Below are 70,811 nucleotides of genomic sequence, written 5' to 3'. Positions count from 1 at the left end.
GCTGTTGCTAACAAAGCCTCCCCAGGGACTCGTTAGGGCAGATAATTGGACTCCATGATTGCAGACAGGCAAAGCACTGCACTGAGAAAAATCTTAGTTGGTTTTGGTGAAACAGAAGAGCCAAGGCCTGACCGGAGCCACTGGAAGGGGAAATCCTGCACCCGTATGTCTGGGTCAAGGCTCTTCCTGGGGTTCTGTGGGATGGGGTGGGCAGTGTGATGCCATGAGAAGAACAGTGGTGTGACACTTCTGAGCTGCTGCACAAGGTTGAAAGGAATCCATGAGGCCCCGTCACAATGAATATAACATCTCCTCATAAGCTCTAGCCAAGGGGACAAAAAATTCAGGGCTGTTGGGGCCTGCCATTCTTGCCAGCACCCTCTGCCTTCTCCTTGGCAGGCTTTCCTATGCTCTCCCACACATCACCCTATTTTCTTAAAGTCTGCAGACACCCATCTCAGTTCACCATCTTGCTTTCATGCCTTGCTTTCACCGATATCTGGTCAGCCTTGAACAGCTGTTCCTTGAAACACAAAGCCAGGGTCTTATCAGAAGGTGATGTATAGAACCGTTGCATGACATCTTGAGGGACATTTCTTCCTCCTTGTGACCAGTGCCAGCCTTCCATGGAACATTTTGTGGCAGTTTTTTTTTTTTTTTTTAAATCTCCTGCTCTTTCCTACTACCAAAGGAAGCTCCATCAGAGTGGAAACTACTCCTGAAGTAGGCATCCCAACACAGCAGGCTCCTTGGGGCCTCTCAGCCAACCACACACAAGTCACCTCAGCAGCAGCTTCCAAGCCAGGGGCCTGCTGCTGGCCTTGCAGCTTCTTGGCTAGACACAGCCAAGCCTTGTGCCTGCTGCTGCTGTGCAGTCATGGACTCAAGCAGAAGGGACAGGACAACCCATCTGGGGGCCTTCTTTCTGCCTGGGTCCTCCTGGCTCTGGAGGCAGAGGGGATCCCCTAGTCAGCATGCCAAGCAGGTGCCTTCTGCTGGCCTAGCAGGGCCACTGCCAGATGTCAGCCCAAAAGTGCAGCTCCCAGGGAGAAGTCAAGGCTGACCTGCCACCTCCAGACACAAGTGACCTCACAGTCCCTTTCTGTGACACATTCCTGCTGCTGCCCTATCAAGTGCAGAGACAAAAGTGGCCTCACAGTCACTGCCAAATTTATGTTCCTGCTGCTGGGGCAGGAGATCCTGAGGCAGAGCTGAGCTCTTCAGAGCATTCCCATCCACCTCCTCTTTGTGGCCCACAGGCTGATCAGATCCATGGCCCCTCACGTTCAGCTTTGTATGCCATGTAACTGCAGAGCAACCTCATGGTTCCTACCCTGCCCCATGGGCCAAGCACCTTAAGTGCTTGCGATAAGGGCCAAGCACCTTAATGCTTAAGATGAGGGTTAGGAAAAGGGTTGGATGTGAATAAGTGAATGCAAAGGAATCAGAGCTTTTGTTTTTAGGCATCCATGTATGAGGTTAAGGACTAGGGCTCAGCTTTCTGTGATAGAGATTAATCAAATGAGTAGTGGAAGGGTTTGGTGTTTGGCTTGTGGTGTCAGGTCTGTGGTTAGGGTATGTACAAGTTCTTTGGTTTTATTTAGGTCTGCAAGAAGTCTAGGGCTAAATAGAGCATGTTAATGGTAGTGTTAAGGGCAGGGATCAGGGTGAAGAAGAGAGTAAGGGTGATGTAATGATGCTATGGAGTAGTTTTGGCTTCAAAGGATCTTGTGGTCTAATATTAAAGCAGCGGATTCCTGTCAGTGTGTGAAGTAGCTTTGATGTTTACGGATTAATGTTACAGGTTAAAATAGGGCAATGGCCTCACATAACTGCTTTAAGTCTGCTTTATGGTAGGACCAACATTACCTGAACATTCTTACCTCTGCAAAATCATCACCTTCTGCTGTCCACGCTCCTTAGCCCTCCCACAAATCTCACATCTCTGTTGGCCAGGCTTCTCCTGACTTCCCCATATCAGTCATCTTCTTAGGGGAAGTTTGGAGAACCAGCATGGAGAAGGAGAGAAACGTCTGTAGGAGCACCGTGCACAATGTGCCCAGCAGTTCTACAACACCACAGAAACAGGCCTGAAGGATGAGTTTAGGCAAAAGCTGATACCTCTGACATGACAACACCTATTCAAGACCTCTTCCTCTATGGGGCCTACCAGCTACTTAGAAAGAAGGAATCTGACAAACTGTGTGAAGAGCAGGTGCATCTGCTGCCTGTCATGAAGACCAGCAGATGTGAGCCTAAAGGCACAGATCCCAGCCAGGAGTCAAGGGTTGAGCTGTCGGCTACTTCAGAAAGAAGTCAACTCCCAGCCACTTAACAGCCATTAGCTTCCTACTGGGCTGACAGCTCCCGAGGCACCACTGCACTCGTAATACCACACCTACCAAACACCCTCTTTTTGGCCCAGAATCTGCCCAGCTAGAAGTGAGCTGGTGGTGATCCTCCAAGCTCATGGTACACCTGCTGGGCTCCCAGCCTCTCTGACACTCAGGAGCCAGTTCCGTGCCAGTCCTGTGAGGTGCTAGGGCAGGAGGGACCTTGCAGGTAATGTTCCAGCCCCATGTCTGTTTGCAGTCTCTCAGCTCCTTGTGCACAGTGAAGATCACACTCAAGTCCAGAAGCCTGAAGCAGACCTAGAAGACACTCAGGGGAAGCACCAGCCCCAGCTCCAGCCCCAGCTGGCAGTGCTGCTCTGCAGAGGGCTGTGGTGTCTGGGGCACGGGGGCACTCTGCACGGCCATGCTGGGCAGGCTGGGAGGCAGACCCAGCTCATGGGGTCACTGCCATTGCTCCAGGGCTGCAAGGAATCACTCGCCAGGCTCCTTTGCTGGGGCTGCTGTGTGCCCTGGGGCTGCAGAGCTCTCCTCTGCCTGCTCACACCAGACTGAGCACTTGAGCTCTGGTCAGGCAACCTTGGAGGAGATCCCCCCTTAGGAGGGAAGTGCTGCAGTGGAAGCCAGCTGTGCCACTGCTGTGCCCACTGCCTGTCCCTGCCTGCAGTCCCAGCACAGCCCCACAGCAGCACTGGCACCAAGCTCCAGGAGCAGCTGGGCCTGACCCCACCAGCAGGGCTCAGCAGGACAGGGTGACAGTGGCAAGAGAGCAGCTCTGCATGCCCCAAGCGCTGGTGCTCCCTGGCTGTGCTGCTGGGGTGGGACTCTTTTCCTCTGCAGCCCTGCACACGGGCACTGCCCCTGCAGAGCCAGGTCAGGTCTCAGAGGAAGGATGTCAGACAAAAAAAGGCAGTTAAATCTTAACTTCCTTAAGGTTAAAGTCACAGAAAGCATGGCTTCACAAGCACAGAGTCTATGAGCTACATGTATATTCAACAGGTACATCCATATCATTTTAATGGGTGCTTATTAGCTGAATTAATGTAATAAGAATATGCACAAACACAACCACCAAAAAAATAAAATAAAATAAAATAAAAACAGGTATACTGGCTCTTCCTCCAATTATTGACATTGCAAGTCATGTGCAGAAGCAGATCAGACGTTTCTTGCATCCAAGACACATCTAGTCATCAATTTCCAAAGGGCATGCTTGAGCTCCTGGCTCCTCAAGCTACAGATGAGGACGTGCTCTGCTGGAGGCAACACTCAGTACAGAACTGCCTCCACCAGGTCCAGGGATGGGGAGGAGATGGGGGGGAGGCTTCAGATGGGCCACCATGACAGGCCTGAGGGAGACAGACACCATGGCCTGGTGAGGGAGGCACGTGGAAAAGGCTTTGTGCTGGCCCTGCTATAGAGACGACAGGACTGTCACCTAGATCCACAAGGTCTAATCCAAATACACTGCTCCAACCTTTGGCAGCTGGGCTCTTGGCCCTGAGCCCCTCCTGGATGCTGGGACTGCTCCCCGAGCTCCAGAGGAGATGGGTAGAGAAGGAAACAGAGACCAATGTATTTCTGCTCAGTTCTTTAGTGTCTTACCTAAAAAGGAAACCTGGTGCCGTATGCACATTAGATAATGTATTTAAAGGTAACACAAAATGTAACTTTCAGAATGCTAAGAACCATGTTATTTAAAACAAAATAAAATATTGTTAAGATACTAAGAGAGAACAATAATTTTAAAAATTGTGCTATTAATTTCCCAAATACCCTTTTATTTCAGTTAGGACTACTGTTATTGATTATGTTATGATAACACTACTTCCGATAAAAATAATGTGATATAGTATGAATCACAATATGGAACATAATATTAGTAATTATACATCCTCTGAACATACATCATGGATGCTTAAGAAGCATGTATTGAAGAAGTTTCCTCACTGCATCCTTGAGCTCCTGGTTTCTCATGCTGTAGATGAGGGGGTTCAGTGCTGGAGGCACCACCGAGTACAGAACTGATATTACAATGTCCAAGGATGGGAAGGAGATGGAGGGGGACTTCAGGTAGGAACACATGCCAGTACTGATCATCAGGGAGACCACGGCCAGGTGAGGGAGGCACGTGGAAAAGGCTTTGTGCCGGCCCTGAGAAGAGGGCATCCTCAGCACTGCCCTGAAGATCTGAATATAGGACAGCACAATGAAAACAAAACATCCAATGGTTAAGAAGGCACTAAAGATGAGAAGCCGACCTTCCCTGAGATAAGAATCTGAGCAGGAGAGCTTGAGGATGTGGGGGATCTCACAGAAGAACTGGTCCACAGCATTGCCTTGGCAGAGAGGCAGGGAAAATGTAGTGGCTGTGTGCAGGATACTATACAGAAAGCCACTGCCCCAGGCAGCTGCTGCCATCTGGGCACAAGCTCTGCTGCCCAGGAGGCTCCAGTAGTGCAGGGGCTTGCAGATGGCAACGTAGCGGTCATAGGCCATGACAGTCAGAAGGGAATACTCTGAACCAAACAAGAAGAATAAAAAGAACACCTGAGCAGCACATCCTTGATAGGAGATGGCCCTGGTGTCCCAGAGGGCATTGGCCATGGCTTTGGGGACGGTGTTGGAGATAGATCCCACATCAAGGAGGGCGAGGTTGAGGAGGAAGAAGTACATGGGGGTGTGGAGGTGGTGGTTGCAGGCTACGGCGCTGAGGATGAGGCCGTTGCCCAGGAGGGCAGCCAGGTAGATGCCCAGGAAGAGCACGAAGTGCAGGAGCTGCAGCTCGCGCGTGTCTGTGAATGCCAACAGGAGGAACTCGCTCACAGAACTGATGTTGGACATTTGCTTTGGACATGGAGACTGCAAAATGAGAAACAAATATACATATAGAGAGTCTTATGAGTAAAGTCTCTGACTAAAATTCAATTAATTCCCAGTGAAAGCCTTACATTCCACATTTCCAAGAGGACCTTTTTCTGTCTCTCTGTCTGGAGCCCTGCTTTGTGCTTGCTGAGTATCCTGTACACAGCAGCCACCTCTGCTCATCAGACCCCAGTGTGCCACTTATGTTCCACTGCACTGACAAATGTTATTGCCATGGGGACTAAGCTCAGTCAGAGTTCATATTGAGGAGGGCGGCTCTGTCCATTCCCTGGTGCCCAGCTGCTGGCTGCTTGCACCACTCACCTTGGGGATCGATGCACACAGAGGCTGTGTTGAAAAATCACATCCCGTTGTCTGCAGGTCCTAAAGAACAGCTCAGAAAAGCCCTGGTGCAGTCTGTAAGCAGAGAGAAGAGAAGGGATATTCTCACTTTCATCACTAACCTGTTTGTGCCTCAGTTCAGTGCAATAGGAAGCTCAGTCACCAGTGCAAATCCAACTACTGCATTAACATCGAGCCTTCCCCACACTCAGAGCAGGAAGAGGCAGGCAGAGAGTGCAGAAAGTGCCTTCTCTTTGCAGGCAGCCCCTGCACTGCCCTTCTTCTGCCCAAGCCCCTGCGTTCCCGGGGCAGGCTGACTGCAGGGACCCTGCTCTGCACCACAGCCCTGGACACCCCTGCCTGCACCCCCAGCTTCTCCTTCCTCTAGGAACTGCAGATACATTGCCCTCCAGCCAGAGACTTACTGGGTGCAGGGCTGGGAAGTGTTCTCCCCCAGTGAGCTCTGTGCATCCTGCCACTTCTGCCTGCCTTTAAGCACTCTGTCTCTGCAGGCAGAGCCCCCAGCCCTGCTGCGCTGTGCAGAGGAGCTGCTCCTGGGCACAGCTGTCTCTCTGCACCACGGCCCTCTTGCCAGCAGCTCTCTCTGTCCCACAGCACCAGCCCAAGGCACTGCAATCACCCCTCTGGGGGCTTTGCTGATGAGCCCACGAACCTCAGGCACTCAGAGACAATTGAAGACATCTCTCCAGAAGTCCAAGTCAGAGGCAAGTTTCCTGCAGTGTCCCCCTGAGGGCCAGCACTGACACAGCCTCCCTTGGAGCTCGTTAGAGCAGAACCCTGGAGGCAGTGAGGACAAGGAGACAAAGGCAATGTGAAGGTGACACTGATGTGTAGGAAAAGTGGATGTGTGTCACCAAGCACAAGGGTCAGGCCTTGACCTCCAGCCCCTGGGAAGGGAGATCTTTCCCTTCACAGGTTGCTCAGGGCTCTTTATGGGGCAGTAGGAGATGGGGATGTGCATGGCCAAGTGCAGGAGAATGGTACGACCCCTGCCTGGTTCATGGTTGGGAGCGAGGGGGCAATGAGGCCCTGGTGCTTTCACAGTCAGCTGTCTCCTCATAGGCCTCAGTGGCAGACACAACAGCCATAGCTGTGAACACAAAGACCTGGTCCTGTTGGGACTTTCAGCCTTTCCACAGCCCTCTACCCTGTCTATACATGGCTTTCCTAGGGACTGTGAGACCTCCACATCTTTCCTTTTTGGCTACAGACCCTTATCTCTGGGATGTCACAGCAGATCTGAAATGAGTCTGATAACTCAGATCTTCTTGGTGGTCATGCTGCTCATAAGGAGCTCTGTAGGAAGTTGGCCTGGTTCCTCGTGAGGAGGCACCACTGCTTGTATGGCATCCCTCGTTGTACCCAGGGCCTCCTCCTCATGGCCACTATTCACTCAGCAGGGTCCCAGTCTGCCCTGATGTTTGGGGTTTCTCTCCCTCTGGTACAGGACTGGGCTCTTCTCCATGTGAAGTCAAGAGTTTTCTGAAGTCAAAATCCTGCAGTTTCTCAAGGTGCACCCACAGTGATGCTCCATTCTATCAGCTGTTAGTGTCAGCAGTCAGATGGTTCAACCTTCATGTGACTGTGCTATCTCTGACCAGATATCAGCACAGCAAGAGTTGCAGGGAAACTTGCATAATTCAGGAGTAACAAGTTGAATGGAATTGCAGCACAATCACAGAAGGGTAGGGGATGGAAGGCTGTCAGGTTCCACATTTACTGCGCTTTCTTCTCATGCATGCTGTCAGTTTCTCTGGAATCGTGTCCTGAATGTTATGGGGCTGTGCAGCTCAAAATTAGACGGGCCAAAGCCCAGCTGGACCTCAATCCATCTATTACTGTCAAAGACAATAAAAATAAATAAATAAATAAATAAATAAATAAATAAAAATACTTTAAATGAAGGAAGATTAGGGAGAATCATAATGCTTTATTGGAATTTGGGGGAAAAATCCTGGTGACAAGGGATGAGACACTTAATGTCTTCTTTGCCTCTGTCACTAGCAGCAAGACCAGTTGTTCCCCTGGATATTTCTTCCTCCTCATGGCCAGTGCCAACCTTCCAATGCAAGCTTTGTGGCAGTTTTTTCTCTCCTGCTCTTTCCTACGACCAAAGAAAGCTCCATCAGGGTGGAAACCACTCCTGAAGTAGGCATCCCAACCCTGCAGGCTCCTTGCAGCCTCTCAGCCAACCAGACACAAGTCACCTCAGAAGCAGCTTCCAAGCCAGGGGCCTGCTGCTGGCCTTGCAGCTTCTTGTGGAGACACAGCCAAGCCTTGTGCCTGCTGCTGCTGTGCAGTCATGGACTCAAGCAGAAGGGAAAGGACAACCCATCTGGGGGCCTTCTTTGTGTCTGGGTCCTCCTGGCTCTGGAGGCAGAGGGGATCCCCCAGTCAGCATGCCAAGCAGGTGCCTTCTGCTGGCCTAGCAGGGCCACTGCCAGATGTCAGCCCAAAAGTGCAGATCCCAGGTCTATGTCAAGACACAGAACTGTAACCTGACACCTCCAGACAGAAGTGACCTCCCAGTCCCTTTGCGTGACACGTTCCTGCTGCTGCCCTATCAAGTGCAGAGACAGAAGTGACCTCACAGTCACTGCCACAGTCACATTCCTGCTGCTGGGGCAGGAGATGCTGAGGCAGAGCTGAGCTCTTTAGAGAATTCCCATCTATCTCCTCTTTGTGGCCCACAGGCTGATCAGATCCATGGCCCCTCACTATCAGGTTTGTATGCCATGTGACTGCAGAGCAACCTCATGGTTCCTACCCTGCATCATGGGCCAAGCACCTTAAGTGCTTAAGATAAGGGTTAGGAAAAGGGTTGGATGTGAAGAAGTGAATGCAAAGGAATCAGGGCTTTGATTGTTAGCCATCCATGTATGAGGTTAGGGACTAGGGTCAGCCAAGCAGACACAAGTCACCTCAGCAGCAGCTTCCAAGCCAGGGGCCTGCTGCTGGCCCTGCAGGTTCTTGGCTCGACACAGTCAAGCCTTGTGCCTCCTCCTGTGCTCTCATGGACTCAAGCAGAAGGGACAGGACAACCCATGTTGAGGCCTTCTTTCTGCCTGGGTCCACCTGGCTCTGGAGGCAGAGGGGATCCCCCAGTCAGCATGCCAAGCAGGTGCCTTCTGCTGGCCTAGCAGGGCCACTGCCAGATGTCAGCCCAAAAGTGCAGATCCCAGGGAGAAGTCAAGGCTGATTTGCCCCCTCCAGACACAAGTGGCCTCACAGTCCCTTTCTGTGACACGTTCCTGCTGCTGCCCTATCAAGGGCAGAGACAGAAGTGACCTCACAGCCTATGCCACAGTCACATTCCTCCTACTGGGGCTGGAGAACCTGAGGTAGAGCTGAGCTTTCTCTAGCCCCTTCGGTATCTCTTTTTCACTTTCTGGTTAGAGATTAAGCCAAGTTTTAGTAGGAGTTTTTGGTGTTCTGCTTGTGCTGTCACATCTGTGATTAAGGTATGGACAAGCTGTGTTGTTTACAGGTGTTTTTTGTCTGTCAAGGAGTCTAGGGTTAAATAAGGCATTTTAATGTTAGCGTTAAGTGAAAGGATTATGGTTATCAAGAGAGAAAATTGATTTCTTTCAGTTTGTTGTAGTAGCATTTAGGTTTATTTAGTGTTAAATTTACTGGCTCAAGTAAGGTAAGGGCCATATATGACTGTTTTAAGTCAGTCTTACTGTACTACCAGCATTGCATGAATGCTCTTACCTGTATGAAATCATTAATTTCTTCTGGCCATGCTCCTCTTACCACTCCAAAATCTCACATCTCTTGTTCAGGCTGCTCCTCACCTCTCCATATTTTACTGGGATCAGCTTTCTGATGACATTTACCATCTCAGTGTATCTGTCTCACCTCTGTTGGCTCCTCCATTCCTGAGAAGGAAGTGGCATTGTGGTCGGGAGGGAAAAGGACACAAAAATCTTTAGGCGCATCCTGCGCAATGTGCCCATCAGCTCTGCACCTCCACAAAATCATGCTTCCGACCTACAAGTTTTGTTTCCCAAGTGGCTTCTGTGGATCCAGGGTTACTTTTCCCAGGCCCTCTCACATGTTTCAGTTTTGGATGTGTAGGGATGGGATAAGGAAAGCCAAGGCACGGATGGAATTCAGCTTATCTGAGGATGAAAAGCATAACAGGAAGAGATCCTATATGTACTTTTCTCAGAAAAGAAAGGCCAAGGAGAGCGTACCCCATCTGATGGATGAGAAGAGTGAACTGGTAATGACAGACATGGAGAAGACTAATGGACTCAACAACTTCTTTTCTTCAGTCTTCCCTGCCAGTCAGGCTTCCCAAGTCTTTCATTCCCTGAACCCATAGATAGAGGCTGGGGTGTGCAAATTCCCACCTGTTGTAAGTGAAGAGAAGGTTTGAGTCCACCTGAAGAAGGTCAAGAAGTACAAGTCTATGGGGCTTGATGACTTGCGTCCAGGGAGTGGAATGCTGTGGCTGAGGCTGTGGATGTTCCATCCTTGGGGGTGTTCAAGGCCACGTTAGATGAGGCCCTGAGCAACCTGATCTAGGGGGTGGTGTCCCTGCCTATGGGGGGTTGGAACTACATGATCGTCAAGGTGCTTTCCAACTCAACAGTTGTATGATTCTCTGCTTCTGTGATTGTGCTTGTTATAAATGGCTCAGGATTCAAATTAGGATTAAATAAAAAAAATAGGATTTATTAAAAGAATATAAAGGAATAGAGGTAAGCAAACAGCGCTGGGTGCACCGGGAGTCTCCGCTCCACCAGGACGCACACCGGTTACATCAAGCAGCTGATTTTTATGCACCTAGACTAATACATATTCATTACTACTTCTAAAAAAAACAGGTTATTATAATTAGCATTTATAAGCATTTACAAATGCTTTCTCCTACTTTTACTGTTCCTGTTCAGTTTAAACAATATATACCTTTCTCTGATGAATGCAATTGCCACGGGTCCTCCTCCTCTTTCCAGAATTGTGTTCCATTATGAACTTCACTCAAATTACTAACCCACCACTTAGGTTCGACTGGGCCAGCTACCCAAGGCCAACTTTCAGCTCCTCCTGGTCCCCTACAAACCCAGCAATTGCTCAGATTAAAAACCTTACCCACTTCCTCCCCCAAAATGAAAAAATTATTTCCATGGCTCAATTGCCCTTGTAAGAATAGTACCAGGAAGTATAACATCCTTCTGCGTCGTCCAGAGAGTATCGTAAAGTTGTGAGAAATGCCTTGGGGTTGGATCCACCTCCAGAATCTATTTAAACTCGTGTCACTGTTCAGCCTTCGAGGGTGGTTCAGCTCCTGGAAAACTAATTACAATAGGTTAAAAAAAACAAAATTCTTACTATATACATACATTTTCCGTTTGCTCGTTTGTTTCTTTCTCTGGGACAGCTTGATTTCAGTGCGGGAGAAGTCCGGTAGAGGCCCTCACACTCGGCAGTCAATACCCGTGGGGGTTGCCTCCCTCGGTAGACTATACACACCACAGTGGAGAGTCCTGCCCCGGTCTTGCCTTCTCACTTTTCTTCATTGCAGGCTTGCTTGTCCCCTTCTTCTGGTATTTCATGTAGAGCGTGCCCTATTTCCGGAACATTAGTTCTTTTTAGTTTTAACTTCAGTTCCCCAGGAGCGGACTCAACCCTCCAAGTTTTGGTATTTATTGGTCCTTTTACTCTGGATGCATGGGTCCAACCCCTTTCTGCTGTTCTCACAGCTGTTTCAGTGGTAAGTAAAACAAGGTACGGTCCCTCCCACCGGGGCTGTAAAGATTCTTCTTTCCAAGTTTTTATTAAGACCTCATCCCCTGGTTGTATTTTATGGATGGCAAATCCTAAAGGTGGTGTTTGAACCAGTATTACAATTTCTCTTAGTTCTTGCAACCTTTTCCCAATAGTAATTATATATTTCTGGATACTACGATCCTCAGCTACATTGTCTCCCAGAGGCATTCCCTGTGAATAAGGCATACCATATAACATTTCATATGGCGATAATCCAGTCTCACTGTGTGATTTAGTTCTTATGTTTAAAAGTGCCAATGGTAAACATCGAGTCCAAGGCATTTGTGTCTCAACCATTAATTTAGCCAATTGCTGTTTTATTGTTTGATTCATTCTCTCTACTTTCCCTGAGCTTTGTGGGTGCCACGGAGTATGATATTCCCACTGAATACGTAATGATTGACATAATAATTTTATTATTTTAGAAGTAAAATGTGTGCCTTGGTCAGAATCAATATACTGGATTATCCCATATCTAGGTATCAGGTGTTCCAATAAAATTTTTGTCACCACTTGTGCCGTAGCTTGTGCCACAGGATAAGCTTCTACCCATTGTGTTAAATGATCCACAATTACCAATAAATACTTGATCCTCCCTACTTTAGGCAATTCGGTAAAATCAACTTGTACTCTCTCAAAAGGCCAATATGCTGTTTTTCTTCCTCCCGCTGCTGCCTGTTGGAATATTTTCTTATTTATTTTCTGACAAGTTAAACAACCTTGTGTGACTTGCTTTGCTATTTCAAAAACCCCTATACAACCAAATTGTTTAAGTAAATGATTACTTAATGCTCTTGTACCCCAGTGTGTTTGTGTATGCAAACGTTCCAATATTTGTCTTGCATAAGCCTTCGGTAACATCTCTCGCCCGTCTGGCAATGTCCATTTTCCTTGCTCTAATTAAGCACCTATTTTCTCCAGTTTTGTTTGTTCTTCAGGAGTGAACCTCTTTTCTTCTTCTTCTTTTTCTTCTTCTTGTCTTTCTTCTTTCTGTACTATATTAATTTTAGCAGCCTGAATTCTTAGAGCTGCTTCCTGAGCTTCTTTGTCTGCTAGATTATTTCCCCTAGTGTGGTATTCCAATCCTTTCTGGTGCCCTCTTACATGTACTACTGCTATTTCTTTAGGTTCCCTTAATGCTTTTAAAATTTTCCTTATTAATTCTTGATGTATAAGATTCTTCCCTTGAGTATTAATTAAACCTCTTTCCTCCCAAATCTTTCCAAAGGTGTGAACCACTCCATATGCATATTTAGAATCTGTATATATAGTTCCACTTTTTCCCTTCAGTAATTCCAGGGCCCTGTGTAGGGCATACAGCTCGCAAGCCTGAGCTGACCATGATGGACTCAGGGGGCCTGATTCCACAGATTCCAGGTGTTTATTAATTATGGCATACCCTGATTTTCTTTTTCCCTCCACTACTCTGGAGGAACCATCTATGAATAGTATCTCCCCCTTCTCTAATTCAGTATCTCTCAAATCAGGTCTTACTTTAGTCTGGGTCTCGATTACCTCCAAACAATTATGTTGTAGTTCCTCTGATGGTTTTCCAAATAAAATTTGTGCTGGGCTCTGAGCAGAAGTTACCTTCAGTTCTAAATCAGGGGAGTCAATTAGTATAGCTTCATACTTTAGGATCCGACTGTCTGTTAACCATTTCTCCGCTCTCTGTTGTAAGACGCTTCTGACATTGTGTGGAGTGTACACTTTTAAGGGAGCACTGAAAGTAATCTTTCTCACTTCTTCTATTAATAATGCTGTAGCGACCAAAGCTTGAAGACAAGCAGGCCACCCCCTACTTACTGGATCAAGTAATTTAGAACAATACCCCATGGGTTTTTTAATTCCTGCCCAATCTTGAGTAAGGACTCCATATGCTGTCTGGTTTGATGTGTTCACAAAGAGATAAAAGGGTTTCTCTAGATCTGGGAGACTTAGTACAGGTACTTGTATTAATGCTTTTTTTATTTCTTCAAGTTTTTGGTCATCTTCTGTGGACCACTTAAATCGATCATCAATTAATTTCTCATATAAAAATTTAACTTTTTCACTGTAGCTTTCAAGCCACGGTCTACAATATCCTAATAATCCCAATGTTTGCCGAATTTCCTTTTTAGTTTGTGGGGGTCTTAAGGAGAGGATCCCTGATACCCTGTCAGGATCCAATTTCTTTTCTCCCCTGCTTAACCAGTGTCCTAAGTATTTTACCTCCTGTTCCACAAATCGTAACTTTGATCGAGACACCTTTAATCCCTTTTCCCCCAGGAAATTTAACAAATCAATAGTAGCTTTTCGGGTTCCTTCTTCAGTCTCTCCAGCTATTAATAAATCATCCACATATTGCAACAACTTTACCTCCCCAGGTAATGTAAAATCTTGTAAAACTTTTTCCAAAGTTTGACCAAATAAATTTGGTGACTCAGTAAAACCTTGTGGTAGCACGGTCCACCTTAATTGTTGTTTTCGTCCTGTTTCCGGGTCTTCCCACTCAAAAGCAAAATAATCCCTGGAATTTTCATCTAGAGGACAGGTCCAAAAGACATCTTTTAGATCTATTACGCTATACCAAGTATATTTGGGAGAGATGTGACTCAGCAGAGTGTAAGGATTTGTTACCACAGGGAATTTAGTGATTGTTCGCTGATTTACAGCTCTCAGATCCTGTACCATTCTGTATGACCCATCTAATTTCTTCACAGGGAGGATGGGTGTATTGTGAGGTGACATACATGGTTCTAAAGTCCTTTCTTCCAAAAGTCTATCAGCTATGGGTTTTAATCCCCTTCGACCCTCCATTGGTATAGGGTATTGTTTAATTCGAATAGGACGATGTGGATCCATTATTTGCACATTTATGGGGTCCATTTTCATTTTTCCAATTTCTCCTTCCTTATGCCACACTGAACGGTTAATAACCTCTTCATCTTTTCGTGTTAAAGTGTATAATTTAATTTGCAATTTATCCCCTTGACTTTGAATGCTTATGTTTAATTTTAAAATCAGATCCCTTCCTAGTAAATTGTACTCCGCTTCAGGGAGCAGAAGTAAATCATTAAGACAAATCTTTTGATCAATTTCTATTTCCACATCTTTTAAAAAGGAACCTTCAAGGGCTCTCTTTTTGCCCCTATTACAGACGTGTAATTCTTCCCTTCTTTTATTCCCTCTGGGAGCTTTTGAATAGTGGATCTTTCAGCTCCTGTGTCTACTAAAAATAGTACTTCTTCTTTATGGGGACCAATTAATAATTTTATCAAGGGCTCTGTTGATGTCAAAGTCCCCAGAAGATATAGCCCCTGACACCCCTATTCTTCTTTCAACATTTTCTCATCTTGTTCCTGCTTAAGGCAATTCTTCTGCAAATGTCCCTTCCTTTGGCAATAGTAACAAGCGGGGATCGCTGAATTCCCTTGAGAAGGCTGACCTCTAGGGGCTTCTTCGATACTTCTTCTCTTCTCCCTCTCTCCTAACAAGGGCTTTTTCTGACTCTCTTTTATTGCTGCTACAAAGATCTTGGCTTTTGTTTTTTGTTTCTCCTCATCTCTCCTGACATATACTTTTTGCCTTTCTCTAAGCAACTCTTCTAATCCTCTCTCTTGCCAGTTTTCTAGCTTTTCTAATTTCCTTCTTATGTCCCCCCAGGATTTGGCTACGAATTGTGTTCTAAGGAGTGTGGTTCCAATTGCTGTATTCGGATCAATCCCCAAATACATTTGCAGGCTTTTCTTTAATCTCTCCAACCATTCTGTTGGAGATTCCTCTTTTCCTTGGTGTTCATTGAATGCTTTATTAATGTTTTTTCCTCGTGGAACCGCTTCTCTTATTCCTTGTATAATTATTGTTCTCAAATCTCTCATATTTTGTCTCCCCTGCGGTTGCTGGTGATCCCAGTGGGGATCCACATTTGGCCATTTTTGATCTCCTGGGAGTCCTGCTTGATTTTGTCTTTCCCAAATTCTCATTCCAGCTTGCCTGATCATTCCCCTTTCCTCAGCAGTAAATAAGATTCCTAAAATGGATTGTATTTCTTCCCAGGTATAAGTGTTAGGACCCAGGAATTGATCCAGTTTTTCGGCTACTCCAATGGGGTCATTTAACAGGGTCCCCATTTCTTTTCTAAAAGTTCTCACCTCTGTGGTGTTTAAAGGGACTGCCACGAACCCAATGACTCCCTGATTGCCTCCGAGAGGTACTTCTCTTAATGGATATAGAGAGGTTTCTTCAGATACGGCCGTCTTACTTCTTGTGCATGCAGCCGGAGGCAGGTCTAATTCTGGTGCTGTTTGTAGTGGAGGCAGGGGCCTCAGGGGCCTTGGCTGCACTGCCGGAGAGATTACCGGTACCGGAGGGGGAGCCGGGAGTGTGTTATTAGGACCCAGAGGTGGTAAATTATCCAACGGCTCCCATTCATCATTCTTTTCTTTTTCCTGCTTTTCCTCTCCTCCAGAATCCTCCTTTGTTTTTAGTGCAAATATTGAGGCTGGACGTGAAGTCTTAATCCACAATTCTGCATACTCACTTTCTTCCTGACAGAAAGGTTCTTTTGAATTAACGTATATATTCAAAGCCTGACAAATCCAATCATCAAAAGATCCAAAAACAGGCCACAAAACATGTGGTCTTAGAGGTTTTTTTGGCCATTCTATCATACAGTACTGAACCAATTTTAATTTATTTTTCCCTTTTCTGGGGCCCCTATTGTTCCAATTTCTAATTATTATTCACAATGGACTTTCTGGTGGTATATCTGGTACTTCGCTACCTTTCTGGTCCTTGGTCTTTGATTTTATTTGACCCATCCGGGAATTTTACTAGTGGCAATTCCCACAGCCCTTGGTTGCCCCTAGTGAGAGTGTCTTGCAGGGGGTTTAGGACCTGTCACCCACACACGTATCCCTCTTCTCACCAGTCCAGCCCCCCCGACAGGAGATTAGAACCAGTGAGAAAACAAAAAGACCTCCACGCTGACTTTAGAAGTCTCAGTTACACTCTCACACACAAAAACTAGCAACCGTACCTTTAACCAACCGGACGGTATCTTACGAATCAGTCGTCTTCGTCCAGAATCCAATTGGACGGTATCCACCAGCGTCTCTGCTGTCTTCATCTGGGATCGAACCAGACGGAATCCAAACGACTGTCGTCTTCGTCCGGTTTGATCCCGGACACCGGAATCCCACCAGACGGTATCCAAACGACCCTGTCGTCTTCGTCCAGATCTTCGCGCGCAGAATTACGGGCAAAAAACAGCTGGCAACAAGGGAGCTCAAAAAAATATTAAATTCTTTGCTTACCTTTATTCAGGTTCAGGATGGCATTAGTCCCGATCTGACTCAAACAGGAGCCACCAAATGGTGGGGCACCTCTCCTAGATTAAATCAGAATTCAGGAACTATAGCCATCCCGGACGAGCCCCCAGATTGTTATAAATGGCTCAGGATTCAAATTAGGATTAAATGAAAAATAGGATTTATTAAAAGAATATAAAGGAATAGAGGTAAGCAAACAGCGCTGGGTGCACCGGGAGTATCCACTCCACCAGGACGCACACCAGTTACATCAAGCAGCTGATTTTTATGCTCCTAGACTAATATATATTCATTACTACTTCAAAAAAAAAAAGATAATTATAATTATAATTATAATTAATTATAATTAATTATAATTTCTTCACAGAGAGGGTGGTTGCACACTGGAACAAGCTCCCCAGGGAAGTGGTCACTGCACCGAGCCTGTCTGAATTTAAGAAGAGATTGGACTGTGCACTTAGTCACATGGTCTGAACTTTTGGGTAGACCTGTGCGGTGTCAAGAGTTGGACTTGATGATCCTTAAGGGTCCCTTCCAACTCAGGATATTCTATGATTCTATGATTCTATAATTAGCTTCCGGGGTCCAGTCCCTCCTACTGGAGCATGCACATCAGTCTCCTCTGGGGGTCTCTAGGGGTCTTTCATGCTGAAGGCTCGTAGTCTTCCTCTCACCTTTGTACTCACTCGGCAGCATACCAAGTTTATAGAACATTTTCTGCAAGTCTTGTCTCCCAGCCGTCCTTCAGCTTCTTTTTCCTTCCTCTTAATCTCTCGGCCTCCTAGCCAGATACCAAAGATCCACATAGTATCCCATAACAGTCACTAGTTGTTATCAGTTGTTCTGAAACTCCCAGACATCAAACAGCTTTCTTATTTGACACTTCACGAGTAATTAAAACATTCTTCCCCAGCCATTCACAGACACATCTATAGCAGTGTTAAGTTAATCTCAAAGAAGACAGGAAAAAAGGCTGTAACTGTTAGAAATAGAAGTCCGGAATAACAAAAGCAAACAGGTTCATAAATTTAGGGAGTGTTTTCTGAAGACGTGATAAATTGACTGGAATGAGGGGAAGACTGGGACACACTGCATCTGTGGTTCAAGAATTAAATTGCCAGTGCAGGGCCCAGAGGCAGACAGGACTGTTCTTTATGGACACGAATTGTTAACACATTCCTCACAAACCCCAAACATAAGGAATATCTAGTAACTCATCAATACCCACAAGCAGACCGCTGTGCTGCCAGTCTCTGAGAAACTGCTAGCTTGTCTTAGAAAGATGACGCCAATATTTACTGCTAAGCACCATGTTGTGTCCCATGTGGACTGTCTAGAGCTCAAGTGCTCAATCTGCTGTGAGCTGGCAGAGGAGAGCTCTGCAGCCCCTGTGCCACAGGCACCACAGCCCCCTCGCTCTGCAGAGCAGCACCACCAGTTGGGGTTCGGGCTGGGGCTGGGGCTGAGAGGGCGCTTCCCCTGAGTGCCTTCTATGCCACCTTTTGGCTCATGGCTTCTGGATACAAACAAGTTCTTCAGTCTGCACTAGGAGCTGAGAGACCGCCAACAGGCACGGGGCTGGAACATTGTCTGCAAGGTCCCTCCTGCCCTAGCACCTCAAAGGACTGGCCCAGAACTGGCTCCTGTGTGTCAGAGAGGCTGGGAGCCCAACGGGTGTGCCATGAGCTTGGAGGATCACAACCAGATCACTTCTACCTGGGCAGGTCCTGGCCCAAAAAGGGGGTGTTTTGTAGGTGTGGTATTATAAGCTCAGTGGTGCCTCAGAAACACTAAGTCCAGCAGGAAGCGAATGGCTGTTAAATGGCCTGTGAGGTGAGGTCTTTCTGAAGTAGCTGACAGGTCACCCTTGACTCCTGGCTGGGATCTGTGCCTTTAGGCTCACATCTGCCAGTGTCCATGGTAAGGCAGCAGAAGGCACTTGCTGTGCATGTAGTTTCTGAGATCAGCTCCTTCTAAGTACCTGGTAGGCTGCATAGAGGAAGAGGTCTTGGATAGGGGTTGTCATGTCAGAGGTGTCAGCTTTTGCCTGAAGTCATCCTTTAGGACTGCTTTCAGTTTTCGACACAGAGGGGGCCACTGCCTCTAAGATGCTTGGGGCAAACTGCATAATGGTTCAAAAAAAGATAGCCTGGGTGCACAGAAACCATTCCGTATCCAGAAGCTGAAATCAGGAAACAAAATTTTTGGGGTAGTACAAGAAATGCTGGGCATATTGTGCAGGGTTTGCCTACAGCCTTTGGGATACTTTCCATCCTGACTTAGGTGCCACGTCAGTCTCAAGAAAGGAGTAGCCAACAGATATGAGACAGGTACTCTGAGATCATGAAAGCCATCAGAAAGCTGTCCCTAGGAAGATGACTGATATGGGGAAGTCAGGAGAAGCCTGGCCAGGAGAGATGTGAGATTTGGGGGGGGGGAAAGGAGTTTGGCCAGGAGAAATTAATGATTTCTGTGAGTTTAGAACATTCAGACAATGTTGATTCTGCTGTAACACTGGTTTAAAACAGTCATGTAAAGCCTTTCCCTTATTTTAACAAGTGATATTAATCCCTAAACCTAAATGCTACTCTACAACCTGACAGGAATCCACTACTCTTATGCCTGACCTCAAAGTATCTCTTGAAGCCAAAACGCAGCCCATAGCCCCTTTCCCTTACCTTTACTCTCTTGCTCACCCTGATCTGATCAGCTTGTGGGCCAAAAGAAGGAGAAGGATGGGAATGCTGTGATGAGCACGGCTCTGCCTCAGCATCTCCTGCCCCAGCAGGAGCAATGTGACTGTGGCACTGACTGTGAGGCCACTTCTGTCTCTGCACTTGATAGGGCAGCAGCAGAAACATGTCACAGAAAGGGACTGTGAGGTCACTTGGGTCTGGAGGTGGCAGGTCAGCCTTGCCTTCTTCCTGGGAGCTGCACTTTTGGGCTGACATCTGGCAGTGGCCCTGCTAGGCCAGCAGAAGGCACCTGCTTGGCATGCTGACTGTTGGCATTGCTTCCTTGCAACAATGTGCAGGGCTGAGGAGGTGTCAAAATGAAGGTCTTCTAATAGCATCACAGTACCCACCACATCCCACAGACCCCAGGAAGAGCCCTGATCCAGACACGGGTGTGCAGGGTCTCCTCTCCCAGTGGCCGTGGTCAGGCCTTGGCTCTTCTGCTTCACTAAAACCAACCAAGATTTTTCTCAGCACAGTGCTTTGCCTGTCTGTAACCATGGCCTCCAATTATCTGCCCTAACAAGGCCCTGGGGAGGCTTTGTTAGTAACAGCCCTCAGTGGGGCCCATTAATACTCCAAGTCACTTCAAGTTTTCATTCTGACTTTAGCTTCTCAAGTGGTTACATCACTCTCCTATCAGTACCTGAGGAGGACAATCACCTCCCTAGCCCTGCTGGCCACACTGCTTCTTATACAAGCCAGGATGCTGTTGGTCTTCTTGGCCACCTGAGCACACTACTGGCCCATATTCAGCCAACTATCAACCAGTACTCCCAGGTCCTTCTCTGCCTGGCAGCTCTCCAACCACTCATCTCCCAGCCTGTAGCTCTGCTTGGGGTTGTTGAGCCCCAGGTGAAGAACCTGGCACAAGAACCCCAGAAAAGCGAAGAGCAGGGAGCAACCTCTTGGCTGTATTCTGGGCAGCAGCTTTGGAGAGGTGTCCAGGGTTCTGGGTTTGCCCTGAGCCAGACCCTCCTGTTACTGTGGTGCTAGCAGGGAGGCAGCTGTGACCCAGTGCTGCACAGTTCCTGCTGCTGCCTGCAGTCACAGGGATGCCACTGTAGAAACAACAGGACTGTCACCAAGGTACACAAGATATCAGGGCTTACGAGAATACAACAACCACAATGTGGAAGCCAAAAGAGAGCAGCAGTGAAAAGGCAACGTCCTGCTGCTGGCCATGGCCATGGCTCCAGGGAAGCAGCAGCCCCGACCCAAACTCCATGTGGCAGCTGGGCTCTTGGCCCCGAGCCCCTCCTGTGTGCTGGGGCTCCTCCCCCAGCTCCAGAGGGGATGGGAAGAGATGGCAGCTGATAACAGTGTAGTTCTGATGTTTTGGTTTTTTTTTTTTCTTTCTTTCATTCTTTGTTTGTTTTTATTGTGTTTCTCTACATGACCATCTTCTTTCAATAATTAGATGATTGTGTCACTGTAAATGAAAAAATAGAAATAGGAAAATCAGGTGGCAGGTTAAGGATAACATAATTTAAATCAAAAGAAAGAATTTGTAGAGAAATATTTATATTTATATTTTAATATTTATAGAGAAATATAGTAACAAAAATTTTTCCTCACAGTTCCTGAAATAATCAGGGCACTCACAAACATTATTGATTGCAAAGAAGCATGTATCCAAAGAGTTTCCTTACTGCATCCTTGAACTCCTGGTTCCTCATGCTGTAGATGAGGGGGTTCACTGATGAAGGAACAACTGAGTAGAGAACTGACACAAAAAGATCCATGGATGGGGAAGAGATGGAGGGGGGCTTCAGATAGGCAAACATGACAGTGCTGATAAAGAGGGAGACCACGGCCAGGTGAGGGAGGCACGTGGAAAAGGCTTTGTGCCTGCCCTGCTCAGAGGGCATCCTCAGCACTGCCCTGAAGATTTGCACATAGGATAACATGATGAAAACAAAGAAAAGAAAGGCTAAAGAAACACTAAACACAAGTGCCCCAACTTCCCTGAGGTAGGCATGTGAGCAGGAGAGCTTGAGGATGTGGGGGATTTCACAGAAGAACTGGTCCAAAACATTACCATGGCAGATGGGCAGGGAAAATGTGTTGGCCGTGTGAAGGACAGCATTGAGAAAGCCACTGCCCCAGGCAGCTGCTGCCATCTGGGCACAAGCTCTGCTGCCCACGAGGCTCCCGTAGTGCAGGGGCTTGCAGATGGCAACGTAGCGGTCGTAGGCCATGACGGTGAGAAGGGAATACTCTGCTTCAAGGAAGAAAGCAAAGAGAAAGAGTTGGGCAGCACAGCCTTGATAGGAGATGGCCCTGGTGTCCCAGAGGGCATTGGCCATGGCTTTGGGCAGAGTGGTGGAGATGCAGCCCAGGTCGAGGAGGGCGAGGTTGAGGAGGAAGAAGTACATGGGGGTGTGGAGGCGGTGGTGGCAGGCTACGGCGCTGAGGATGAGGCCATTGCCCAGGAGGGCAGCCAGGTAGATGCCCAGGAAGAGTGCAAAGTGCAGGAGCTGCAGCTCGCGCGTGTCTGCGAATGCCAGCAGGAGGAACTCACTCACTGAGCTGACGTTGGGCATTTGCTGACTTTGGACATAGAACCTGCGAAATGAGAAATAAATATATATGTATAGACTGTTATGAGTAAAATGTCTGACAAAAATTCCCAGTGAAAGCCTTACATTCCCCGTTTCCAAGAGGACCTTTGTCTATCTCCTTGTCTGGAGCCCTGCTTCGTGCTTGCTGAGTGTCCTGTACACAGCAGTCACTTCTGCCATCAGTCCCCAGTGGGACACATCTAATACAGTGAAATGGTTAATGTCGTTGCTGTGGAGGCACACCTTAACCAGAGGTCACATCCAGGAGGGCTGCTCTGTCCATCCCCTGCTGCCCAGCTGCTGGCTGCTTGCAGCACTCAGCTGGGGGATGGATGAACACAGAGGTTGTGCTGAAAAACCACATCCCCTGCCTGCACATCCTAAAGAACAGCTCAGAAAAGCCCTGGTGCAGTCTGTAAGCAGAGAGAAGGGAAGGGATATTCTCACGTTCATCACTGACTTGTTTGTGTCCAAATTCAATGGAATAGGAAGCTCAGTCACCCATGCAAATCCAACTACCCTGTTAACATAGAGCCTGCCCCACAATCAGAGCAGGAAGAGGCAGACAGAGAGTGCAGAAAGTGCCTTCTCTTTGCAGGCAGCCCCTGCTCTGCCCTTCCCCTACCCAAGCCCCTGGGCTCCCCGGGCAGGCTGAGTGCAGGGACCCTGCTCTGCACCACAGCCCTGGGCAGCCCTGCCTGCACCCCCAGCTTCTTATTCTTCCAGGAACTGCAGCTACATTGCCCCCCAGCCAGAGACTTACCTGGTTCAGGGCTGGGAAGTGCTCTCCCCCAGTGAGCTCTGTGCATCCTGCCACTTCTGCCTGCCTTTAAGCACTCTGTCTCTGCAGGCAGTGCCCCCAGCCCTGCTGCGCTGTGCAGAGGAGCTGCTCCTGGGCACAGCTCTCTCTCTGCACCAGGGCCCTCTTGCCACGAGCTCTCTCTGTCCCATGAGCCCGGCCCAGCTCAGCAGCACAGCACCAGCCCAAGGCACTGCAATCACCCCTCTGGGGGCTTGGCTGATGAGCCTATGAACCTCAGGCACTCAGAGACAATTGAAGACATCTCTCCTGAAGTCCAAGTCAGAGGCAAGTTTCCTGCAGAGTCCCCCTGAGGGCCAGCACTGACACAGCCTCCCTTGGAGCTCGTTAGAGCAGAACCCTGGAGGCAGTGAGGACAAGGAGACAAAGGCAGTGTGAAGGTGACACTGATGTGTAGGAAAAGTGGATGTGTGTCACCAATCACAAGGTCCAGACCTTGACTCCCAACTCAAGGAAGGGAGATCCTTAGCAGTCACACCTTGCTCAGGACTCTTTGTGGGGCAGTAGGAGATGGGATGTGCATGGCCAAGTGCAGGAGAATGGTACGACCCCTGCCTGCTTCATGGTTGCAGGTGAGGAGGCAATGAGGCCCTGGTGCTTTAACGATAAGCTGTCTCTTCATAGGCCTCAGTAGCAGAGACAACAGCCATACCTGTGGACACAAAGACCTGGGTCCTGTTGGGACTTTCAGCCAATCCACAGCCCTCTATCCTGTGTAAACCTGTCTCTTAAAAGGACTCCCATACCTGTACATCATTCACTGCTGGCTGCAGACATTGTCTGTGTGGTGTCACAGCAGATCTGAGCTGAGTGTGATAACTCAGATCTTCTTGGTGGCCATGCTCCTCATAAGACAGCTCTGTAGGAAGCTGGCCTGGTTCCTCGTGAGCAGGCACCACTGCTCGTATGGCATCCCTCGTGGTGCCCAGGCTGTCCTCCTGCTGGACATTACTCACTCAGCAGTGTCCCAGTCTGACCTGATGTGTGGGGTTTCTCTCCCTCTGGTACAGGACTGGGCTCTTCTCCATGTTAAAGTCAAAAGTTTTCTTAAGTCAGAATCCCGCAGATTCTCAAGGTTCACCCACAGTGATGCTCCCTTCTATCAGCTGTTAATGTCAGCAGGCAGACAGTTCAACCTTTGTGCAATTGTGCTATATCTGACCAGACAGCAGCAGCAGCAAGGGTTCCAGGGAAATTTGGATAATTCAGGACTAACCATCTGAATGGAATTGCAGCAGTCACAGAAGGTAGGGGATGGAAGGCTGTCAGGTTCCACATTTGCTGTGCTTTTTTCTCATGCATGCTGTCAGTTTGTCTGGAACTGTTTCCTGCATGTTATGGGGCTGTGCAGGTCAAAATTAGAAGGGGCCAAGCCCATCTGGAGCTCAATCCATCTATTACTGTCAAAGAAAATTAAAAATATAAAATAAAATGAAATAAAATAAAATAAAATAAGATAAAAATGATATAAATAGTTTAAATGAAGGAGGATTAGGGAGAATCATAATGCTTTATTGAATTTTGGGGGAAAACCCAGTGACAAGGGATGAGGTAAAGGCTGAGACAATTAATGCCTTCTTTGCCTCTGTTACTAGCTGCAAGACCAGTTGTTCCCCTGTATATTTCTTCCTCCTCATGGCCAGTGCCAACCTTCCAATGCAAGCTTTGTGGCAGTTTTTCTCTCCTGCTCTTTCCTACTACCAAAGGAAGCTCCATCAACGTGGAAACCACTCCTGAAGTAGGCATCCCAACAAAGCAGGCTCCTTTCAGCCTCTCAGCCAAGCAGACACAAGTCACCTCAGCAGCAGCTTCCAAGCCATGGGCCTGCTGCTGGCCTTGCAGCTTCTTGTGGAGACACAGCCAAGCCTTGTGCCTGCTGCTGCCCAGTCATGGACTCAAGCAGAAAGGACAGGACAACCCATGTTGGGGCCTTCTTTCTGCCTGGGTCCTCCTGGCTCTGGAGGCAGAGGGGATCCCCCAGTCAGCATGCCAGCTAGGTGCCTTCTGCTGGCCTAGCAGGGCCACTGCCAGATGTCAGCCCAAAAGTGCAGCTCCCAGGGAGAAGTCAAGGCTGACCTGACACCTCCAGACACAAGTGACCTCACAGTCCCTTTCTGTGAAACGTTCCTGCTGCTGCCCTATCAAGTGCAGAGACAGAAGTGACCTCACAGTCCCTGCCACAGTCACATTCCTGCTGCTGGGGCAGGAGATCCTGAGGCAGAGCTGAGCTTTCTCTAGCCCCCTCGGTATCTCTTTTTACTTTCTGGGTTAGAGATTAAGCAAAGATTTAGTGGGAGTGTTTGGTGTTCTGCTTGTGCTGTCAGGTCTGTGGTTAAGGTATGGACAAGCTCTGTGGTTTACGGGTGTTTTTTGTCTATCAATGAATCTAGGGTTAAATAAGACATTTTAATGTATGTGTTAAGTGAAACGATTACCGTTATTAAGAGAGAAAATTGATTTCTTTCAGTTTGTTGTAGTAGCATTTAGGTTTATTTAGCGTTAAAATTACTAGCTCAAGTAAAGTAAGGGCCATATATGGCTGTTTTAAGTCAGTCTTACTGCACTACCGGCATTGCATGAATGCTCTTACCTGTATGAAATCATTAATTTCTGCTGGCCATGCTCCTCTTCCCACCCCAAAATCTCACATGTCTCTTGTTCAAGCTGCTCCTGACCTCCCCATATCTTACTGGGATCAGCTTTCTGATGGCATTTACCATCTCAGTGTATCTGTCTCACCTCTATTGGCTCCTCCATTCCAGAGAAGGAAGTGGCATTGTAGACAGGAGGGAAAAGGACACAGATCTTTTGGTGCTTCCTGTACAATGTGCCCAACAGCTCTGCACCTCCACAAAATCACGCTTCCGACCTACAAGTTTTGTTTCCCAAATGGCTTCTCTGGATCCGGGGCTGCTTTTCCCAGGCCCTCTCACAAGTTTCAGTTTCAGATGTGGAGGGATGGGATAAGGAAAGCCAAGGCATAGATGGAACTGAGCTTAGCAGAGGATGAAAAGCATAACAGGAAGAGATTCTATAGGTACTTTGCTCAGAAAAGAAAGGCCAAGGAGAGTGTACCCCCTCTGATGGATAAGAAGGGTGAACTGGTAATGACAGACATGGAGAAGCCTGAGGGACTCAACAACATCTTTGCCTCAGTCTTCCCTGCCAGTCAGGCTTCCTAAGTCTTTCACTTCCCTGAACCCATCGATGCAGGCTGGGGGGCAAAGTCCCTCCTGCTCTAAGTAAAGAGGAGGTCTGAGTTCACCTGAAGAAACTGAGCACATGCAAGTCTATGGGGCTTGGTGACATGCATCCCAGGGTCCTGAGGTCCTCAGCAGGTGAAATCCCTGCTGACTGGAAAAAGGAAACATCACTCCCATTTTTAAAAAGGGTAGAAATGAGAACCCTTGTAACTATTGAATGGTGAGCCTCACCTCTGTGCCTGGCAAGATCATGGAAAAGATCCTCCTGGAATCAATGTCAAGGCACATGCAAGACAAAGAGGTGATCTCAGACAGCCAGCATGGCTTCACCAAAGGGTAAATCTTGCCTGACCAATGTGATGGCTTTCTACAATCGAGTGATCACATCAGACAACAAGAGAAGACTAGCCTATGTCATCTACTTGGACTTCTGTAAGATCGTTGCCATGGTCCCACATGACATCCTTGTCTCCAAATTGGAGAGATATGCATTTGATGGGTCAACCATTCAGTGGATAAGGAGTTGGCCTGAAGGTCACATCCAGAGAGTGGTGCTCAGTCGCTCTACGACCAAGTGGAGGCTGGAGACAAGTGTTGTACCTCAGGATCTGTCCTGGGACTGGTGCTGTTTAATATCTTTATCTATGACAGACAATGAGATCAACAGTAAGACAGTGAGACCGTACATTCTGTGCTTGTAGCCCAGAAGGCCAACTGCATCCTGGGCTTCATAAGCAGAGGAGTGGCCAGCAGGTAGAGGGAAGTTAATTCTGCTTCTACTCCTTGTACTCTGTCTGCCCTTGTGAGGCCCCACTTGAAGTGATGCATCCAGGACTGGGCCCCCAGCACAAGGATGTGAATCTGTTAGAATAGGTCCAGAAGAGGGCCACAAAGATGATCAAGGGGCTGGGGCATGTCTCCTGTGAAGAAAGACTAAGAGAGCTGAGGCTGTTCAGCCTGGAGAAAAGAAGGCTCCGGGGTGACCTCTTTGTGGCCTTTCAGTACTTCAAGGGGGAGTATAAAAAGATGGAGAGTGACTCTTTGCTCAATCAGATAATGACAGGACAAGGGAGAATGGTTCTAAGCTAAATGAGGGCAGATTCAGATTAGAAGTTAGGAGAAAATTCTTCATTCAGAAGGAAGTGAGGCACTGGAACAGGTTGCCCAGAGAAGCTGTGGATGCCCCATCCCTGGAGCTGATCAAGGTCATGGGTCCATCGGGCTATAAATAATTCACCTTTATGCTGCCAATCCAGGTCCACCTGAGCTACTTCAATCTTAGCAGCCTGATCCACCTGCTGGTTGTTTTGATGTTCTTCAGTAGCCCGATTCTTGGGCACATGAGCATCTACGTGGCGTACTTTTACAGCCAGGTTCTCTACCCGAGCAGCAATATCTTGCCACAATGCAGCAGCCCAGATGGGTTTGCCCCTGTGCTGCCAGTTGTTTTGCTTCCATTGCTGTAACCATCCCCACAGGGCATTTGCTACCATCCATGAATCGGTGTAGAGATAGAGAACCGGATGTTTTTCTCGTTCAGCAATGTCTAAAGCCAGCTGAATGGCCTTCACTTCTGCAAACTGACTCGATTCACCTTCTCCCTCAGCAGCTTCTGCAACTCGTCGTGTAGGACTCCATACAGCAGCCTTCCATCTCCGATGCTTCCCCACAATACGACAGGACCCATCAGTGAACAGGGCATATTTCTTTTCATTCTCTGGCAACTGGTTGTACAGTGGGGCTTCTTCAGCACGACCCACCTCCTCCTCTGATGATATCCCAAAGTATTTGCCTTCTGGCCAGTCCATGATCACTTCCAATATTCCTGGGCGACTGGGGTTTCCTATTCGAGCCCACTGAGCAATCAGTGCAACCCACTTGCTCCATGTAGCATCAGTTGCATGATGTGTAGAGGAGACCCTTCCCTTGAACATCCAACCTAGTACTGGCAATCGGGGTGCTAGGAGGAACTGCGCTTCAGTACCGACCACCTCCGAAGCAGATCGAACTCCTTCATATGCTGCCAATATCTCCTTTTCAGTTGGAGTATAGCGGGCCTCAGATCCTCTGTATCCCTGACACCAAAACCCCAGGGGTTGATCTCAAGTTTCCCCAGGTTCTTTCTGCCAGAGGCTCCAGGTGGGGCCATTCTCCCCGGCTGCAGTGTAGAGCACATTCTTTACATCTGGTCCTGTTCGAACTGGCCCAAGGGCTACTGCATGGACTATTTCCTGCTTGATTTGTTCAAAAGCTTGTCGTTGTTCAGGGCCCCATTCAAACTCATTCTTCTTACGGGTTACTTGGTAGAGCGGGTTTACAATCAGACTGTAATTTGGGATATGCTTTCTCCAAAACCCCACAACACCTAGGAAAGTCCGTGTTTCTTTTTTGTTAGTTGGTGGAGACATAGCTTTAATTTTGTTGATCACATCCATTGGGATTTGACGACGCCCATCTTGCCATTTTATTCCTAAAAACTGGATCTCTCATGCAGGTCCTTTGACTTTATTTTGTTTTATGGCAAAACCGGCTTTCAGAAGGATTTGGACTATTTTCTTCCCTTTCTCGAAAACTTCCTCTGCTGTGTCACCCCACACAATAATGTCATCGATGTACTGCAGGTGTTCAGGAGCTTCCCCCTGCTCTAGCGCAGACTGGATCAGTCCATGGCAAATGGTAGGGCTGTGTTTCCACCCCTGGGGCAGCCGATTCCAAGTATATTGGACTCCCCTCCAAGTGAAGGCAAATTGTTGCCTGCACTCTGCTGCTAGAGGGATGGAGAAAAATGCATTAGCGATATCAATTGTGGCGTACCACTCGTCTGCCTTTGACTCAAGTTCATACTGAAGTTCCAGCATGTCCGGCACTGCAGCACTCAGTGGTGGCGTGACTTCGTTCAGGCCGCGATAGTCCACTGTTAGTCTCCACTCACCATTAGACTTTCTCACTGGCCATATGGGACTATTGAAAGGTGAATGGGTCTTGCTGATCACTCCTTGGCTCTCCAATTGATGAATTAGCTTATGGATGGGAATCAGGGAGTCTCGGTTAGTGCGATATTGCCGCCGGTGCACAGTTGTGGTAGCGATTGGCACTTGCTGTTCTTCGACCCTCAACAACCCCACAACAGAGGGGTCCTCTGAGAGACCAGGCAAGGTGGATAATTGTTTAATGCCCTCTGTCTCCAAGGCAGCTATACCAAAAGCCCACCGGAACCCTTTTGGGTCCTTGCAATATCCTCTTCTAAGATAGTCTATGCCAAGGATACATGGAGCATCCGGGCCAGTCACAATGCGGTGCTTTTCCCACTCATTCCCAGTCAGACTCACTTCAGCCTCCAATACAGTCAACTGCTGAGATCCTCCTGTCACTCCACAAATATAGATGGGCTCTGGTCCTTTATAGCTCGATGGCATTATAGTACATTGTGCACCGGTGTCTACTAAAGCCTTATACTTCTGTGCTTCTGACGTGCCAGGCCATCGAATCCACACAGTCCAATAAACTCGATTGTCCCTTTCCTCCCCCTGGCTGGAGGCAGGGCCTCCCTAATCCTGGTCAGAATCTTCTTCATTTCTGTGTTTGAAGGACTGTCTGCTGGAAGTTGGAGCAGCAAACTTTTCGGATAATCCCTTTTTCCTGATTGTTTTCTTTTGCAACTCACGTACCCGTGCCTCTAGGGTCGCGGTAGATTTTCCATCCCATTTTCTCATGTCCTCTCCATGGTCTCGTAAGTAAAACCACAGGGTGGCACGGGGTGAGTACCCACCATAGCGTCTTCCTTGTGTGGGTGAACGCCTACCCCTGACAGCTGAGACACTGCTTTGTACAGGTGCAGAGGAGAATAATCTCTCTTCAAGTTGGTGAACCTTTTCAGAAAGTTTCTCCCAGGTGTTCTCTTTTGGTCGGTGGACACTGGTTGGTTCAGGTGGGGAGGACAATAGATTCTCTTCAAGTTGGTGAAACTTTTCAGAAAGTTTCTCCACAGCTGAGACGCAGGCCTGTAAGGAAGAGGAAAGACTTTCTTCGTACTGCCGGAGTTGTTTAGCCGCTTCATCCACTGTGGGTTCCTCATCCTCTTTCCAGGCCATTATTGCCAATGAGCTGGCATATGATGATGGTGCACTCCGTACAAACTTCCGCCACATGGGTCATGTACACTTGACTTCATCTGGATCTTTGGATGTTTGTCTCTGGTCTGGATCCTCATAAATCACTTCCCGTACGGCTAATTCCCTCAGGTACTGGATTCCCTTCTCCATAGTGGTCCACTTGCCTGGTAGACATAAAAGTTCTTCCTTGAAGGGATACCTTTCCCTCACAGCTGAGAGGAGACTCCTCCAGAGGCTGGTGGATTGTGTTCCATCTGCAATTGCTTTGTCAATGCCGGCGTCTCGAGCAAGGGATCCCAGCCGCTTGGCTTCCCTGCCGTCTAATTCCACACAATTGGCTCCAGAGTCCCAGCACCGGAGCAGCCAGGTGACAAGCTGCTCACCTATACAGCGACCAAAATCTTTTCGCACATCTCGTAGCTCGCGCTCGTTTAGGCTTCGGGTAGTTACTGTTGATTTTTCGACATCCTCATCTTCCTCCTTCTGAATCCTTGATGGCCCAGCGTCGTCGTCATCTTCGTCATCTCTATACTTAGATTTGGCAGAAGCCTTACCTGGATTGGCAGAAGACTCTCTGCGTTCTAAACGACCTGAATCTCTATACCATTTTTTCACCTTCTCTACAGGGGCAGCTTGCACTGCTACTGCTTGTTTCTCTGACTTTGTTACAGGGTCTGCCACAGGGGTTGGAATACTCTCTGCAGGGGCAGTTTGCACTGCTACTGCTCGTTTCTCTGACCTTGTTACAGGGTCTGCTACAGGGGTTGGAATACCCTCTGCAGGGGCAGCTTGCACTGCTACAGCTCGTTTCTCTGACCCCGTTACAGGGGTTGGAATACCCTCTGCAGGGTCAACTTCTGGGCTGCTGCAGGAACCGGAGCTGGAGCAGCTGCAGAGTCCACAGTAGGGGTCACAGTGGCCGTTGGATCTGTCACAGGGCTTGGAGTGGCCGCAGGGTCTGTCACTAAGTTGATAGCAGTATCAATGGCAGCTCGATAGGCATGAGCCAGGCCCCAGCACATTACAATGATTTGTGTTACTTTGGAACTGCCAGAATCATGACACCTTTTTTTCAAGCATTCTGCCAGTTTTTGAGGATTTTGCCATTGTTCAGGGGTGAATTTCCAACACACTGGGGGTGCCAACTGCTCTAGATGCCTGCCCATATCCACCCATACTCCCTGCCACCCACAACTATACTGCCTCCGGGCAGATCTCCGGATGAGCTTCCCAAGTAGTTGTTTAACTTTAAGCAGAACCTGAAGTGCATTCAGGAGGCAGAACAACAAGACTATGGTATTCTGAGTATTCCAGAAATATTCAATATCTTGGAGAGCTATTGTGACAAGCTCAGGGGATAAGAGGGTGGTGAAGGAGGAAGGCAGAGTGATCCAGGAGGATACAGGGGTGGTGAAGGAGAAAGGGAGAGTAAGCAAGTAAGAAAAAGTATCTTCCCCTTTCCCCTCCACAGATTGACTCCCTAATGGAAAAAAACAATAGGTATAATTGCTAATAGTTTCCAAGATACAGTTTCCAAAGTACAGAGTCGACGATGTTACTGAATACAAATAACAAGTTAGAGTCATGACCACATATTTCATCGTCTCATAAGCCATTGCTACAACACACAGTACCATAATGATCTGAAACCAGGGCCCGGAGAGGATAAACAACACGACAGAGAGCAAATACGGAAAATAACGTACTATAATACTCAATTTGGAAAACAGGCGCAGCAGAGTTGAGATTAAAGCAAACAGCATTATGACAAGTGACTATTAAGCAGGTCTAATCCTTACACCAATTTTAGTTTAACACACTCTGGTCAGATCTGCCGTTATCTCAACCTTTCGGGCCCCACGTTGGGCGCCAAAAAGACTGTCGTGGTTTAACCCGGCCGGCAGCTAAACACCACACAGCCGTTCGCTCACCCTCCCCCCTCCCTCTCTGGGACGGGGGAGAGAAATGGAAAGCGAAGCCCGTGAGTTGAGATAAAGACAGTTTAATAAGACAGGAAAATAATAATAACAAAATAATAATAACAATAATAACAATAATAACAATAATAACAATAATAACAATAATAACAATAATAATAATATGGTGATAATAGGGAAATAATAATAATATGTACAAACAAGTGACGCACAATGCAATTGCTCACCACTCGCTGACCGATGCCCAGCCTAACCCCGAGCAGTCCGGCGCCCTCCCACCGGCTAGCCACCCCTATATATTGTTTAGCATGACGTTAGATGGTATGGAATACCCCTTTGGCTAGTTTGGGTCACCTGTCCTGGGTCTGTCCCCTCCCAGCTCTTACTGCGCCCCCAGCCTGCCCATTGGCAGGGCAGAACAAAAGGCTGAGATGTCCTTGGCTTAGTATAAGCACTGCTCTGCAACAGTTAAAGCATCGGGGTGTTATCAGCACTCTTCTCATCCTAAGCCAAAACACAGCATTCCACCAGCTACTAGGAAGAAAATTAATTCTGTGCTAACTGAAACCAGGACAATAGCATGCTTCAAATGGCTGAGGCAGAACCCATCAGCTTGCCCCACCTGAACGGAAATGGCCCCCATCCAACTAAGGATTTGAAAGCAACGAATATGGAATGACTATGCAGGTCAATGTGCAGAGTAAGGGAAGGTCACACATATTGTGCTGGAGTAGCAGAAGGGAAAAAGCATTGCATTGTGCCTCAGAATAATCAAGGAGACCTAATCCAGTTCATCCATGAGAAAAAGAAGTGAGAAGGACGTTGAGTTTGGCCTAGCATGAAGAAGGATGTGCATCACTGGTGAAGGAACTGTCATTTGTGCCATCATCAACATGAATTACACAAGCACCAACACATCTAAAGGTAACCTGTCTGCTCCAGCTTGGTATTCCCACAGGGCAGGAGAAAGGGAGCCGACAGCCAAGGGACGCATCTGAGTGTGGAAGGTGGGGCCCAGCAGAGACAAGGAGTCAAGGCAGTGGGGTGGGGGATGCCAGCAGAAGCAGCCCAAGGGGTGGTGCTGCTAGTGAGGACATGTTTGTGGCAGCAGCCTGAGTGGGCAGCAGCTGTGCGCAGGCGAGGGGAGGCCAGGAAGCGCATGCCAAGAACGCTGCTGCCAGCAGAGCCAAGGCCAGGGCCGAGCCCAAGGGCAGAGGCAGGCCCAGGGCAGGGGGCTGCAAGGGCCATGCTGAGCTCCCTGCCCCTGCAGCAGCCGCCCTGGCCCTCGGCCTCCTCTCCCCTGCCCCTGCAGCTCTGGGCTCCCTTCACACAACCCTGGCTCTGCAGCACCAAGCCCTGCTGGGAGCCCTCCCCTGCATGCTGCCACCGCTCCCTGACACTGCTGTTGCCCTCTGCTGGGCACTGCCCAGCCCAGCCCAGCCCCTGCCCACCTCTCCCCACCTCCCTGCCCTCTCCCCAGCCCAGCAGCCCAGGCTGTTCCGGCCCCAGGGCAGAGCCCACCGCAGGCTGCTGCAGGGCTCTGGGCACGTCCACCACAGCCCCAGCCCCTCGTAAGGCACCACAGCTGCTGGCACAAAGGTGGCTCTGGGCCTCCCCTGCAACCCCCGCGCAGGGGCCAGCCCCAGCTCGTTGATGAAGGTCCGTGAAGCTGCAGGAGCCCTGCTCTCTTGCCTGGGAGATCCCCAGCACACAGTGCCTGTGCCACAGAGCAACTCCAGATTCCTCTCCAGCATGCCATTTGCCATCAGACCGAGCAAATGCAGGACACTACCAGGGCACTGAAAGGCCAAGTATTGTTTGCTGGGCCGTGTGCTACCAAGAAGTCAGATCCCAGTCCAGCCCTTTGTCCTTCAGCAATCACTATAGGAATCTGATCCATCCTGAAGCCCAGAAAAACAAGAGGGCTGTCCAGGGAGGATCTCCATAGGTGTATTTCTGACACCAGCTTTAGAAGAGGTGTACAGAGATGTAGTAGACATGCCACTGTAGGAATATCAGGAAAGTCACCAAGGTGCATGAGATCTGATGACTAACCCACGTACAAGAGCACAAGAGAACAATGTGGAGACCAAAAGAGAGCAGCAGGGAAAAGGCCACATCCTGCTGCTGGCCATGGCCATGGCTCCAGGGAAGCAGCAGCCCCGGCCCGAAGGCAGCAGAGAGGCAGAGCCCAGCGGGCAGTGAGGGCCAGCCCCGAGGGCCACCGGGGCTGCTCCTGCATGTGGCATCTGGGCTCTTGGCCCTGAGCCCCTCCTGCGTGCTGGGGCTGCTCCCCCAGCTCCAGAGCAGATGGCAAGAAACGGCAGCTGAGACCAGTGAAGTTATGCTCTTTTCTTAATTGACTATACCTACAGAGGAAGCCTAGTTCAATTCGTCAATTAGAAGATGTATTCAAAGAAAATAAATTAATACATAAATTAAATCAATATTAAAAATTATTTAAAAAAGAAAAAAGAAAAATAATATGAAAATCTGTCATGTCTGTTTCTCAAATACAATGGTAGTCTTCAGAGGATTATTATTAATTATTACAATATGATAATACTACTAAAGATAAAAATGATATGATACAAATCACAATACTATTAACAACATTGATGCTTAAGAAGCACATATAGAAGCATTTTCCTCACTGCAACTTTGAGCTCCTGGTTCCTCATGCTGTAGATGAGTGGGTTCACTGCTGGAGGTACCACTGAGTACAAAAGTGACACCACCAAGTCCAGAGGTGGGGTAGAGATGGAAGTGGGCTTCAGGTAGGCAAATATGGCAGTGCTGACAAAGAGGAAAACCACTGCCAGGTGAGGGAGGCACGTGGAAAAGGCTTTGTGCTTGCTCTCCTCAGAGGGCATCCTCAGCACAGTCATGAAGATCTGTAAATAGGAAACTACAATGAAAACAAAACAGCCAAAGAATAAAGAAACACTAAACACAAGAGCCCCGACTTCCCTGAGGTAGGCATCTGAGCAGGACAGCCTGAGGATGTGAGGGATTTCACAGAAGAACTGGTCCACAACATTGCCTTTGCAGAGGGGCAGGGAAAATGTAGTGGCCGTGTGCAGGACAGCAGTGAGAAAGCCACTGCCCCAGGCAGCTGCTGCCATCTGGGCACAAGCTCTGCTGCCCACGAGGCTCCCGTAGTGCAGGGGCTTGCAGATGGCAACGTAGCGGTCGTAGGCCATGACGGTGAGAAGGGAATACTCTGCTACAAACAAGAAAGCAACAAAAAAGACCTGTGTAGTACATCCTTGATGGGAGATGGCCCTGGTGTCCCAGAGGGCATTGGCCATGGCTTTGGGCAGAGTGGTGGAGATGCAGCCCAGGTCGAGGAGGGCGAGGTTGAGGAGGAAGAAGTACATGGGGGTGTGGAGGCGGTGGTGGCAGGCTACGGCGCTGAGGATGAGGCCGTTGCCCAGGAGGGCAGCCAGGTAGATGCCCAGGAAGAGCGCAAAGTGCAGGAGCTGCAGCTCGCGTGTGTCTGCGAATGCCAGCAGGAGGAACTCAGTGATGGTGCTTCTGTTGGACATCTGCTTTTTTTGGGATGTGGTCCTGAAAAAGAAGAGGATGAGAATAATAAATGCAATAAATGTATCATAGGAAAATGAATTCAATTTCTCATTTAAAATCATCACTTATATTGTGCACTTTCTGACAGACATTTGGCAGATCCCTTTCATGGATCCTGATTCATTCTGCCTGATGGTGTCAGTTGGAACAGGAGGTTCTACTGTGGTCAGTGCAGGAGTCAGTCGTGTCCTACAGCAAGAGGTGAAGAGAAACATGAGGAAATGTTGGTTTCACTTCCCTCCTGATCTCAAAGAGTTTTGCCCCAGCATTACTCCCAGTTCAACAAACTGCAGAGCAGAGTTGTGGAGGCTTTGTTTTAATTTTATTTTAAATTTTTGTTTTTTGAGTTTGTTGTTTCAGCTGTCTTACCACTCCTGAGGAGTGTTTCTGAGCCACAGATCCTGGTTATTTCTGCTGGACTCAAAGGGAATCCTTGTAGATCATTATCAGAGAAAAAGGGACTGTCACTTTAGTGCACAGTGTTCTTCAAGGAGGTCAGCCAGTCTGTCCATCAAGTACTGTCTCAGCTGCCCTGTGAGAGCTGCAGGAAAGTTGTACTCAGTTGTTCAACTGAAAAGAACCTGAACACTGCTGACGGCAGAAGAATCCGGGATCAAATTACACCACTACACACCCCTCACCTGGTACCCGTACTCCCCTTTCCCCAAACACCCCGAGGGCACACCACTGCCTCTGAAACCCCCATCTCAAGCCAGCCTGGGAACAAGACCAGCAGCAGAACGGCCAGCTGGAGAAGCCAGGGGGAATGCCAGCGTGCTGCTGCCAGGGGAGGCAAGGCCAGGGAGGGACAGACGGACACTCAGCAGACCCTCCTGTGCTGCAGCTCTTCCTGCAGAGGAGGCAGCTCCTGATGGGGACATTGGAGCTTGAGGGCAGAGGCCGTGCTGGTGGGAGAGGAGACCAGGGGGTGTCCCAGGGAAGGCGCCTGCCCTGCAGGGGATGGCAGGGAGGTGCCTGAGCCTTCCCTCTCACAGCAATTCTGGCAGCAGCTCCCTCTCACCGCCTGCCCAAGTCCCTGCTGCCTTCCTATTTCTCTGCTGGGAGATGGTTCTATGTCCCCACATCTCCTCCCTGTCCACGTTCACAGACCCCATCCATGCTTCCACTGCACTGCAAGATTCAGAAAGCACAGACACTAAAAAAGCCTTCCACTTCAGATTAACCAAGACTCAGTTTTCCTCTGGAAATGCTTTTTTATAAATGCCATTGTGTACAGCACATTCTATTCCACATTAAATGTAGAGTAAAAGTCATCCTGACAGATGCTATCAGCCATCAGATGTGCCAGCTGTAGAAGACCCCTCTGGCAACCCCACCTGCACTGCCCTGATGCCAGAGACTCATGGTGTCAAGAGCCTGCAGATGTGTCCTGCCACACGCTGCCCTCTGTTGTTGCGCTCCTCAGTGCCTCCAAGCCGTCTCTCCTTCTCTCCTCTCTGTGTGCCAGCTGCGGTCAGAGCCCCCAGCCCTGCTGTGCTGTGCAGAGGAGCTGCTCCTGGGCACAGCTGGCTCTCTGCACCAGGGCCCTCTTGCCATGAGCTCTCTCTGTCCCATGAGCCCGGCCCAGCTCAGCAGCACAGCACCAGCCCAAGGCACTGCAATCACCCCTCTGGGGGCTTGGCTGATGAGCCCACACACGAACCTCAGGCACTCAGAAACAATTGAAGACATCTCTCCAGAAGTGCAAGTCAGAGGCAAGTTTCCTGCAGTGTTCCCCTGAGGGCCAGCACTCACACAGCCTCCCTTGGAGCTCGTTAGAGCAGAACCCTGGAGGCAGTGAGGACAAGGAGACAAAGGCAATGTGAAGGTGACACTGATGTGTAGGAAAAGTGGATGTGTGTCACCAAGCACAAGGGCCATGCCTTGACCATTGTCCTCTAGGAAGGGAGATCCTTTCCCTTGACACCTTGTTCAGGGCTCGTTGTGGGGCAGTAGGAGATGGGGATGTGCATGGCGAAGTGCGGGAGAATGGCACGACCCCTGCCTGCTTCATGGTTGGGGCGAGGAGGCAATGAGGCCCTGGTGCTTTAATGATCAGCTGTCTCCTCATAGGCCTCAGTGACAGTGACAACAGCCATAACCATGGACATAAAGACCTGGGTCCTATTGGGACCTTGAGTCTTGCCATTCTCATTGCTCCTCTCCACATGAGGATGTCCTAGTGACTCCCAGACCTGTACCTCTTTACTGGCTAGTTTTTGGCACTTGTTCGTGCAGTGTCTCAGGGGATCTGAGCTGAGTCTGATAACTCAGATCTTCTTGGTGGCCATGCTCCTCGTAATGCATCTCTGTAGGAAGCTGACCTGGTTCCTGGTGAGCAGGCACCACTGCTCGTATGGCATCCCTCGTGGTGCCCAGGCCCTCCTCCTCCTGGGCACTGCTCACTCTGCCCTACTGCATGGGGTTACTCTTCCTCTGGTGTAGGTCTGGGTCCTTCTCCTTGTAAACATCAAGAAGTTACTTTAGGCAAAATCCTGCAGTTTCTCAACATTCCCCCACACTCATGCTCCTTTTGTCATCCGTTCATGTCTGCAGGCAGATGCTTCAACCTTTGTATGACTGTCCTATCTCTGACAAGACAATAGCATTACGAGCTGCGGGAACGTTTGGATAATACAGGAGTAATCACTTGAATGGAACTGCAACACAGAGTCACAGAAAAACAGTGGGTGGAAGGCTGCCAGATTCCACTTTTTCTGTTCTTCATTCTCATGCATGCTGTCAGTTTGTCTGGAGCTGTGTCCTGAATGTTATGGGGCTGTGCAGGTCAAAATTAGAAGGGCCAAAGCCCAGCTGCAGCTCCATCTGTCTATGACTCTCAAAGAAAATAAACACTGCTTATAGAAATACTTTAAATAAAAGAGGATTATGGAGAATCATCATCCTTCACTAGACATGGGGGAAACCATCCATGGTGCACTTTGTGGCAGTTTTTTCTCTCCTGCTCTTTCCTACTACCACTGAAAGCTCCATCAGGTAGGAAACCACTCCTGAAGTAGGCATCCCAACACAGCAGGCTCCTTGCGGCCTCTCAGCCAACCAGACACAAGTCACCTCAGCAGCAGCTTCCACACCAGGGGCCTGCTGCTGGCCTTGCAGCTTCTTGTGGAGACACAGCCAAGCCTTGTGCCTGCTGCTGTCCAGTCATGGACTCAAGCAGAAGGGACAGGACAACCCATGTTGGGGCCTTTTTTCTGCCTGGGTCCTTCTGGCTCTGGAGGCAGAGGGGATCCCCCAGTCAGCATGCCAAGCAGGTGCCTTCTGCTGGCCTAGCAGGGCCACTGCCAGATGTCAGCCCAAAAGTGCAGATCCCAGGGAGAAGTCAAGGCTGACCTGCCACCTCCAGACACAAGTGACCTCCCAGTCCCTTTCTGTGACACGTTCCTGCTGCTGCCTTATCACGTGCAGAGACAGAAGTGACCTCACAGTCCCTGCCACAGTCACATTCTTCCTGCTGGGTCAGGAGATCCTGAGGTAGAGCTGAGCTTTCTCTAGCCCTCTCGGTATCTCTTTTTCACTTTCTGGGTTAGAGATTAAGCAAAGTTTTAGTGGGATTGTTTGGTGTTCTGCTTGTGCTATCAGGTCTGTGGTTAAGGTATAGACAAGCTCTGTGGTTTACGGGTGCTTTTTGTCTGGCAAGAAGTCTAGGGATAAATAGAGCATTGTAATGTATGTGTTAAGTGAAACGATTACCGTTATCAAGAGAGAAAATTGATTTCTTTCAGTTTGGTGTAGTAACATTTAGGTATATTTAACGTTAAAATTACTGGTCACGTAAGGTAATGTCCATATATGACTGTTTTAAGTCAGTGTTACTGCACTACCGGCATTGCATGAATGCTCTTACCTCTATGAAATCATTAATTTCTTCTGGCCATGCTCCTCTTACCACCCCAAAATCTCACTTGTCTCTTGTTCAGGCTGCTCCTGACCTCCCCATATCTTGTTGGGATCAGCTTTCTGATGACATTTACCATCTCAGTGTATCTGTCTCACCTCTGTTGGCTCCTCCATTCCTGAGAAGGAAGCGGTGTTGTACTCAGGAGGGAAAAGGACAGAAAGGTCTTTAGGCGCATCCTGCACAATGTGCCCATCAGAAAAATCCACAAAATCATGCTTCCGACCTTCATATTTTGTTTCCCAAATGGCTTCTGTAGATCCAGGGTTACTTTTCCCAAGCCCTCAAAGTTTCTGTTTTGGATGTGGAGGGATGGTGTCGTGGTTTAACCCGGCTGGCAGCTAAACACCACACAGCCATTCGCTCACCCTCCCCCCTCCCTCTCTGGGACGGGGGAGAGAAGGGGGAGAGAAATGGAAAGTGAAGCCCGGGAGTTGAGATAAAGACAGTTTAATAAGACAGGAAAATAGGAAAATAATAATAATAATAATAATAATAATAATAATAATAATAATAATAATAATAATAATAATAATAATAATAATAATACAATGATGATAATAGTACTACTACTAATAATATGTACAAACAAGTGATGCACAATGCAATTGCTCACCACCCGCTGACCGATGCCTAGCCTAACCCCGAGCAGTCCGGCCCCCTTCCCTGGCTAGCCACCCCTATATATTGTTTAGCATGACGTCAGATGGTATGGAATACCCCTTTAGGGACTTTGGGTCACCTGTCCTGGGTCTGTCCCCTCCCAGCTCTTACTGCACCCTCAGCCTTCCTGTTGCCAGGACAGAGTGAGTAGCTGAACCGTCCTTGCCTTGGTAAGGACTGCTCTGCAAAAATTTAAACATCGGCATATGTCATGGTTCCGCTCGAGTGGGCAGCCGAGCTCCACCACAGCCGCTCTCTCACTCCCCCTCCTCAAAGAGGAATTGTGAGAAAATATGTGAAAAGGGCTCAAAGGTTGAGACAAGGATGAGAAAATCACTCAGTAATTATCGTAACGGGCAAAACAGACTCGGAGATAGTAAGATTTATTGCTCATTACTAACAAGGCGAGAGAAGTGAGAAACAAAGGAAAGAAACCAAAAGCACCTTCCCCCCGATCCACCCTCTTCCACCTCCTCCCCCCCGAGCGGCGCAGGGGAACGGGGGAATGGGGGTTATGGTCAGTCTACAGCGTTTCTTCTCTGCCGCTCCTTCTCGGTCACTCTCGTCCCACCCACGGGATGCAGTCCTTGATGAACTGATCTGGCGTGGGCTTCCCACAGGCAGCAGCTCTTCCAGAACTGCTCCAGATATGGGTCTGTACCACGGGGTCCATCCCTCAGGAGCAGACTGCTCCAACCTGGCTCCCCTACGGGCAGCAGCTCCTGCCAGGTCACCTGCTCCTGCGTGGGCTCCTCTCCACGGGCTACAGGTCCGGCCCGGAATCTGCTCCGGCAGGGGTCTTCCACAGGCGGCAGCCTCCGTCGGTGCAGGGCCACCTGCTCCACCGTGGTCTCCTCCACGCGCTGCAGCGTGGAACCCTGCTCCACCATGGTACTCCATGGGCTGCAGGGGGACATCCTGCTTCACCATGGGCCTCACTACAGGCCGCAGGGGACTTCTGCTCCGGCGCCTGGAGCACCTCTCCCCCCTCCTTCTTCACAGACCTTGGCGCCTGCAGGGCCGTTCCTCACTGCTCTCACTCTCCCAGCTGCTGTGTGGCACAGCGTTTTTTTTTCCCTGTCTTAAATATGCTCTCACAGAGGCGCAAAACAGCATCGCTTATTGGCTCAGCTCTGGAAAACAATGGGGCCCTTCCCAAACATGGGGCAGCTTCTAGATAATTTTCACAGAAACCACCCCTATGGCCCCCTGCTACCAAACCTTGCCACGTAAACCCACTACAACCTGGTGGTGTCATTTTTATACTCGGTGGTGCCTCCAGCAGTGAACACCCTCATCAACAGCATGAGGAACCAGGAACTGAAAAATGCATTAAGGAAATTACTTTCCCACGTACTATTTGAGCACAAATAATATGCTCAGCATCTTAACAGTACTGAGCAAATTTGTCACAAAACACTTTATGAAATTGTTTATTCTTTCTTTTCTTTAAAAAAAATATGTGATAATATTATTTTGATTTAAGGAAATTTCTTCTCATCCTTCTATGTGTTGATTTTTATTTTAACCCACTCATCTACGTTACTTTTAGCAATCTTCCTGTGTAGATTAAGGCAATAAAGAAGCCGTGAGATATTCACAGCTCTCCGATCCCATCTCACTCTCCTAATGCCAAAGGGGCTAAGTGCCAAAAGGCCTGCTGTCACACTTAGGAACAGCTTTGGTGGCTCTTGGGGTTCCCATCACTACTAAGTGGGGAAATCTGGACCTTCACGGACCAGAATCTGGAGCTGCTCTGTGGCTGGGCCAGGCCTCTTGTGCTGGCCTGGGGAGTGGGGCTGGCCCTGCGGGGCACAGGCACTGTGTGCTGGGGATCTGCCAGGCAAGAGAGCAGGGCTCCTGCAGCTTCACGGACCTCCATCTCCTGAGCTGTTCCCAGTGCGGGGGCTGTGGTGGCCGTGCCCAGAGCCCTGCAGCAGCCTGCAGTGGGCACTGCCCTGGGGCCAGCACAGCCTGGGCTGCTGCAGGACGAGGGGGAATGGGCTAAAGTTGCACCAGGGGAGTTTTAGGTTGGATCTTAGGAAGAACTTCTTTACCGAAAGGGTTGTTAGACATTGGAACAGGCTGCCCAGGGAAGTGGTGGAGCCACCATCCCTGGAAGTCTTTAAAAGACGTTTAGATGTAGAGCTTAGGGATATGGTTTAGTGGGGACTGTTAGCGTTAGGTCAGAGGTTGAACTCGATGGTCTTGAGGTCTCTTCCAACCTAGAAATTCTGTGATTCTGTGTGACTGGGCTGGGCTGGTCTGGGGAGATGACAGAGAGGTGGGGAGAGGTGGGCAGGGGCTGGGCTGGGCTGGGCAGTGCCCGGCAGAGGGCAACAGCAGCGTCAGGGAGTGGTGGCAGCATGCAGGGGAGGGCTCCCAGCAGGGCTTGGTGCTGCAGAGCCAGGGCTGCGCCAGGGGAGCCCAGAGCTGCAGTGGCAGGGGAGAGGAGGCTGAGGGCCAGGGCGGCTGCTGCAGGGGCAGGGAGCTCAGCATGACCCTTGCAGCCCCCTGCCCTGGGCCTGCCTCTGCCCTTGGGCTCAGTCCCGGCCTTGGCTCTGCTGGCAGCAGCGCTCTTGGCATGCGCTTCCTGGCCTCCCCTCATCTGCGCACAGCTGCTTCCCACTCAGGCTGCTGGCACAAACGTGTCCTCACCAGCAGCACCACCCCTTGGGCTGCTTCTGCTGGCCTCACCCCAGCCCACTGCCTTGACTCCTTGTCTCTGCTGGGCCCCACCCTCCCCACCCAAATATGTCCCATGACTGTCGGCTCCATTCCCTTGCCCAATGGAATGACAGTGCCATGGTGGGACGTGTTTCCATTGGTTTGTCTAGCAGACACCATAATAAATACTATGAACAGGACTAGAGGAGTCCTGCTTCAAGCCAGGAGGAGGAGGGGAGGAAAGGGACAATCGGGTTTACTGTACATTTATATTTTATGGCCTGGCACATCAGATCCACAAACGTATTGGGCTCTACTGGACACCGGTGCACATAGTACCCTGATGCCATCAAGCTACAAAGAGGTAGAACCACTTGTATTTCTGGTGTGACAGGGGGATCCCAACAGTTAACTGTACCGGAGGCTGAAGTGAGTCTAACTAGGAAGGAATGGCAAAAGCACCCCATTGGGACTGGCCCAGATGCTATGTGCATCCTCGACATAGACTGCTTCAGGAGAGGGAATTCAGAGTTCCAAGAGGGCACCACTGGTGGGGCCTTGGCATAGCTGCCTTGGAGACAAAGGACATGAAACAGTTGTCTACTTTGCTTGGCCTTCCACAGAATCCTTCTGTTGGGGGTTTGCTGAGGGTTGAAGAACAGCAGGTGCCAATGGCTACCATGGTGGAGGACCTGAGGCAGCGTCACACTTACAGAGACTCCCTGATTGCCATCCATGAGCTGGGTCATCGACTGGAGAGCCAAGGGGTAGATGTAGAGCTTGGTAGCGTGCTTTAGTGATGGACTTGTCAGCACTAAGGTAAAGTTGCCTGACCTGCGTTACACGTCCCAGAGTAGTGTCAGGCACATTGCAATTCCTTTTGCCTTCTGCATCTGTAGCACAGGAAGTAGGACTTTGCCCTACTCTGTTGACTGGGCAGGTCTTTTCACTTTACTCAATATAGGTTTCTGTGTCTGGAAGGGGACAATTTCCCCAATGAGGCCAAGCTCATGAGTACAGCTACAGCCAATAATGATATATTTTCTTTATTTTTCACCCTGAGTTTTCCACAGATGATCCAAGAGGGTCCATGGATGTCCAGGAGTCTACTGAGATTCACGCTGAATTTCTCAGGATCCAATGGTCATTTAAACTTTTACTTTATTTTACTATTTTATTTTATTTTATTTTATTTTATTTTATTTTATTTTATTTTATTTTATTTTATTTTATTTTATTTTATTTTATTTTCTATTTTTATTTATTTATTTATTTATTTATTTTCTTAAGGAACCCCTTACATGTCTTAGAAAGGGTTTCATGTGCTTTGCTGGGCTGCATTTACAGGGACAAAGACCACTGCTGGCAGTGGAGGTGTCAGACCAGCACACTCTGCTCTTCCTCCCAATGAAGGTCTCCAAAGAAGTCACCCTGGATCAATAGCAATAGGAGAATGAGGTTCAAAACTGAAATGCAGCAAAATTCAGCCTTTGAAACAAGAAAATTTTTTTAGTGGTTGCTCTTTGAAATCTTCTTCCTTAACTACATCTTGCAAGCTCTGCAATTAGCTTCACAAGGCGTGAAGGCTTGAAGAAAACTATCAAAGGGATGTTAGGAGTTTCTGCATTTTAATGAGTTCCATGGTGTATTGTGGTGCTGAGTCTATGAAGCTCAGGTACTGAGAGGTGAATGATGCAACTGTGTGAAAAAGCAAACTCAAAAGGAAAAGCTGAAGTGACTTGGAGTATTAATGGGCCCCACTGAGGGCTGTTACTCACAAAGCCTCCCCAGGGCCTTGTTAGGGCAGATAATTGGAGGCCATGGTTACAGAGAGGCAAAGCACTGTGCTGAGAAAAGTCTTGGTTGGTTTTGGTGATGCAGAAGGGCCAAGGGTTGGCCCCAGCCTCTGGAAGGAGAGATCCTGCATCCCCACGTCTGGCTCAAGGCTCTTGCTGGGGTCTGTGGGCTGTGGTGGGCAGTGTGATGCCATGAGAAGAACACTGCTATGACACCTCTGAGGTGCTGCACAGGGTTGAAAAGAATCAATGAGGCCCCATAGCAATGAGTATAACATCTCTCCTCATAAGCTCTAGCCAAGACGACAAAACCTTCAGGGCTGTTGGGACCTTCCATTCTTGCCAGCACCCTCTGCCTTCTCCTCTGTAGCTTTTCCTACGCTGTCCCACAATTTGTCCTATTTCCTTGAAGTCTTCATACACCCATCTCTGTTCACCACATTGCTCTCTTCCCTTGCTTTCTCCCATATCTCATCAACCCTCACCAGCTGTTCCTTGAAAGATAAAGCCATGGTCTGATCAGAGGGTGACCTGTGGCACTACAGCACGACCGTTTGAGAGACATTTCTTCCTCCTCAAAGCCAGCGCCAACCTCCAGGGCACACTTCCTGGCAAGTTTTTCTCTCCTGCTCTTCCGTATTACCAAAGGAAGCTCCCTCAGAGTGGAAACCCCTCCTGAAGTAGGCATCCCAACACAGCAGGCTCCTTGCAGCCTGTCAGCCAAGCAGACACAAGTCACCTCAGCAGCAGCTTCCAAGCCAGGGGCCTGCTGCTGGCCTTGCAGCTTCTTGTGGAGACACAGCCAAGCCTTGTGCCTGCTGCTGCCCACTCATGGACTCAAGCAGAAGGGACAGGACAACCCATCTGGGGGCCTTCTTTCTGCCTGGGTCCTCCTGGCTCTGGAGGCAGAGGGGATCCCCCAGTCAACATGCCAAGCAGGTGCCTTCTGCTGGCCTAGCAGGGCCACTGCCAGATGTCAGCCCAAAAGTGCAGAACCCAGGGAGAAGTCAAGGCTGACCTGCCACCTCCAGACACAAGTGACCTCACAGTCCCTTTCCATGACACGTTTCTGCTGCTGCCCTATCAAGTGCAGAGACAGAAGTGATCTCACAGTCCCTGCCACAGTTGCATTCCTGCTGCTGGGGCAGGAGATCATGATGAGCTCCTCAGAGCATTCCCACCCATCTCCTCATTGTGGCCCACAAGATGACCAGATCCATGGCCCCTCACATTTATTTGGAATTAGGGTTTTGTTTAGTTCTCTTAAGCAGTTTTCTACTGTTATATAGACCATTTTAATGCTAGTATTAAGGACAGAGATCAGAGTGATTAAGAGAGTAAGAGCTAGGGGAAGCGGCTATGGGCTGAGTTTTGTCTTCTAGGGATACGTTGAGGTCAGTCATTAGAGTAGTGGATTCCTGTCAGGGTGCTTTTAGTAGCATTTATGTTTAGAAAATAAGTTTACAGGTTGAAGCTGGGGAATAGCCTTGTATGACTATTTCAAGTCACAGTTACAGCAGCATCAGCATAACCTGAACCCTCTTACCTCTACAAAATCCTTAATTTCTGCTGTCCAAACCCCTATTCCCTCCTCTCAGTCTCACATTTCTCCTGGCCAGGCTTCTCCTGATTTCCCCATATCAGTTATCTTTTTAGGGGCATGTTTATGATGCCTTTCATGATCTTAGACTATCTGTCAGTGCTCTGTTGCCTACTCTTTTCCTGAGAAAAGCGTCACTTAAGACACGATGGAAAAGGACACAAAAGTCCATCAGAGCACCCTGCACAATGTGCCCAGCAGCTCTGCACCATCACAAAAGTGCGGTTCCTGCCTACAAGTTTTCTTTCCAGAGTGGCTCCTATGGCTCCAGGGTAACTTTTCCCAGGCACTCACTTCCCCAGGCCACACCACTCTTGCCCACAGGCCCCATGTGTCTCTCCAAGCCTCCCCTCTTCCCCTGCAGTAGTGGCACCTCACTGCAGCAGGTTGGTGCATCTCCAGGCTCAGGGGTGTTTCCTGAGGGCCTGCCCCATGTGGGGAGTGGTGGGGAGGAAGAGAGCAAGGTCATCTCCTGGGGCATGGCTGAGCACAGCCCAGCCATCCCGCACTGTGGGCAGGCCCCTGCTCCCAGGCTGAGGCACACATGCAGGGTGGACACTTCTCCATCAGCCCAGCTTCATGCAGGGACCTTCAGCCCTGGCCCAGTCCCAGGAGTGACCTTGTCCTCCTACTCCATCCACAGACAGCTGCTAAAGCTCTGAGTGTCTCTGTTTCTCACAGCCTTCTCACAAGTCTTTCTCCTGGCCCTCCCCACTGCCCATCACTGCCTCTCAGGTGGCACTCAGTGACCCTTCAGAAGGGCCTTTGGGCTTCCTCAGCTGTTCTGGTGCTTATTAGCACCTTCCTGACTCCTTCCAGAGTTCAGAGGGAGCCTACTAGGCCAGCACAGGGCCCTGCACTGGCTGTGGCTGGGATGGAGTTACTCTGTGCAGATCATCTCCTGTGGTTCTGTGTTTTTGATGTGTCTAGAGCAGTGTTGGTAACCCATGGCTCTGGTCCCTGTTCCTGAGCATTGCTTGCACAAAATCAAGGCCTTCTCTGCTTCTCACTCTGCCTGACCAGCAAGGTGGTTGAGGGTGGGGAAAAGTCTAGGAAGGGAACCCGCTGTGACAGCTGACCCAGCCTGACAAAATGGATGTTCCATGGCACATAACATAGTGCTCAGCAATACATATTGGGATCATCTTTCCAAGGCAAGGTGGCATTCTCTCAGAGACTGCGTGCACAATGGTCTGCTAGTGGGAACTGATGAGTTACAAAATGTTCATCATGTTTGGCTTTTGATTTTTATTTCTTTCTTTTTTCTTTTCCTTTCCTATCCTTATGTGTCTTTCAAATTGTGAGTTTCATTACTTATACTGTTCCCTCCCCTCTGCCCTCTAGAGGAGGAGGAAGCAGGCAGCTCATACAGGTGTAGTGTCTGGTTGGGGTGAGCAAGGAGGAGGCTGGCTATGGTGCCAGGAAATGGAGGTCCATGAAGCTGCAGGAGCCCTGCTCTCTTGCCTGGCAGATCCCCAGCACACAGGGCCTGTGCCCCGCAGGGCCAGCCCCGCTCCCCAGGCCAGCACAAGAGGCCTGGCCCAGCCACAGTGCAGCCTGCCCCGAGCAGGGGCCTGCACAAAGAGCTTTCCCTTTGCCCTTTCCCCATCAGTGCAGGCCCAGCAATGCTGCCCTGCTCTTCCCCAGGGCCATCCCTGCTCCCAGAGAAGGCCCAGGGTAATGTGTCCATGCTGGCCTGGCCAGCCATTGCTGCTTCCCTCCCCATGCTCCCTGCAGGGCCCCAAGCTGGCGGTTCTGCTGTGAGAGCCAGGGGCTGTGGTGACCCGGGACCCTGCGGGTCTTCGCCCTGCCCGTGCTGCTCAGGGTGAGCAGTAGACTCAACTCCCTGGGGATCTCTGCTGCTGAGCCCCTTTCCATGTGCCCTGATGGCTCAGCAGCACAGGGCAGTGCTGGGCAGGGCCATGGGGTGTGTCTGAGGGCACAAAGGGCAGGCGAGTGCTGCACCAGACCTGGTCCATGAGGCCTCAAGAAGGTTATCCTCAATTAATCTACACTCTTAGAGGTCTCTGCTGCTGGCACATCACCACAACTCCTGGCATGGCAGAGCTGTCCTTAACCCATAGACTCCTCATATTCCCCTTTTTCTTTACCAAACTCCTCCTTGGATGGCCATTAATTTTATGAGGTTCTAATCCCTACCAACTCAACGTTGCATGTTCTCCCTGCAGTTCCCCTGACATCTCCTGGCAGCTCCAGATTCCTCTCCAGGCTGACAGTGGCCATGAGCCCCACTGCAGGGGGGCAGTGCCATGCAGATGAGTCCAAGACCAGTTGCTGTCAGGTGCTGCCATAAAGCTCTTGGTCAAGCCCTTGGTCCCTCACAGACTGTCTTTGGAATTTAAGTCTATGTTCTTCATTCCAGGAAGCCCCAACTAAAACCCCATTTGTTACTGTGGTGCTAGCAGGGAGGCAGCTGTGACCCAGGGCTGCACAGTGCCTGCTGCTGCCTGCAGCCACAGGGATGTCACTGCAGAGACAACAGGACTGTCACCAAGGTACACGAGATATCAGGGCTTACCCAGAAAAAAAGAAGCACAATGTGGAAGCCAAAAGAGAGCAGCAGGGAAAAGGCCACGTCCTGCTGCTGACCATGGCCATGGCTCCAGGGAAACAGCAGCCCTGACCCGAAGGCAGCAGAGAGGCAGAGCCCAGTGGGCAGGGAGGGGCTGCTCCTGCATGTGGTTGCTGGGCTCTTGGCCCTGAGCCCCTCCTGCGTGCTGGGGCTGCTCCAGAGTAGATGGGAAGAGAGGGATACTAAGACCATTGAATTTATGCTGTCTTCTTTATTGTCTATACCTACAGAGGAAGCCTAGTTCAATAGGTTGAATGGAAGATGTAGTCAAAGTAAAAAAAAAATTACTTAATAAATTAAAACAATATCAGAAGTTATGAAAATAATAAAAACAAAAAATGGTATGAAAAACTCTCATGTCAGTTTCTCAAATTGAATGGTAGCATTTAGAGGATTATTATTATTATTACAATATGATAATAATACTAAGTATAAAAATGGTATGATAAAAATCACAATAATGTTAACAACACTGATGCTTAAGAAGCACATATAGAAACAATTTCCTCACTGCAACTTTGAGCTGCTGGTTCCTCATGCTGTAAATGATGGGGTTCACTGCTGGAGGTACCACTGAGTACAAAAGTGACACCACCAAGTCCAGAGATGGGGAAGATATAGAAGCGGGCTTCAAGTAGGCAAACATGGAAGTGCTAAGAAAGAGGAAGACCACGGCCAGGTGAGGGAGGCACGTGGAAAAGGCTTTGTGCCGGCCCTGAGAAGAGGGCATCCTCAGCACAGCCCTGAAGATCTGCACATAGGACACCACAATGAAAACAAAACAACCAAATGATAAAGAAACACTAAACACAAGGATGCCAGTTTCCCTGAGATAAGAATCTGAACAGGAGAGCTTGAGGATGTGGGGGATTTCACAGAAGAACTGGCCCACAGCATTGCCTTGGCAAAGGGGCAGGGAAAATGTGTTGGCCGTGTGCAGGACAGCATTGAGAAAGCCACTGCCCCAGGCAGCTGCTGCCATCTGGGCACAAGCTCTGCTGCCCAGGAGGCTCCCGTAGTGCAAGGGCTTGCAGATGGCAACGTAGCGGTCGTACGCCATGATGGTGAGAAGGTAATACTCCGATGACATCAACAAGACAAAGAGAAAGACCTGTGTAGTACATCCTTGATGGGAGATGGCCCTGGTGTCCCAGAGGGCATTGGCCATGGCTTTGGGCAGAGTGGTGGAGATGCAGCCCAGGTCGAGGAGGGCGAGGTTGAGGAGGAAGAAGTACATGGGGGTGTGGAGGCGGTGGTGGCAGGCTACGGCGCTGAGGATGAGGCCGTTGCCCAGGAGGGCAGCCAGGTAGATGCCCAGGAAGAACGTAAAGTGCAGGAGCTGCAGCTCGCGTGTGTCTGCGAATGCCAGCAGGAGGAACTCGCTCACAGAGCTGCTGTTGGGCATTTGGTAGTTCTGGCCATGGGTTACTGCTCAAGGAAGAAAAAATCTTTAATAAATAAGAAGACATACCTGAGATAAACTTCTTCCATTTCTTGCATAACTGCCCTGAAAACTCTTTCAGTCAGGCTTTTAGCAGGGCCCTTTCATGTGGTCTACTTCATGCTGCCTGAGGGTGTCCCTGGGAGCAGGTGACCCTGATCTGAGTAAGAAAGGAGTCAGTCCTGCCCCACAACCAGAGGTAAAGAGGAAGATGGGGTACTCTCAGATTCAATCATCTGATTATAAAGAGCTTTTCAATATTGTTGCTCCCAGTTTACCCAACTGCAGAAGAGAGCTGTGGGAATTTATTTTTGCATTTTGTACCGATCTGCTCACCCTGCTCTGTTTTCTAAGGCATTTCAAGTGAAAACCTGTCGATCCTCAGACAAAAGAGGATGGTTCCTTTGGTGCTGAGTTTCATTTAGAGACGACAGCCACGGTTAAGCTCATTTGGCCTGTGCTGGCATTTCCTGAGCTACAGAACTATTGGACTCATAGGTTCATAGAGACATGGAGTCATAGAATATCCCAGCTTGGAAGGGGCCCACAAGGATATTCAAATCCCACCCCTGAATCTGTACGTGAAAACCCCCAAATTGGTCTATATATCTGAGGGGGTTGCCCAAATATTTCTTAAATTCTGGCAGCCTCAGTGTTGTGACCACTTCCCTGTGCTGCCTGTTCCAGTACCTAAGAAACCACGACACTGCTGAGGGCAGAGGAATCGAGGCACAAAGTGCAGATCTCCAGAACTCTCACCCTGTCCCCGTACTCCCCTTCCCCCAAGCACACCAAGGGCTCACCCCACGGGCATGTGAAACCCCCATTCCCAGCCAGCCTGGGAACAAGACCAGCAGCAGCACGGTCAGCTGGAGAAGCCAGGAGGAATGCCAGCGTGCTGCTGCCAGGGGAGGCAAGGCCAGGGAGGGACAGACGGACACTCAGCAGACCCTCCTGTGCTGCAGCTCTGCCTGCAGAGGACACAGCTCCTTATCATTGCAAATGCTGTTTGCTCTGCTTTAGCCTGCAGACACCTCCCAAAGACAGGGGGTATCAGAGCTTTTGTAGCTCCTAAAGATAAGCTAGGATAAAACCTGAGAGGACCACATTATGATGATGCTGGTGCAGTCCATGAGATGATGTTTGGGAAGGTACTTTACAAATTTGATCACAGAGTTATTGATTTCTCAATGCAATGCTCCAGGAGTCTCAGTCTCCTGTACAATCCTGAAAATGAAACCTGCCTCCTGTCCACTGCAGCAGTCTGCAAGCACAGACTGCAGAAAAAGTCTTCCCCTTCACATAAGTCAAGCCTTGATGTTCCTCCTGAATTGCCCCTCATAATGCCATTATCTAAAGCACTGCATAAACAGAGAGACCAACCCTGACAGATGCTATCAGCCATGTGATGTGCCAGCTGTAGAAGACCCCTCTGGCAACCCCACCTGCAGTGCCCTGCTGCCAGAGCCTCACGGTGCCAAGAGCCTGCAGATGTGTCCTGCCACACGCTGCCCTCTGTTGTTGCGCTCCTCAGTGCCTCCAAGCCCTCTCTCCTTGTCTCCTCTCTGTGTGCCAGCTGCGGTCAGAGCCCCCAGCCCTGCTGCGCTGTGCAGAGGAGCTGCTCCTGGGCACAGCTGTCTCTCTTCAGTGCTTGCCAGGAGCTCCCCTTGGGCCCAGGAGCCCTGCCCAGCTCAGCAGCACAGCACCCAACCATGGCATCGCTTGCTCTGTGCCCTTGGGCTCCCTGGAGGTGTCCCCAAGGCCTCAGGGCTGACAGCTCCCCAAGGCAGCAGGGTCTCTGCTGGGGTGTGCTGATTGAGGCAGACTGAATTCATCACTGTCTTCTCCTTGATGAATTTGGGAGAGACTGATTTTATGCTATTATAGTTTGATTGTCAAACATGAGTACAAATGATTCCCTCCCTTAACTCCTATTTTGGAGGAATGAAATGCCAGCCTTAAAGCTAGCTCTCTAACCAAACTTAAACGAAAAGCCTCAAAACTTGTCCTTATCCCAGAACCTGAGCAGGCATCTTGAGCAGAACACTAATCCTTCACTCAGTGCCTTTGCTATTCCCTTAATGTTGGGAATTGGCATAATTGTTCGATCTAAGCTTGCTTTAAGCAACCAGGGGTAGGCCTTAGAAATCTCAGGGCCTGCTGTAGCTGAGCAAACCAAGCTGCCAGAGTAACTGTGAGAAGCTCCCACGGCAATGACTCCCACATCACCCAATTAAGGAACTCAGAAAATATTGTTAGCAGCAGCTGGCCTCAAGGACTAGGCCTACGTGACCGTTAAGCACAAAGGGGGTTGTTTTCCTAACTTCTAATCAAAAGGTGGTGTTATTTTCTTAACAGTTTGTCTGGGTGCTTTTGACCAATAATCTTGTGTGAAACACTGTCCACCCCTGTAAAATTCACTATAAAAGTTGGGCTATTCGGGCAATAAAATGGTGAAGCATGATCTGACTCTACTGGTGTCTGTCGTGCTTTCGTCCGTGCTTCGCAACAAATGGCGCCCGAACAGGCTGAGATCTGAACAGGGCCTGAACATGACATCGCAGTGGGAGACCTGAACAGGACCTGAACAGACATCGCACCGGAGCAGGACATCGCAGCACCGGAGCAGACATCGCAGCCGAGCACGGACATCGCAGCGGCGCCGGGGCAAACATCGCAGCGCAGCGGGACACCAGCGGCGCCGGCACATCCGAACGCAGGTAGACCAGGAGACCAGCGGCGTCGGGACCAGCGGCGCCGGGACATCACAGCGCCGAGACTGAGACACCGGAGCGGCGCGGGACATCGGAGCGCCGCCGGAACTTCGGACCGGACGTCGGAGCGGACATCGGACCGGCACCGTAGCCAGACACCGAGCCGCAAACGCTGTACACAGGACTCACGGTGAGACGCGCTACTCCCGGTGAGAGACGCGGAAAACGCGGTACTCCCGGTGAGAGACGCGGGACACGGTGGGACGCGGGGACGCGGGGACTCACGGTGAGAGACGCGGGGTACGGAACCGCGCAGGACATTGAAGTAATCGCGAGACACTGAAGTAATTGCGGTAGAGGTAAAAGGGACGATAATCCCCGCACCTGCACTCTGACAGGTGAACGGGACGTAAACGCGCAATCCCCGCACCCGGGAGCGCCCGGGAGCACCTATAGACGGTCCCTGCCAGTCACTTGTCTTGCAAAGGTTGCAACAGTATAAACAAAGGCATGGAGAGACAAGCGGCCTATGATTTGCTCAAATGTTTCTTAGAAAAATGAGGCACGCAGGGTATAGACTGCAAAAAGGATTTACCAGGATTATTAACATATGGAGTAACAAAGGGTTGTTTTATCAATCCGGATACAGTTTTTGAACAAGCAGAGTGGCGCAAATTTGGGGACAAATTGTTTGATGAAGTTATTAATGACAATAAGACTGCTAAAAAATTATCGAAGCCTTGGAAAGCAGTCACTAACGCCTTAGCTATACATCAGGCTGAGCAGAGAGTCACTGCTGCTGCTACAGAGCGACTGGGATTGCCAGGAAGAACTGGTAGTGTTAACCCTCAGATGGACGAGGAAATAAGAGAGCAAAAACCAGACAGAAAAAACACCAGCCCGTTTACAGATGGTGTTCAACAGAGGCAGAGGATGTGGAACCAAATAGCAAATGAGGCCCTACGTGAGGGTGAACACGAGATAGCTGCACAATTGATTCCAGAGGCCTTCCCGGTAATATACTCACCACCGGACGCCCAGGGTAATGTTACGGTTAATCTAGTGAATTTGGACTGGAAATTGTTAACTCAGCTGCGGTCCACAGTAAATGACTCAGGTCTGAAAGGTGAACCTACGAGACACATGCTGGACTACATTTGGGGAACAAATATTTTGCTTCCAGGAGACATACGCAACATAATGAAGTTAATTTTGACCCAACACCAGCAGCTGTTATTTAATGCCCATTGGCACGCTGCTTGTCAAGAAGCAGTCGCAGTGATAAGACCACCGGGGGACCCTTTACATGGGGTCACACTGGAAGAGTTGATGGGGATAGGACCGTATTTTAGGACAGAAGCACACGCATTGCTGGGACCTGATAAAGCCAAGGAATCAATGAGAACGGCCAGAAGAGCATTGGATCGGATAAAGGGGCCAGGGGGAATACCTTCCTACATGGGAATCAAACAGGGTAGAGAGGAACCATTTGGGCTTTTTATTGATCGTGTAGTAAACGCCATACAGGCAGCAGGGGTGCCCGATTACCTCAAGGACATGATATTAAAAGAGTGCGCAATTCAGAATAGCAACCCCTCTACTCGCACTATATTGGCTTCCTTACCCGGGACATGGACAATTGAGGAAGGGTTGGAAAGAATGGCTCAGGTACCAGTAGGCCCACAGGCTATGTTAGTAGAGGCAGTAAAGCAATTAGGTGACAGCATGCGAGAGCAGGCACAGGCTATGAAAGAGCATGCTGAGTTTACACAGAGTCAGGTCCTTGCAGCTCTTGCTCCTTTGCAAACCGCCGGTGGTCCAGTACCACCCCCTAGTAACCAATTACCACACCGCTGCCGATGTTATCGTTGTGGTGCTTTTGGACACGTGAGACGAAACTGCAGAGCTGGGGCAGTATGGTGCTCAAATTGTCAGTCGAACAATCACAAGGAAGCGGCATGTCGACGCAACATGCCGGGAAACGGCCGGAACAGCGGCAAGAGTAGCAAACGCCTCCCGTGGCCGCTCCGCTCCCGGCCCCGGCCCCGGCGCCGGCACCGGCCGGGGCAGCGCGGCCGCGGGCGGCCACAGGGCCGGTCCCGGTCCCTGTGCCCGAAGTTTCCCAAGCCCGCCCCGCCGAGGCGGAGGATGCAGCAGGACGGCGCGGAGCGGGGCGGCTTCCCGTGGCCGGAGCCGCTGCCCATGGCCGGCCCGGCGCTGCCGTTCCGCTGCCCGCGCTGCGGGGAGCGCGGTCGGTTCGGCCGCGGCGCAAGTGTCAGGGCGAAGTTCAGCAGGATGGTGGAGGCCGTGGACAAGACGATGGAGAAGCGGCTCGACAGGCTGACCGGGGAGCTGGCCCAGAAGACGGCGGAGCTGCTGGAGGTGCGGGAGGCCTTCGTGCAGCTCTCACAGAAGCAGCAGGAGGTGCAGCGAAGGGAGCGGGTGCTCAGCAGGCAGGTGGACGTGGCAGTGGAGATGATCGCGGCCTTGAAGCAGCAACTCAGCGAGTTCGAGGAGGAGGCAGAAAAAGAATTGCGGGGAAAAGCCAGGCTCCAGCACTTCATTGAGAACCTGCTGCAGCGCATGGACCTGGCAGAAAGGCAGCTAGAGTATTACCAAAACCAGCAGATTGCCTGCAGCCGTATAGCAGATGTTACATGCTCTTTCCTAACTAGTAATCATGTGTCTCATCCATTTGTGGTGAATGGTCAGTGGCAAAAAGAAAAGGGGGAGAGTAAGGGGCGGCAAAGACAGAAATGGTACCAGGAGGATGCCACTGACACTGACGGCACGGGTAATAGCAGTAGTATAAGTGACACAGGTGCGGGGCGGCGGGCACCAGTGTCCTGGAAATGTGATGGTGATGAAGACTGCTCAGATGGCAGTGATGAGAGTGCTTGTGTGAAGAAGACGTGTGCTGAATCTGACTTTGTGTGCAACAGTGGTCAGTGTGTGCCAAACAGATGGCAGTGTGATGGGGATCTGGATTGTGAAGATGGGTCTGATGAGAGTGCTGAGCTGTGTCATATGAGAACATGCCGGGTAAATGAAATCAGCTGTGGTCCTCAGTCGACCCAGTGTATCCCAGTGTCGTGGAAATGTGATGGTGAAAGAGACTGTGACAGTGCAGAAGATGAAGAGAATTGTGGCATTGTGACTTGTAGTGCAGCAGAATTTACATGCAGTAGTGGACAATGTATTTCCAAAAGCTTTGTCTGCAATGGTCAAGGTGACTGCTCCGACCACTCGGATGAATCTTTGGAGCAGTGTGGCCGCCAGCCTGCACCTCTGGTGAAGTGTTCTGTGAGTGAGGTGCAGTGCGGCTCAGGTGAAAAAGACTGTGACAGAGATCCTGATTGCAAGGATGGAAGTGATGAAATTAACTGCCCTTCTCAGACCTGCAGGCCAGACCAGTTCAGATGTGAAGATGGGAACTGTGTGCATAGGAGTAGGCAGTGCAGTGGTGTGAGAGACTGTCTGGATGGCACTGATGAAGCAAACTGTAACAATGTTATTCAGTGCTCTGGACCTGGCAAATTCAAGTGCATAAGTGGAGAATGCATAGATATCAATAAAGTGTGTAACCAGCAGAGAGACTGCAAGGACTGGGGTGATGAGCCCCTGAAGGAATGCAACATAAATGAATGTGACTGTCCAGCTGGGTTTGAGTTTGTAGACAAGAGAAACTGTGGAGATATTGATGAATGTCAAAACCCTGGTATCTGTAGTCAAATATGTATCAACCTGAAAGGTGGCTACAAATGTGAACGTAGCCGTGGATATCAGATGATTCCTGCTACAGGAACCTGGAAAAGGCCATACTGGTACAAAAATACAAATAACACCTGTGATTACAATGACACTGCTAAGCAGGGTTTAGGGGTTTATGGCACGGAGACAAGGGGTAACAACTACAGTGTTTGGAACAATTGTACAGCTTTGGCCTTACCTCCTGATGTTTTTCTGATTTGTGGGGATAGGGCCTGGCAAGGTATCGCTGCAAATGCTATCAGAAGTCCATGTTACTTAGATAAACTCATTGTATTTGCTTCTAGCTTGTTGCAGTTGCATGAAATCACCAGACATAAATGGGCATTGCTTGCACTGGATAGCAATGATAATGTTGAATTGTGTGGGGTTGCAGCTAGAGCGGCATTGGCAATTTTAGTGCTTGGAGTGGCATCTGTGGCCGCACGTAACAACTGCTCGGCTGCGGGGATCAGCTGTGGTGTGGACGCCCCTAGGTGCACCCTGAGCGTTTTGTTCGGAGGGGACTCCACTCTCAGCTGCTCACCGCAGGAGCAGACAAAGATCTCCTGTAGCTGCAGACAAACAGTAGGTTTTCAGCTGCTGGAGGGATACTAACTGGAGTATTAATAATTATATGTGTTATTCTTAAATGTCCAGGTATTTTGTGTTGAAAGTATTTGTGTAAGGGTAAGGTTTTAAAACAAAGTGTTGCAAGTCATTTCACGAGGAACACAATGAGAGACAATACTTGTTTGTTTGCTTATCATTCTAAATTATATTCTTGTGGTATGATTGAGGTTATGGTATGATTGAGAGTGAGATGTGCCAGAGGCCTCTGGGTGTACGATTGTGCTGTGTATGTGTGATTGTACTGTGTACTGTGTGAGAGAGAACACATTTTAACCATAGTGCAGGTTATTGTTGCCATAGTGCAGGATTCCGGAATATAGCCTTAGTACAGGTTATTGTTGCCATAGTGTAGGATCCCGGGATATAACTACAGAGCAGGCTAAAAGCATGGAAAATTGGTGCCGGCAAAAATCATAGAAAAATGGATTCATTAGAAAGATTCAATATGATATCAATCCTTTCAATCAATGGTTCACTGATTTGTTTGAAACAATGCATAGATGGTTACTGGGATTAGTCAAAGGGGCATTAAGGATTCTGTTCATTGTGGTGTCAATCATCATTACATGTAGTATTGTGATAAATGTGGTTAAAGGGTTACTTGCAAAATGTTATAGGGATTTTGAAGTGGTGCTGGGAACAGGTACCCAGTGGATCACTGCAAAGTGGACTGAAGCAGTTTTAGAATCTGCACACGCTGAAGACGACCAAGAAGAGGTTCCTGATAATCTGACAATGACGTGGGCTGTGACACCTCAAGGACTGTCAAGAACAGACTTTGATCACCATCAAGTGATTAGGTTTAAGTGTGTTACTATTAAGTTGTGTTGCTTACTACTAAATTGTGTTACCATTAATTGCTTACAGTAATTGTGGTATTATTAGGGTTAAGTTATATAGTTGTGTTATGTTGTATATTTGACACCTGCTGTAAAACCAAGTACTGCCTGTACAAAAGAAAACGGGGGAATTGTTGGGAATTGGCATAATTGTTCGATCTAAGCTTGCTTTAAGCAACCAGGGGTAGGCCTTAGAAATCTCAGGGCCTGCTGTAGCTGAGCAAACCAAGCTGCCAGAGTAACTGTGAGAAGCTCCCACGGCAATGACTCCCACATCACCCAATTAAGGAACTCAGAAAATATTGTTATCAGCAGCTGGCCTCAAGGACTAGGCCTACGTGACCGTTAAGCACAAAGGGGGTTGTTTTCCTAACTTCTAATCAAAAGGTGGTGTTATTTTCTTAACAGTTTGTCTGGGTGCTTTTGACCAATAATCTTGTGTGAAACACTGTCCACCCCTGTAAAATTCACTATAAAAGTTGGGCTATTCGGGCAATAAAATGGTGAAGCATGATCTGACTCTACTGGTGTCTGTCGTGCTTTCGTCCGTGCTTCGCAACACCTTAACCCTGGATGGTGACCTCTAATTCCTAAACATTAACCTGATCATCTAACCCTCAAAGCCCCCCACCATGCACACAGCACATCTCAGCTTCAACCCCACTCCTACCCCTAACTTCAGCTGCTTGTCCCCTTGGGGCATGGCAGGGACTGTGAGGTCCTGCAGCAGTCCCATGGCATTGGAAGAGGCATGTGAGGTGACAGGTATCTGATCAGATCAGAGGCCACAAGGAGAAGCTAGCTGGGAATGCTGGGATGAGGTCAGGTGTGCCTCAGGATGTGCTGGGCCTGCAGGAGGCACATGGCTGTGAAGGAGGCTGGGAGGTCACTTCTGTCTCTGGAGCTGACAGACCAGCAGCAGGAATGTGGCACAGATAGGGACCATAAAGGGCATGAAGCATGCTCAAGGCATTGAAGAAGATGGTGAGGCACCTTCTGTTCTGGTCAGGTGAGAGACCACAGGAAGACTGATGGCATGGGAGTCATGGTTGAAGTATAGTTTGTGAGACCATAGAATCAGAGAATGGCTCCTGTTGGAAGGGACCTTAAAGGTCACCTAGTTTGAATCTCCCGGCCATTAACAGGGATGTCATTAGCAGGGATGCCTCCTATGAGATCAGGTTGTCCAGGACCTCACATAACCTGCACTTGTTCAGCTCCAGGGATGGGGCACCTCTGAGATCTCTCAGCAACCTGTTCCAGTATCTCACTACCCACTAATTGAAGAAATTTTCTCCTCAGCTCTAAGCTAAATCTTCCCTCTTTTAGCTTAAAACCATTCCCCCTTGTCCTGTCATTATCTGAGTGAGGAAAGAGTCACTCTCTATCTTTTCATAAGCCCCTTTTAATATTGAAAAGCCACAAAGAGGTCACCCCTGAGCCTTCTTTTCTCCAGGATGAACAGCCCCAGCTCGATTGAGCACCACGCTCTGGGTGTGACCTTCAAGCTGACTCTTTATCCAATGAATGGTACAGCCCAACAAATAAATATCTCTCCAATTTGGAGACAAGGATGTCATGTGGGACAGTGTCAATGGTCTTACAGAAGTCCAAGTAGATGACATAGGTCGGTCTTCTCTTGTTGTCTGATGTGGTCACTCCATTGTAGAAAGCCACCAGATTAGTCAGGCTTGATTTACCCTTTGGTGAAGCCATGCTGGCTGTCTGAGATCACCTCTTTGTCTTGCATGGGCCTTGACATCGATTCCAGGAGGATCTTTTCCATGATCTTTTCAGACACAGAGGTGGGGCTCACCATTCGGTAGTTCCATGGGTTCTCATTTCTACCCTTTTTAAAAATGGGAGTGATGTTTCCTTTTTCCAGTCACCAGAGACTTTACCTGACTGACAGGACTGTTCAAATATGACGGAGAAAGGCTTGGAAACTACATCATCCAGTTCCCTCAGGACTCTGGGATGCATGTCATCAGGCCCAATAGACTTGTATTTGTTGAGTTTCTTCAGGTGGTCTCAAACCTACTCTTCACTTACAGTAGGCGGGACATTGCACCCCCAGCCTCCATCTATGAGTTCAGGGAATGAAAGACTTGGGAAGCCTGACTGGCAAGGAAGACTGAAGAAAAGATGTTGTTGAGTCCCTCAGCCTTCTGCATGTCTGTCATTATCAGTTTACCCTTCTCATCCATCAGAAGAGGGTACACTCTCTTTGGCCTTTCTTTTCTGAGCGATGTATCTACAGAATCTCGTCCTGTTATTGTTTTCATCCACTGCTAAGCTCAGTTCCATCCGTGCCTTGGTTTTCCTTATCCTATCCTTCCACATCTGAAACTGAAACTTGTGAGAGAGCCTGAGAAAAGTAGCCCTGGATCCACAGAAGCCATTTGGGAAACAAAACTTGTAGGTTGGAAGCATGATTTTGTGGAGGTGCAGAGCTGATGGGCACATTGCGCAGGATGCGCCTAAAGATCTTTGTGTCCTTTTCCTTCCTGACTACAATGCCACTTCATTCTCAGGAATGGAGGACCCAACAGAGGTGAGACAGATACACTGAGATCACAGAATCACAGAATCACAGAATTTCTAGGTTGGAAGAGACCTCAAGATCATCGAGTCCAACCTCTGACCTAACACTAATAGTCCCCACTAAATGGAGGTGGTAAATGTCATCAGAAAGCTGATCCCAGTAAGATATGGGGAGGTCAGAAGCAGCCTGGACAAGAGACATGTGAGATTATGGGGTGGGAAGAGGAGCATGGCCAGCACAAATTAATGATTTCATAGAGGTAAGAACATTCATGCAATGCCAATGCTGTAGTAAGACTGACTTAAAACAGTAATGTATGTCCTTCACCTTACTGGGAACAGTGATTTTAATCCCTAAACCTAAATGCTACTACAACACTCTGAAAGGAATCAATTTTCTCTCTTGATAACCGTAATGCCTTCACCTAACACTAACATTAAAATGCTCTATTTAACCCTAAACTCCTTGGCAGACGTAAAACACCCCTAAACCACAGAGCTTGTCCATACCTCAATCACAGATGTGACAGCATAAGCAGAACACCAAACAATCCCACTAAAACTTTGCTTAATCTCTAACCCAGAAAGCAAAAAGAGATACCGAGGGAGCTATAGAAAGCTCAGCTCTGCCTCAGGATCTCCTGCCCCAGCAGGAGGAATGTGACTGTGGCAGGGACTGTGAGGTCACTTCTGTTTCTGCACTTGATAGGGCAGCAGCAGGAACGTGTCATGGAAAGGGGCTGTGAGGTCACTTGTGTCTGAAGTAGGTGGCAGGTCAGCCTTGCCTTCTCCCTGGGAGCTGCACTTTTGGGCTGACATCTGGCAGTGGCCCTGCTAGGCCAGCAGAAGACACCTGCTTGGCATGCTGACTGGGGGATCCCCTCTGCCTCCAGAGCCAGGAGGACCCAGGCAGAAAGAAGGCCCCAACATGGGTTGTCCTGTCCCTTCTGCTTGAGTCCATGACTGCACAGCAGCAGGCACAAGGCTTGGCTGTGTCTAGCCAAGAAGCTGCAAGGCCAGCAGCAGGCCCCTGGCTTGGAAGCTGCTGCTGAGGTGACTTGTGTCTGCTTGGCTGCGAGGCCGCAAGGAGTCCAATGGGTTGGGATGCCTACTCCAGGAGGGTTTTCCACCCTGATGGAGCTTCCTTTGGTAGTAGGAAACAGCAGAAGAAAAAACTGCCACAAAGTTTGCATTGGAAGTTTGGTACTGGCCATGAGGAGGAAGAAATGTCCATGGGAACAACTGGTCTTGCTGATAGTAACAGAGGCAAAGAAGGCATTAAGTGTCTCAGCCTTTACCTCATCCCTTGTCACTGGGTTTTCCCCCCAAAATCCAATAAAGGATTATGATTCTCCCTAATCCTCCTTCATTTAAACTATTTCTATCATTTTTATCTTATTTTATTTTATTTTTTTAATTGTCTTTGACGGTAATAGATGGATTGAGCTCCAGCTGGGCTTTGGCCCGTCCAGTTTTGACCTGCACAGCCCCATAACATTCAGGACACAGCTCCAGACAAACTGACAGCATGCATGAGAAGAAAGCACAGCAAATGTGGAACCTGACAGCCTTCCATCCCCTGCCCTTCTGTGACTGTGCTACAATGCCATTTAGCTGGTTACTCCTGAATTATCCAAATTTCCATGCAACTCTTGCTGCTGCTGCTGTCTGGTCAGAGATAGCACAATTACACGAAGGTTGAACTGTCTGCCTGCTGGCATTAACAGCTGATAGAATGGAGCATCACTGTGGGGCAACCTTGAGAAACTGCAGGATTTTGACTTCAGAAAACTTTTGACTTTCACATGGAGAAGAGCCCAGTCCTGTACCAGAGGGAGAGAAACCCCACCCATCAGGGCAGACTGGGACCCTGCTGAATGAGCAGTGCCCAGGAAGAGGAGGGCTTGGGCACCATGAGGGATGCCATATGAGCAGTGGTGCCTGCTCACCAGGAACCAGGCCAGCTTCCTACAGAGCTGCCTTACGAGGAGCATGGCCACCAAGAAGATCTGAGTACCATGCTCATCTCAGATCTGCTGTGACACCAAAGAGATAAGGGTCTGCATCCAAAAAGAAAAGATGTGGAGGTCTCGGTGTCCCTAGGAAAGCCATGTTTAGACAGGATAGAGGGCTGTGGCAAGGCTTAAAGTCCCAACAGGATCAGGTCTTTGTGTCCATGGTTATGGCTGTTTTCTCTGCTACTGAGGCCTATGACGAGACAGCTGATCGTTAAAGCACCAGGGCCTCATTGCCTCCTCATCTCCTCCCATGAACCAGGCAGGGGTTGCACCATTTTCCTGCACTTGGCAATGCACATTCCCATCTCCTACCGCCCCACAAAGAGCCCTGAGCAGTGTCTGAAGGGAAAGGATCTCCCTTCCAGGGGACATGGGTCAAGGTCTGGCCCTTGTACTTGGTGACACACATCCATTTTTCTTACACATCAGTGTCAACTTCACATTGCCTTTGTCTCCTTGTCCTCACTGCCTCCAGGGTTCTGCTCTAAGGAGCTCCAAGGGAGGCTGTGTCAGTGCTGGCCCTCAGGGGGACACTGCAGGAAACTTGCCTGGGGTTTGTGGGCTCATCAGCAAAGCCCCCAGAGGGGTGATTCCAGTGCCTTGGGCTAGTGCTGTGCTGCTGAGCTGGTCTGGGCTCATGGGACAGAGAGAGCTCGTGGCAAGAGGGCCCTGGTGCAGAGAGACAGCTGTGCCCAGGAGCAGCTCCTCTGCACAGCACAGCAGGGCTGGGGGCTCTGACCGCAGCTGGCACACAGAGAGGAGAGAAGGAGAGAGGGCTTGGAGGCAATTGGCAGTGGGAGGATGCTGAGAGCTGCCTGCAGGAGAAATGTGCACAGCCCTTGACAAGGTAAGGGTCTGGCTGCAGGGCCATGCAGCTACAGGTTCTGGAAGGGTCTCCTGCTGGGTCTTGTTTCTGGGAGGGCAGTGGGCAATGCAGTAGGCTTTGAGAGTCCTGCTGGGTTGCCCTGCGAGGTGAGGAAGTCTGGCAGAAGCCCTTTGGAGTGTCCTAAGGCAGGTGCCCCCGGTCAGCCCAGAACACCCTGCCCTGGCTGGCCATGCCGGGCTCTCTGTCAGCTGCCCCGTAGCTCCTGCAGCCATGGAGGTGCCCCTTGGCAGGGCCCTGTTGGTGGCAGGGTGCTGCAGGGCAGCGCTGAGCACAGCCACATGGCGTGGGGTCTGTGAGCATGGGCACGGGGAAAGAAGAGGTGGGCGCAGAGCAGCAGCTCCCGGCAGGGACAGCTGCAGGCAGCAGAGAGAAGGGCAGGCGGCCAGAAGGAGCTTTTGGCAGAAACGCCGTGGCAGGGGGGATTCGGGGACCTCGTGGCCATGCCCTGCAGTGCAGATGCCTTCCCCTGGAGCTGCCCCTCCCTGGCCTCCTCTCCCCCTGCAGCCCATGGACTGTGGGGTAGGCAGGGGTAGAAGAGAAGGTAGAGCTCAGACAGGGATGCTCCCAAGCTCTGTCTGTGTGAGAACTTCACCTCAGGTGAAGTTTCTGTCCAGCTGCACTTGGACTGGGGCTTCTCTGCTCTCAGCTGTCTCCAGTTTCTTCTCAAGGAAACTCCAGAGCTGGGTGGTCCTGTGGCTCAGACAGGAAACACACGGCAGATTAGAACACGACTTGTGGGCAGTGGCCTGTGTAACTCTGCATTCAGATGTGTTGTTTGAAATAACAGTGAAAAGCTCATTGATCTGACCAGTGAACTGAACTTGAGCTTCCCCCATGTTCCTGATTCCTTCCTGCTGTATAGCAGAGAGGACTCCTCTGCAGCCTACAGCAGCCCCTGCTCCCAGTGCCACTCTCAGAAGGCACCAGCCACAGCTCAAGCAGGAGAGATGCAAAAGATTTTCATGCAAAGAGAGAGGCTCAGGTTACGGGATTCTTTAAGAGACACAATAGGTTTTCCTCAGAGAACTCTGTTTTAACATTGTTCTGTATTTTGCTCTTTACCAGGAAAGCATGTGTATGGACAGCAAATGCCCAACATCAGCTCCGTGAGTGAGTTCCTCCTGCTGGCATTCGCAGACACGCGCAAGCTGCAGCTCCTGCACTTTGCGCTCTTCCTGGGTATCTACCTGGCTGCCCTCCTGGGCAACGGCCTCATCCTCAGCGCCATAGCCTGCCACCACCGCCTCCACACCCCCATGTACTTCTTCCTCCTCAACCTCGCCCTCCTCGACCTGGGCTGCATCTCCACCACTCTGCCCAAAGCCATGGCCAATGCCCTCTGGGACACCAGGGCCATCTCCTATCAAGGCTGTGCTGCTCAGGTCTTCTTTTTCTTCTTCTTGGTTGGAGCAGAGTTTTCCCTTCTCACCATCATGGCCTACGACCGGTACATTGCTATCTGCAAGCCCCTGCACTACGGGAGCCTCGTGGGCAGCAGAGCTTGTGCCCAGATGGCAGCAGCTGCCTGGGGCAGTGGCTTTCTCAATGCTGTCCTGCACACGGCCACTACATTTTCCCTGCCCCTTTGCCAAGGCAATGCTGTGGACCAGTTCTTCTGTGAAATCCCCCACATCCTCAAGCTCTCCTGCTCAGATGCCTACCTCAAAGAAGTTTGGGCACTTTTGTTTAGCATTTTCTTGGCCTTTGGTTGTTTTGTTTTCATTGTGCTGTCCTACGTGCAGATCTTCATTGTGGTGCTGAGGATGCCCTCTGAGCAGGCTCAGCACAAAGCCTTTTCCACGTGCCTCCCTCACCTGGCCGTGGTCTCCCTGTTTCTTAGCACTGCCATATTTGCCTACCTGAAGCCCCCCTCCATCTCTTCCCCATCCCTGGACCTGGTGGTGGCTGTTCTGTACTCAGTGTTGCCTCCAGCAGTGAACCCCCTCATTTACAGCATGAGGAACCAGGAGCTCAAGGATGCACTGAGGAAACTATTTTATACCTCTTTCTTCAGCATTAATAATGTGCATAAAATACTAATAGGATTTCTGCAAACAAACACTCTTAGTGCAAATTCTTGAAAGTAATTTTCTTTATTATTATTTCCTATAACTTGTGGCTTTGATTTAATTTTATTCTAAGCCTCCTAATGATTACTTTATTATTATTATTATGAAGTCGATAATTTCAAATACGTTTACAATCGATATGCTTGTTTAAATAAAGACAATAAAGAAACTGGGACAATTTCATTATTCTCTACTGCAGTCTCTTCCCATCGTCAGTGCCTCCAGCAGTGAACCCACTCATCTAAAACATGAGGAACCTGGAACTAAGGGATGCAGTGAGGACACTGCTTGAATACCTATTCTTCAGCTTCTTTGTCTATAACAATAAGCTTATAATCAGAAACACCTATTTTTCAAAAAACTTTAAGATACTTTTTTTCTCTTTATATTTGTCTGTGTTATTATTTTCATTAGCTATTGTGTCAGATATAAATAATATTAATCTTAGCCTCCTACTTGTTAAAGATTTACCTAGAGAACAAGGTTTCCTCTGTAGATAAACACAATAAAGAATCCAGAAGAAATTCATTGGTCTGAGCTGCCATCTCTTCCTATCTACTCTGGAGCTGGGGGAGCAGCCCCAGCATGCAGGAGGTGCTCAGGGCCAAGAGCCCAGCTGCCACATGCAGGAGCAGCCCCAGTGGCCCTTGGGGCTACCCCTCACTGCCCACTGGGATCTGCCTCTGTGCTGCCTTCGGTTCAGGGCTGCTGCTTCCCTGGAGCCATGGCCATGGCCAGCAGCAAGACATGGCCTTGTCACTGCTGCTCTCTTTTGGCTTCCACATTGTGCTTCTTTTTTTCTGCGTTAGCCCTGATATCTCATGTACCTTGGCGACAGTCCTGTTGTCTCTACAGTGACATCCCTGTAGCTGCAGGCAGCAGCAGGCACTGTGCAGCCCTGGGTCACAGCTGGCTTCCCTGCTAGCACCACAGTAACAGGAGGGTCTTGCTCAGGGCAAACCCAGAAGCCTGAACGCATCTGCCAAATATGCTATCAGGAATGGAGCCAAGGGGTTGCTCCCTGCTCTTCTGTTTTCTGGGCTTCTTCATGGAGTGAAGGACACAGGATGAAAGTCCCAGGGTGGTTTGTGCGGAAGCAAGGACAGGAGTAAGTACTCCCGTTGTGGCAGCACTTGCCTAAGGAGATGACAACTGGCCTTGGACTCATCTGCATGGGACTGTGCCCAGCAGTGGGGTTGATGACCAGTACCAGCCTGGAGAGGAATCTGGATCTTCCAGGAGATGTCAAGGGATCTCCAGGGACAGGGTGCTCAGTGGGTAGTGATTAGAACCTCATAAAATGACTGTGCAAGGTAGTGTCTGGTAACAAACAAGGTGAATCTGAGGAGTGCATGAGCAGCTCAGACTGCTCAGGCTGGGTCAGCTGTCACTGCAGGTTCTCCTCCCAGTCTCTTGCCCACTTGCAGCCAACTGACTCCTGGGGCAGAGTGAGAAGCAGAGAAGGCGTTGATGCTGTGCCAGCACTTCTCAGGAACAGTGATCAAAACCACGGGTGACCAACACTGCTCTGGTCACATATCAAGAACACAGCACCACAGGGGCTGATCTGCAGAGAGAAACTCTGTCCCAGCCATGAGCCAGTATCCCCACAATAGACAAAAAAGCTCTGGAAGGAGTCGAGAAGGTGCTAATAAGCACCAGGACAATTGAGGAAACCCAAAGGCCCTTCTGAAGGGTCACTGAATGCCACCTGAGAGGCAGTGCTGGGCAATGGGGAGGGCCACGACAAATATTTGGGTGAAGGTTGTGAGAAACAGAGACACTCAGGGCTTTAGCAGCTGTCTGTGGATGGAGTAGGAGGATGAGGTCACTCCTGGGACTGGGACAGGGCTGAAGGTCCCTGCTTGAAGCTGCTGGAGAAGTGTCCACCTTGCATGTGTGCCTCAGCCTGGGAGCAGGGGCCTGCCCGCGGTGCAGGATGGCTGGGCTGTGCTCAGCCATGCCCCAGGAGATGACCTTGCTCTCTTCCTCCCCACCACTCCCCACATGGGGCAGGCCCTCAGGAAACACCCCTGAGCCTGGAGATGCACCAACCTGCTGCAGTGAGGTGCCACTACTGCAGGGGAAGAGGGGAGGGTTGGAGAGACACATGGGGCCTGTGGACAAGAGTGGTGTGGCCTGGGGAAGTGAGTGCCTGGGAAAAGTTACCCTGGAGCCATAGGAGCCATTCTGGAAAGAAAACTTGTAGGCAGGAACTGCACTTTTGTGGCACTGCAGAGCTGCTGGGCACATTGTGCAGGGTGCTCTGATGGACTTGTGTGTCCTTTTCCATCATGTCTTAAGTGATGTTTTTCTCAGGAATAGAGTAGCAAACAGAACACTGACAGATAGTCTAAGATCATGAAAGGCATCATAAACATGCCCCTAAAAAAATAACTGATATGTGGAAATCAAGAGAAGCCTGGCCAGGAGAAATGTGAGATAGAGAGGAGGGAATAGGGGTTTGGCCAGCCGATATTAAGGATTTTTTAGAAGTAAGAGGGTTCAGCTTATGCTGATGCAGATGTAACCATGACTTAAAACACTCATACAAGGCTATTCCCTGGCTTCAACCTGTAAACTAAATTCCTAAACCTACATGCTATTCAGCACCCTGACAGGAATCCACTACTCTAATGACTGACCTCAAAGTATCCCTAGAAGACAAAACTCAGCCCATAGCCGCTTCCCCTAGCTTTTACTCTCTTAATCACTCTGATCTCTGCACTTAATACTAGCATTAAAATGGTCCACTTAACACTAGAAATCTGCTTAAGAGACACCTAAACAAAACCCTAACTCCAAATAAATGTGAGGGGCCATGGATCTGATAAGCTTGTGGGCCACAAGAAGGAGATGGGTGGGAATGCTCTGAGGAGCTCAGCTCTGCCTCATCATCTCCTGCCCCAGCAGCAGGGATGTGACTGTGGCAGTGACTGTGAGGTCACTTCTGTCTCTGCACTTGATAGGGCAGCAGCAGGAACGTGTCACAGAAAGGGACTGGGAGGTCACTTGTGTCTGGAGGTGGCAGGTCACCCTTGACTTCTCCCTGGGAGCTGCACTTTTGGGCTGACATCTGGCAGTGGCCCTGCTAGGCCAGCAGAAGGCACCTGCTTGGCATGCTGACTGGGGGATCTCCTCTGCCTCCAGAGCCAGGAGGACCCAGGCAGAAAGAAGGCCCCCAGATGGGTTGTCCTGTCCCTTCTGCTTGAGTCCATGACTGGGCAGGAGCAGGCACAAGGCTTGGCTGTGTCTAGCCAAGAAGCTGCAAGGCCAGCTGCAGGCCCATGGCTTGGAAGCTGCTGCTCAATATCTATGATCAGACCCTAGCTTCGTTTCTCAAGGAACAGCTGATGAGGGTTGATGAGACGTTGGTAAAATGATGGAAATGCTGGGATGAGAACAAGGTGGTGAACAGAGATGGCTGTCTGCAGACTTCCAGGAAATAGGACAAAGTGTGGGACAGCATAGGAAAGCATGCAGAGGAAAAGACAGAGGTTGCTGATAAAAAGAGAAGGCTCCAACAGTCCTGATACTTTGGCTAGAGCTTTTGAGAAAACGAGATATAGTCATTGCAGTGCAGCCTCTTTGTTTCCTTGCAACCCTGTGCAGAGGCAGGGAGGTGTCATATCAGTTTTCCTCTCGTGGCATCACACTGACCACCACATTCTTCATATCCCCAGGAAAAGTCAGGGGGTGCAGGATCTCCCCTCCCAGTGGCTGGGGTCAGGCCTTGGCCCTTCTGCATCAGCAAAACCAACCAAGACTTTTCTCAGCACAGTGCTTTGCCTGTCTGTAACCATGACCTCCAATTATCTGTCCTAACAGGTGCCTGGGGAGGCTTTGTTAGTAACAGCCCTCAGTGGGGCCCATTAAGACTCCAAGTCACTTCAACTTTTCCTTTTGAGTTTGCTTTTTCATTCAATTGCATCATTCTCCTCTCAGTACCCAAGTTTCATTGACTCAGCACCAAAATACACCATGGACTTCATTAAAACACAGAAACTCCTAAGGAGCCATATCTCTCCCATCATTTTCTTCAAGTATTGAAGACTTGTTCAGCTAATTGGAGAACTTTGATGTTATAGTTAAGGGGGAAGATTTGAAAGAGCATCTAATAAAAATCTTTTCCCATTTTAAAGGCTGAATTTTGATGTGTTTCTGTTCAGAACATCATTCTCCTATAGGTATTGGTCTAGGGTTTCTCCTTTGAATTCCTGCTTGGATGGGAAGAACAGGGTTTTTCCTATTTCAAAACAAACAACAGGAAATCATGCTGCAATTTTCAAAAAAAAAACAAAGCTCAAGTTCCTCATTTTGTTGCCTCCAGTGATGTTTACCTTCCCAAAAGGATGACTGTACATGATGTATTTTTCAGTGAGTAATAGGAAATTTTAAGTAATTGTGTTAATATTAATCCATATCATACAAATTCAATGATAAATTATGAGGTTCTTGCTAAGGAAACCATTCAAGACTGCTGAGAGATGGGCGAGCTTGAACTCACTGAATCTCACAGCAGCAACTGGGTTGGTGAAAGAGGTCTGTATTGGTCAAAGTGTAAGGGGAGGGCAAACCAGGAGAACCATGGGAAGTGCATGGGTTCAGACAGGCAGGTGGAAATGGGACGTTCAGCAGGGTCTGTGTAATCAAGATGGGTGTTGTCCCTGGAAGATGAGGGAGCACACCATGATAGACAAAGCGATGAGAATGCAAGTAAAGGAGATTATCTGTATTTCTTCTTCTAGGATTAATATAGATCATGGAAATAATAATTTCTTCCTGATTGAAATTACACTTCACTTGAGACATTTTACAGAAGGAATTGAATCATTTAAGTTCTGAGCCAGAACTCATCAGCTTGCCCCACTTTGGAAATAGTCTTGGTCCAGCTAAGGTTTTGAAAGCAAAACATGTGAAATGATCCTGCAGGTCAATGTGCAGAGTAAGGGAAAGTCACACATAATGTGCTGGAGTAGTAGAAGGCAAAAAGCATTGCATTGTGCCTCAGAATAATCAAGGAGACCAGGTTCTGTTCATCAGTGTGACAAAGC

General features: G+C 49.3%; 4 protein-coding genes across 4 annotated transcripts; all 4 read right to left on the bottom strand.

The window, feature by feature from the left end:
• Nucleotides 1–4,259: 4,259 nt before the first annotated feature.
• On the bottom strand, nt 4,260–5,195 carry LOC137846832 (olfactory receptor 14A16-like). Its single transcript, XM_068664942.1, has one exon. It carries the CDS (start codon nt 5,193–5,195, stop codon nt 4,260–4,262), a length of 936 nt encoding a protein of 311 aa, XP_068521043.1.
• Nucleotides 5,196–21,014: 15,819 nt separating this feature from the next.
• Nucleotides 21,015–21,950, bottom strand: LOC137846831 (olfactory receptor 14J1-like). Its single transcript, XM_068664941.1, has one exon. It carries the CDS (start codon nt 21,948–21,950, stop codon nt 21,015–21,017), a length of 936 nt encoding a protein of 311 aa, XP_068521042.1.
• A 12,696-nt stretch (nt 21,951–34,646) lies between these two features.
• On the bottom strand, nt 34,647–35,588 carry LOC137846830 (olfactory receptor 14C36-like). The gene has a single exon (XM_068664940.1). The coding sequence runs from the start codon at nt 35,586–35,588 to the stop codon at nt 34,647–34,649; it is 942 nt and encodes a 313-aa protein (XP_068521041.1).
• Nucleotides 35,589–49,329: 13,741 nt separating this feature from the next.
• LOC137846829 (olfactory receptor 14C36-like) lies at nt 49,330–50,271 on the bottom strand. Its single transcript, XM_068664939.1, has one exon. The coding sequence runs from the start codon at nt 50,269–50,271 to the stop codon at nt 49,330–49,332; it is 942 nt and encodes a 313-aa protein (XP_068521040.1).
• Nucleotides 50,272–70,811: the final 20,540 nt, after the last annotated feature.

The sequence above is a fragment of the Anas acuta genome, chromosome W (genome assembly GCF_963932015.1).
Source record: "Anas acuta chromosome W, bAnaAcu1.1, whole genome shotgun sequence".
In the NCBI taxonomy this organism is placed as follows: Eukaryota; Metazoa; Chordata; class Aves; order Anseriformes; family Anatidae; genus Anas; species Anas acuta.
Note: the sequence above shows the minus strand (reverse complement) of the source record. Positions and strands in the feature narration are given on the sequence as shown.

Excerpts from the sequence above, each read along its gene's own strand:
- LOC137846829 (XM_068664939.1), bottom strand. The coding sequence starts at position 50,271 with ATGCCCAACAGCAGCTCTGTGAGCGAGTTCCTCCTGCTGGCATTCGCA.
- LOC137846830 (XM_068664940.1), bottom strand. The coding sequence starts at position 35,588 with ATGTCCAACAGAAGCACCATCACTGAGTTCCTCCTGCTGGCATTCGCA.
- LOC137846831 (XM_068664941.1), bottom strand. The coding sequence starts at position 21,950 with ATGCCCAACGTCAGCTCAGTGAGTGAGTTCCTCCTGCTGGCATTCGCA.
- LOC137846832 (XM_068664942.1), bottom strand. The coding sequence starts at position 5,195 with ATGTCCAACATCAGTTCTGTGAGCGAGTTCCTCCTGTTGGCATTCACA.